This window comes from Chlamydotis macqueenii, chromosome Z, assembly GCF_036417535.1.
Source record: "Chlamydotis macqueenii isolate bChlMac1 chromosome Z, bChlMac1.mat, whole genome shotgun sequence".
Classification (NCBI taxonomy): domain Eukaryota; kingdom Metazoa; phylum Chordata; class Aves; order Otidiformes; family Otididae; genus Chlamydotis; species Chlamydotis macqueenii.
This window is the reverse complement of record NC_141593.1, coordinates 72,636,106-72,707,536: the sequence shown is the minus strand read 5'-3', so window position 1 is coordinate 72,707,536 and position 71,431 is coordinate 72,636,106. Positions and strand designations below refer to the sequence as shown.

At 41.2% G+C, this 71,431-nt stretch overlaps 2 protein-coding genes across 3 annotated transcripts; one reads left to right on the top strand and one right to left on the bottom strand.

Annotated features, from left to right (window-relative positions):
- Positions 1 to 18,176: 18,176 nt before the first annotated feature.
- RIGI (RNA sensor RIG-I) lies at positions 18,177 to 41,709 on the top strand. Of its 2 annotated transcripts, none has more exons than XM_086770939.1 (18): positions 18,177 to 18,387; positions 18,525 to 18,656; positions 19,719 to 19,897; positions 21,242 to 21,392; positions 23,185 to 23,310; positions 24,100 to 24,210; positions 25,181 to 25,334; positions 26,235 to 26,493; positions 27,210 to 27,372; positions 27,810 to 27,911; positions 29,952 to 30,109; positions 30,420 to 30,555; positions 31,434 to 31,582; positions 32,860 to 32,950; positions 33,660 to 33,830; positions 35,399 to 35,550; positions 40,732 to 40,878; positions 41,319 to 41,709. In XM_086770939.1, exons 1-18 carry the CDS (start codon positions 18,282 to 18,284, stop codon positions 41,616 to 41,618), a joined length of 2,787 nt encoding a protein of 928 aa, XP_086627065.1. In that variant the 5' UTR covers positions 18,177 to 18,281; the 3' UTR covers positions 41,619 to 41,709. The 2 variants fall into 2 exon arrangements, with proteins under 2 accessions (XP_086627065.1, XP_086627064.1); XM_086770938.1 differs by having other exon boundaries at positions 24,097 to 24,210.
- A 2,461-nt stretch (positions 41,710 to 44,170) lies between these two features.
- Positions 44,171 to 70,850, bottom strand: ACO1 (aconitase 1). Its single transcript, XM_086770768.1, has 20 exons — positions 70,729 to 70,850; positions 68,897 to 69,065; positions 65,807 to 65,944; positions 63,280 to 63,349; positions 62,988 to 63,171; positions 60,550 to 60,689; positions 59,378 to 59,549; positions 58,808 to 58,908; positions 57,645 to 57,761; positions 56,235 to 56,394; positions 52,870 to 53,005; positions 52,271 to 52,355; positions 51,837 to 51,993; positions 51,155 to 51,279; positions 50,281 to 50,385; positions 49,452 to 49,594; positions 47,878 to 48,025; positions 47,338 to 47,460; positions 46,165 to 46,350; positions 44,171 to 44,891 (listed from the first exon to the last, which is right to left on the bottom strand). The coding sequence occupies exons 1-20, from the start codon at positions 70,829 to 70,831 to the stop codon at positions 44,778 to 44,780; spliced, it is 2,676 nt and encodes an 891-aa protein (XP_086626894.1). The 5' UTR covers positions 70,832 to 70,850; the 3' UTR covers positions 44,171 to 44,777.
- Between the last annotated feature and the right edge of the window lie 581 nt (positions 70,851 to 71,431).

Below are 71,431 nucleotides of genomic sequence, written 5' to 3'. Positions count from 1 at the left end.
CAGTTAGAGATCTGGAGGAGTCACGGAGCTGTCTAACATGAGGGTCTTGCACCTTCTGAGGAAAGGGTCCTAGGCAGTGTTGGAGACAGAATGCTGGGCTAAAGCAACCTCATATTTCATCTTACATAATAACTCCTGAAAACCCTTGGGACTTTATTTTGCCTTGTTTTTTAGACTTGAGGCCTGTGGTTACTTCCTGAATGTTCCTGTGTGACTTGTTTCCAGACTTCTTTGACACCACTATATGCATTTTCCCCAATCTCAGTTACTTTGTGCATTCAAAATGCAAGTTCTTCAGGGCAGCATCTGTCTCTTGCCACATGGTTGTACAGTTTCTGGAGCTGTTGTACAAAAAGCAGGAGCAGTAAGCCAAACTCTGTGATGTGTCCATTCACACTATATTACAGAAAATTAAGATATAGCTGGAGGTTTCCCAGTTGAAATGACATCCTCATCATTTGCATCTGTCAAAAATTTTATACTCTGGAAATTGTAAGCCAGGTCGACTTGTTTAACAAAACCGAACTGAAGGAAAAACATGTCAGTAAACCTTCAAATAGGCTCAGCACACAGAAGAGCTAGCACAGACTTCTTTAAAAAAAAAAATATCCCATATACAATTTATCCCATTTTTTTTTTTTCTGAAACAGTAAATTGTGCTCTGTATTTTCTATGAGATGAAAAGGTATGACATTAGGTGTTCTGAGGGTTTTTTTGTTTGTTTATTTGTTTTAATAAAAGGTAGTAGTATGCACTATCTTAAGTGCAGATCAGTAAGGAACATGAAACATACCATGCTGTTTTCTTCTAGTATGTAGTAACTCCTTGTCCCTGCTTGGATACTTTACAGGACACTGTAAGAACAGAGAGTTTTGAAAGGGTGCCTGTGCCTGTGCATGTGGTGCATGGGAAACACCTGCCATCATGTCTCTTGCACTGAAGTAAAAGTGTCCCAGAGACGTGCCCAGCTTGCCCAGTCGGACACGGTTCTAGGCAGCACACCCATCTGGATACGAGCAGCGTGTTATTTTGTATTAGCTAGCTGGCTCAATGCATACAGTCATCTGCAGCACAGGAAAACCTGCTGCCCCATTTGTTTTTAAATCACAGGCTTTAATATTGAAATTCAAGAATTTAAAACTTGGCAGGATTGAAGAGAGCAAGAGCATAATATTATGCAAAAATTGCAGAAATCTGAGCTTCTCTACTCCCTCGCATTTCTTTGCCTGGATGATTAAATATACCTTACAAAAAAAAACCCAAATCCCAAATCTTTTCCTTAGACAGACACTCTTAGTTTATTCCTGTATGATTTCTTTTAGGTACCTTATATAACACTTTTTTGACATGGTGGTGTCACTTTGGGGATTAAGTTCATTACAAAAAAACCCTCCAAATAAGTCTGATTTGTTTTCTATTGATTAAATAGTGTTGTTCTTCACATGTGCAGGGTTTGGGTGGTTTTTTTTTTGATGAAAAGTGCTTAGCGCACATGTAAGAGTCTCTGGCAGCACAATTCATTTTTTTTCGATCCCAGAGGTGACAGAATTCAGTCTGACCTACTCTGTCAAGAAGCCTTGAGTTATCTCTGCTCTGATACACTAGAATATAACTGTACTAAACCCTGGGCAACCGGGAGCTACAGTACCTGTTCCTGTGCACATTGCACCTTATTATACTCACAGAACAGATATAATAATGCAAACATTTGTGACTGGGACAAGAGCTGACTGCAAACGAATAAACTCTGACAGCCTCCAAAATATTACAATTTAGTGGGATTATTTATATAGACCTGAATAATGACACTTTTAAAATATATTGTGTGTGTGTCTGCTCTGCTGAAGCGATTTAGGACTCATAAATAGAATCATAGAATGGTTAGGGTTGGAAGGGACCTTCAAAGGTCATCTAGTCCAACCCCCCTGCAAGGAGCAGGGACATCTCCAACCGGATCAGGTTGCTCACAGCCTCATCCAGCCTGGCCTTGAACTTTTCCAGGGATGGGGCTTCCACCACCTCTCTGGGTAACCTGTTCCAGTGTTCTACAACCCCCAGTGTAAAAAATTTTTTCCTAATATCCAATCTAAATCTACCCCCCTCTATTATAAAACCATTACTCCTTGTCCTATCGCAACAGGCCCTACTGAACAGCCTCTCCCCATCTTTCTTGTAGGCCCCCTTCAGGTACTGGAAGACCACTGTAAGGTCTCCCTGGAGCCTCCTCTTCTCCAGGCTGAACAGCCCCAACTCTCTCAGCCTGTCTTCATAGGAAAGGTGCTCCAGCCCTTTTATCATCTTCGTGGCCTCCTTCGTGGCCTTCTCCAACTGGTCCATGTCCTTCTTATGCTGGGGGCTCCAGAACTGGACACAGTAGAGGCAACCATCAATCATCAAGGCAACAATCATTAAGGCAACCAAGCGCTAGTTTCTATTTCTAGCTGAAACAGTGCAAGCATTTATTTTAAAGATCTTTTGCAATTGAAGATAGGTTAAATGGATCTGAAAAGCATGTGGAGTGATTCTGTAGAGTGGTATGTGTTTGACTAATGACCAGTAGCCTTAGCTACTTGCACTGCCCGGTTCCATATGCAAGAAAACTGAGTTCCATTTTATTAAAAAAAAACAACCAACCAAACAAAAAACCCCCATGTGATTATGTAGAAGTGTTATAAACACTTTATTTCCTTTCCAGAAAATGAGTTGTTTCTTCCTTGGTGCACCTTTATGTATGCCATTGTGTACGAGTGTTCAGTATTGTCTTTACCTTTGCTACTATTTAGTTCAAAATAAAATTAAGTGGTGATTTATTTGCTAGACTGTGGTGGATTTGTACAAAAGTATTTAGGATATAAATAGTTGCTCAAATGGGTTCAGTAATCCATGCTTTAATGTGGACATTCTGCTGTATGAACCTCATGTGTATATACAACAACAGAGATGAAATAATAATAAATAATAAACTTGCCAGAAAATTAGGAATATGATGAAATTTTGGGTTTTCTCATTTTTTTTTTCTTTCAAGAGGAAGAAAATGAAACATAACATTTTATATCAAGCTTTTTTCCCCCTGTATTTGTAATAAGAAAAAGATACTTGACATTCCTTTTCCAAAAGGCTTTAGCCATGCCTCAACTCTCTGCAGTTTGGGGATATATGGAGACATAATCATGTCCAAAATGAATTCTGCCATATACTGCCATTACCTACACAGCCATTCAGGCCAACTGCTTCCATAAAACACAAACTCAGTTCTCCATCTACAGCAGGGACGATGCTATTTCCTAACAAGTAGTTTCTTGATCACCAGAATGTGGAGAGTTGCTGGTGCATAATAAACAGTCTCGTACTAACTTAAGTGTGAATGATGGTTTAGTCATTGCCACCATCGGTCTGCAGCTGAGAGACTAAAGATCAAATTTCTAAGGGTAATTTATTCTCCCCCATGCAAGAGGAATTGTGTTTACACTGTGTGAAGACTCCTGATGGCAGGCTGATTTTTTTTTTGGAGGTCTTGGAAGGACATTTTTAATACTTGACTTAAAAATTTGTTGGCTGAAATTTCTTGGAAGAAAAGGATGAGATGCTGAAATTTACATTTTCTCTGTTAACGGCGAATCTAAATATATGTACCCGTTAACCAATGAGAAAGACATCTCTGGAAATCATAAATAGCATGAGTGTTTAAAGAACTGGGTTTTTAAATATATATATATATATATAAAATTATTTTATGCCAAATACCAAGATAACATTTATAAAACTTATACTATACATAGGATATAACCTAAATAGGGTATATACATATCCTATGTATACTAATGTATACTATGTATACTAATTTTAAAAAACTATCCGATATTACAAACTTTACAGATGCTGTATTTGATATCCAATATCTGCTTGAGCTGAAGCTGAATTACTTGGATTGACTTCTAAATCCTGGGAAAACTAAGCAAAGCTTTTGCTTGTTTTTCGCATTTGCATGCCCATTGACCAAAGTTGCTGAGTCCCTCTATGGCCCCTTGAAATAAGCAACCGTATTTCATTACGCACCAGCACCACTGAACAGGTTACTGCTGTGAGGAGGCACAGTGCATTAGAAAAATAAGTCTGTGAATTTTTATTCTGCTTGTGTCAGTACCTGCGTGACGGGAAGCAACTCCAGACACCTCAGTGCTCGCGCTGATGTTGAAATACTAAAAGTTAAAGTTAAACCTACTAGAATTATGGAAATTTGGGAACTAAGTTTTTAAACAATGTGCCATTGTCTGATACAGAGGAGGTACCTGTCTAAAAGCAAGAAACATAAATGATAAAATGCCAGCTCCATCAGCAACCTGTGAAGAACTGCTTAGGTTTGCCAAACTACTGAAGAAACTAGGAGAAAGGCAATTCTCACAGAGGTTACCAGAACAACTGACCCTCTACCCAAATCGTACCACTGACTCAAAAGAAGTAGATGGAGCAACAGGACTGAGCATGAGTACTAATTTACACGCTAGGTGAAAAGACTTTGAGCAATCATTTAATAAAATAAAAATGCATATGTATTAGGAAGTTGAATATGTTAATGTTTTGTGTATAAACAAAAGACAATTTGGAGCTTTAAGGTGTGCTGTCTTGGGACAGGCATCCATACCTGCGCACATATGTAATAAAAGGAGATATCTCACTCTGTGTGTGCACTGGGTCTTTGCACACCAGGTGATGGATCCAGCTTTTGGGACAACGCCACCACTACTTTTCTGTCCTAAGGAGTGGTGTTGGGGGATAAGAGGACTGTGAAGTCTGAACAGTACATAGTTTTTCACCTCATATATGATGCACACTTCACCAGGAGATCACACAGCATCCATCCCGCTACTATCACCTCTCTGTGCCACCAATCCCAAACATAAAAATGAGCAAGATCTTGTTTGTTTTGATCCAGATGTGAGGATAATCAGAAGCAGAATTGGCAGGGAAAAAAAAAAAAAGATTTAATTTCTGTTTTAGTGATATGGCTTCTCAGGGTTTGTTCTGCATGAAGATAAAATCCTTCTTTGCTTTTGTTTTCCAGAATGAGGCTCCGAACTGTTCCTGCAGTAAAGTATTTTTCAAAATGCAAGAAGTTCTGAAAAATCCTAATAGAGTAAATTTGGTAGAGATTTTGACCACTTCACTATCTTCAGATGTGACGAATAATCATCATTTGTGAGTCACTGATGGCGAAACAAAAGACAGATCTGTGAGCGGGAAGAAACGCCTGCAGCTTTGTTTTCTTAGCAACAGACAGGAGTATTTCATTCAATTCTACTGATGTGATTCCATTTGCCATTCCATTACATCTAAAAGCACTTCTCAAACTTTGAAATAATTGTTTGAGGAACACATTTCATGGGGTTTTAAAAAATATTAAATGCATTTGGTGACATTATAGGACGTGTTTTCACTGTATGCGTTAGACTTTATGTGGCCGTGAACAGTAGCTGTGGGTTGGTGATCTGGAAAAACAAACTGCTCAACAACCATGTAATTTGTCTTTTGTCTGGCTTCTGGTACTGTGGATTTTTTTTCTGATTACTGCTGAGCAAATGCTGAAAAGAAACTTTCCTTGAAGCAGTCTTGCTTCTCTAAGTGGCATCTTATTCTGTTACGAATTAAGAGACAGTGTAATGCAGCTAAAATCTTTTGTTAACAGCGTTTTTGTATAACTTGATTCCATAAAAGAAAACATGTCCCTTCCCTTCCCTTCCCTTCCCTTCCCTTCCCTTCCCTTCCCTTCCCTTCCCTTCCCTTCCCTTCCCTTCCCTTCCCTTCCCTTCCCTTCCCTTCCCTTCCCTTCCCTTCCCTTCCCGCACCTTCCCTTCCCTTCCCTTCCCTTCCCTTCCCTTCCCTTCCCTTCCCTTCCCTTCCCTTCCCTTCCCTTCCCTTCCCTTCCCTTCCCTTCCCTTCCCTTCCCTTCCCTTCCCTTCCCTTCCCTTCCCTTCCCTTCCCTTCCCTTCCCTTCCCTTCCCTTCCCTTCCCTTCCCTTCCCTTCCCTTCCCGCACCTTCCCTTCCCTTCCCTTCCCTTCCCTTCCCTTCCCTTCCCTTCCCTTCCCTTCCCTTCCCTTCCCTTCCCTTCCCTTCCCTTCCCTTCCCTTCCCTTCCCTTCCCTTCCCTTCCCTTCCCTTCCCTTCCCGCACCTTCCCGCACCTTCCCGCACCTTCCCGCACCTTCCCGCACCTTCCCGCACCTTCCCTTCCTGCACCTTCCCTTCCCGCACCTTCCCTTCCTGCACCTTCCCACACCTTTCCCCCCAAAGCAGAAGTAATTAATGGATAACAGCTTTGGAAGAAGGATTTGTTCCTCTGTTGAATCAAAATGTGTCTGCCAGCCACTTACCTTGATGGAAAGAGCTGAGACGAAACAGATAACTCTGTCTCTCTCTATCTTTCATGTTAAAATAAGTTGTATTTAAGAAAAGAGCATCTTCTTGATGGAATAGTGCTCCATATCCTGAGTGGTGATCAGATCAGAACAAATGGAGGCACTCACGTGGGACTTAAATGATTAATGTTTAATTGATTAGGTGAGACAGCAAGCATCAAATTGGCTCTTGAGGGCATGTGGGTATTTAAAATCTAAATCGGAATGGTTTAACTTACTGGCCAAAATACAGAGCTTGGCTCATTCTGCTCTTCCTAAGACTTCTAGTGTTAGCTGGAGCACTGCTCCATGTTAGCTTGCTAATTAAATGTTCCTGTTAAGCAGACACCAAATTATAACCCAGAGGCTTGCATTTCATTGATGATTTTAGTAAAAGTAAGGTAACTGTGTATGCTTTTGATGCAAAGGCCAGAACCATTAAGCTGATCTGTTCTGATATCTTGTAAAAGGTAGGCTGAAGAACACAAACCTCTTACTATCCCTTCAAGTCAAATAGTTTTTATTTAACCTACAAACATGATTTTTTGAGAGAGACATCTAATGTTGTTTGAAGACTTCAAAGTAATGAGAATCTCTTTTCTTGGTAAACTCTTCCATTTGACCTTATTATTAAAAACCAGATTCCTTACAATTGTTTTTTTTTATTCTTCACCATTGATAAAATTTATAACACATCCATCTGCAAGACTGCTCAAACCTAAGCCATCACACGTCTTTCTTAGGTTGACCAGAGGCTCTGGAAAAACATATTTCAAACAGGCAGCCCCTCCCCAGTGAAAGCTTGCAGCACAGCTTTCTCAAGCCCAAATTGAGAAACCGAGATGCCAAAAAACTCATTCACTTAAAAATATTCTCTAAACCCACAACCAAATCCTATTCCATTTATGTCCTCTCCTGAAAAAAATGAATAGCATTTTTTAGGCTGACTTGTAAAAGAGAAATGAAATAACAATCATATATTTTTGGAGGATAGAGCAGACAAAGTGAAAAAATGAACAAGTAATGTCCTGTTACTTCAGCTCCTGTAATGATCTTTTTGTTTATGTGTTATCATCTCACGCTGTATCTTGACCTGGTATATGAAGAACCTGCAATTACAAGAAACCCAGATCACTTTTATCTCACCTTCATCTAGGCTGGCTTTTGTTGTTTCTTGTCAGGCTCAATGAAGTCAGGCTGAGCCCAAAAATCTTGTTTTTTTTTTTAAACAGTCTCAACTGGTCTAAATAAAGTGGTTGCTCCTCATTATAACTTTGACATAGAGATAGGAGAAATGATCGTTTGACCTGAACTGGAAGCTGATGAGTCACTCCTTTAAATAAAAGACAAATTAGGAATATATAGGGTTTTTTTTTTTCCCTTAAAGTTTTCAGTGTTTTACAAAGTAATCTCAGGGTTGGAAAACTTGGGATAAGTTTTGTGTCCAATATTTTCTTTGTGTCTGATTTGCAATCCTGTGTGCACCTCTGAACATAGATGAAGATATAGGCATAGTCTTGCATTTATCACAAAACATCCTCATTTAAAATTTCAGTTGACTTTATTAATTGGTCTGCTGAAGTCAAGACTATGAACCCAATTCACTGTTTTGTTACGCCTACTTTACATCTGTGTCATTTGCTGATTTCACCAGTGTCATTCATTTGAAAAAAGAGAAGTGATGATACAGACCTGAAGTCAAACTGAAACTGAGTTCCCAGCTCTTCCAATTTAGCCTTCTTCAACAGGTGTGGCATGTTTGTTCTCACTTGGATCTCAAAAATACGACTCAATGTCTTTGTAAAATACTTGATATGACTCTTTCACAGTCAATGGGCAAGATGCAGGTATCACTGAATGTAATTCTGTGGGGCCCTTTACCTAGAAACACAAAGTACTCCATGTTCATCAAATTTTGTCTTCTGTTATTTCAACAAAAAGTAAGGAGGAAGTGACAAGGAATAGTCAGAGGAAGATGAAATTTTCAGCAAGAGTAACTGGTTTTCTCAGAAGAGATATATAATGCAAAAACTCTTTTAGACATCATAGCCTCTTCTTTCAATTTTTGACGACTGCTGTGCACTGTATTCCTTGTTGACTTACATTGCTAGAAGATGGTTAAATCAGTAGATGGAGAACTACCAAAGCTCTTCCACCACTGCCATAAGCTACCTGTGGCAGCACAGGTACTGCAGCTACTGAGGTAGTTTTTCACCTCTGTTCACAGGCATGAAAGCGAGATGCCACTAAAATGGCAGAGCGTGCAAAATATGGACATTTATCTCTGAGCATTAATTATGTCTTAGTTTCCTCTTTATAAAATGGAGGTGATATGAAAGTGGTGTGAGGACAATTGGGATTTAAGAAGTTAACAGAACATGGAAATTATGTTTTTTCCACCTATGAAAATGAATATGTTTTTAATCTGATTGAATATTCAATAAATACTCCATTATCAACCTTATGGAATAATTAAATTTCCATTTGAGATTAAGGTGAGATGTGGATGCTCAGCCTCTTGGAAATGTGGATGCAATAGCATCAAAATAATGCTGCAGCTGAAGGAAACAATCCTCCCTCACAGTGAGGGCTTTGTCTCTACCTGCACACTGAGGAATTTTCCAGATGCCATGGATGAAAAATCACAATCTTACGGATTTTTGTCTGTAATGCATATAAAGTTTGTGATCTAAGGATGCGAACTGTCTTAGTGCTTCTTAGTATTTATGTCCTTCCTTTACCGTGAGAATTAAACATAGTTCAATTTTTCTAATCTGTTCACATTTTTGATCTGTGTTTCTCTCAATGGCACAATATGAAACCTGTTTCTTGAAGCAAATGCGTATATCATACTTCACTGTTTCTAAGGAGTATTCTTCGTAGTATACACAAAGCTTATTTACGTTGTTCAGGTAGTGTACAGAAAATGGGATACTTTGCCAGCAGCTGACAACCCCTAAGAAGAAAAATAAAATTTAGCATTTTAATGCCACTAAAGCTTGCTGTGGGACTGAAGTACTGTTACATTTTCACACTGCCAATAATTAAGACAATATTTACATGGATGTGCTTGACAGTTAGCATAGTAAAGCAGAGACACTCCCTTGATCATGTTTCCTAACAGCTTGTCAGTGAGGGCTTATGAAATGAAAATATTCTTTTGAAATCAAGGGTCCATTCAGTTACATCATATAAAACAGCTGACATAATAGCACGTAACTGGGTAACCTGCCCATGCTGGTAGGTTGGCAATGCACATCAGAGTTTTGCTTCAGAGTGGTCATGTAAGTGTGGTGTGTCCTTAATGTACCCAAGTAGCCACTGAAGAAGTTTGCTGTCACAAAGCCACTTCACCTAATGGGCGTTTTGCTTGGTTTGAGTAATTTTTATCCTGGCTTGCTTCAAGTAGATGTGGTATGGGGGACATGTGGTTCATGAGCCAGCATTACTTGTCTAGCACATGTCCTGGCACAGTGCTACTTCTGATTGACACTCTCTCCCTTTGTTCTTTTTCTTTTTTTTTTTCAGACAAGGTCAGTTTATAAAAGAAGCACCTCACTGTCACTGCTAAAAATGGCAATTACAGGGAGGACTTTCAAGGCACTTTGGTGGGTGCCCTGTTCCCACTGGAATTCAGTGGGATTTGGGTGCTTTCTTCCATTTGAGACCCAGAAGTGAGGGTATACGTCAGAACAAGTTCCTGATGACGGATGGTCAACCTTCTTCCTGTTACAGAGCTGTGTCAGTTGCACGCTCTTTTATTCTTTTTTTTTTAATGCAACTGCTAAAAATGGCTGTAGTCGACTACTCTCGTTAGCACTGAAAAGCAATAGAGAAGAAAATATAAAATCACAGAATAGTGAGGGTTGAAAGGGACCTTCAAAGGCCATCTAGTCCAACCCCCCTGCAAGGAGCAGGGACATCTCCAACCAGATCAGGTTGCTCAGAGCCCCATCCAACCTGGCCTTGAATATTTCCAGGGATGCGGCATCAACCACCTCTCTGGGCAGCCTGGCTTGGAGTAATTAAAACAAGCAACATGTTTAGAAAAAATCCAAATCTGTTTCAATCTGACTTAGCATAACTTGTTTGCAGAGACAAATAAAGCATGGTTAGACATTACTCAGTTACATTGCTTTGAAAAACGCGTTCTGCATTTTCCTCTGTACCTTACCCAGAGATGAACAGCTTGTAATTCAGCTTTTACCAAAGGAAAGTACATTAGCATTCTTGTATTCTGGTGGCCCAAGTAAAATATATAGATATTAATTCAAATATCAAATACACTGAAATAGTAAGGTTTGAGGTTTGCATTTGTGTTGGTTTCGCTTTTTATTTTTTCCCAGAATATGGCCAGCTGTTTACTCCTTTAAAGTGCAAGGAGGTACCTGAAGCTATGCAGTTGGTACCTGAAGGTATCTGCATTTGGTAGGAGCTCCAGAAAATTTGTTATTAAGCTTCAGCCTCCAAACTCATTTTACTTCTGTGCTAATCTGAAACTGAACAAATTGACCAATGCTTCTCCCACGTGATCAGGTCTGCATGTGTTTTCTGAGAAACTTGGAAAGCATAACTGCACCCCACTGAATATTCTGTTGATATCAAACTGTAACAGAGGGAAAGAGGCTGTCATGCCTAACAACCAAAAAGTAAAAAAAAAAAAAAAAGAGGGTTACTCTTCGTATAAACTTCATCTGAAGGAGCAGACAATCAGTGGGGAAGTTGTACACTCAGAAAATCATGGTGGGAAGAACACCCTGTGTATTTCTGTAGACCTCAGCCATCACCCCTACATGGTAGGCTGGAATATTCAAAGGCATCGGGAGTAACAGAGTTGATATTTGCAAAAGGAGGCAAGTTTTCAGTCATTGTAACTGGAGAAGGTATTCTGAAGGTAATCCTGCCCAAAAGCGAAGCTTTTACATCTATTGTTACGTATTTGTTCTTCTTTACTAAACCATTCTTGAACTCACTATCCATAAATTATCTCTTTCCTTTATTCTTCATATTTTCCCTTGCCCCATTTTTGTAAATGAACCATGAAAAAATGCTTTTCTCCTTCTTCTGCTTGTGTCTGCCAGTGTTTCAAACAGCAGGTCCTCCAACTTCTACTATGACTATGTGTTTGTTTAGTTAAGCTTGCAAGGAACGAAGAAGGGAGAGGTCATTAGAACTAATTCACACATAATGGTGTGACAGCAAATCTTAGATGAAGATGGAGGGCTATACAAAGGATATATCTTACCAATGTAATAGATGGACTGGTTTCTAGATCTTTCACTTCTGCTTAGCCTGAAGGGAAACAGGGTTGATCTGTAGAGTGAGCAGTGCTAGTTTCAAAGGCAGAAGCAGCTCCTTCCTCCTCATTTTGCAATATTCTGGCAGTTAACCCTTGTGCAACATAACTGAAGGCTCCTTCTGCAGAGCACTTGGCTGATCTCTTCTCAGCAGAGCTGGTAACCAGATTAGATGACCATGTCCACAAAGCAGGAAGGACAACAGCAGAGAGCCTCAGTGGCAGGTGTTCAGCTCAGGGACTCCAGCGTTGCATTATCTGCAGAATAGCTCACGGCTATAGAACTGAATCACAGGTTATGACAAAAGTCAGCATGAAGTCCTAGGAGTTCATATCAAAGGGTCAAAGATGTCACTATTTTTGGCATTAAGAATACTTTGTATGTCTTTCAGCATTGATAGGCAATAAAGTATGTGAAGTACTCCGGGCATTCTCTGCAGGGACTGCTGTCGTCACTGATGCTGAAGTAAAGAGGCATTTTACCAGAGCAAAGTCGGAGATTTCCTGAGCACGTATTATGTTGATACAAAAAGCTGGAATCCAAATGATGATGGCACATTTGCAGTTGGTGATTAAATAAGTGATAAGCATCTGCGGGCAAGCACAGGACTGCAGAATGTGTAAAATTCCTACTTCCTACCCTGAAGTTCAAACATTTTGGGTGAATAGTCTTTTGAATAATGGCATTTTAAAATCCTTAGTTTACCTAAGGTATTAGAAAGCAAGAAAGCACAGTTTATTTTTCCACCGGAAATCAGCAACTTTTAGTATGCTTTTAAAATAGATTTTGTCTCAGATCTTTTGTAATCTGTCTCGGTACTGTTGCTTGTTTGTTTTTTTTTTTCCCCCTGGCTCTTTTTTTTCCCCTTTGCTGTGTTCCATAGTTGCATATTGGAATATTTTTGTCATCATCTTCGTTACTGATCAACAAGAGATTTTAAATACTAGTTCAAGCCAGTTTCATTTTCCATTTCTCTTCAAATGATTTGGGCAGATTAGGATTAATATTCAGGCTAGTTTTCATAGGGTCCTGTCCACATTTTTTTCAGTTTTATTCAAACACCTGTGTTCACTAAGTAAGCTGAACTAAATTAACCTGGTTCACACTAGTTCCTCAAACCCTCGCTTTCATGCAGTTTTAATGGGAAAATAAAAACTCCCATGTATTTCCTTAAATGTTGCCACTCCAAATAAACACACTGAAAACTTGAGTTTCCATTTTTCAGTGGTGTGCTGTCTTTTAAAAAATCTACAGCAATAATCTGAGAGCCTGAGAAGGGGAGATACAGCCAAAGTCAAGGCTGAGGAACTGGAGTGAAGATTTGGAGAGGGCATTAGGAAACCGGGCTGGCATGATCTGGGTGTCTATTACAGGAGGTTTCACAAAGCTGTGAAGATGTACTTTCTGAATATCAGGATCCAGATTTCATTTAACCTGTAAAATTGGAAGTATTACATTTCAAAGTTTCTAATTTAGAAGATGGCATTTTATTTCTCATTTCTGCTGTGCTCCTAGTATGGCCCTCTATTAAGATTTTTAGCTTTTTCAAATGTATAAAATCATCCAAGTCATATTTCCAAGTAATGAATTCCTTCATGCCACTTTAAGTACTTTTTACTCAGAGGATACATCCATTCCTTTTTCTATAACATTTCTGAACAGAATCATTACCTCCATTATTCAAAACCACTTGATTTAGAAATAAATAAATCGATATTTTTTCCCATTTTCAGCAGTGCGGAAAGAGTTGCAAAACTTAACCTCCTCTAGCACTGAACTATGTCTTGGGTTGCAAATTTCCTTGTACGCAACCACAAACTTGTCATATTTTATCGACAAAGGAAAAATGTTACCAATATTTCTTTCTGGTTCAATATATAATTTTTATTCTCATTCTTTATTAAGGTTTGTATTGGCCATAATTGCAATGAAGTTTCATAGAATCATAGAATCATAGAACAACCGGTTTGGGTTGGAAGGGACCTATAAAGGCCATCCACTCCAACCCCCCTGCAAGGAGCAGGGACATCTCCAACCAGATCAGGTTGCTCAGAGCCTCATCCAGCCTGGCCTTGAGTGTTTCCAGGGATGGGTCATCCACCACCTCTCTGGGCAACCTGTGCCAGTGTTCTACAACCCTCATTGTAAAAAATTTTTTCCTAATATCTAATCTAAATCTACCTCCCTCTATTTTAAAACCATGAGGTTTTTTTTTCACAAGGGTTTTGTTGCTGTCTAAGGTCTAGTTGGGAAAAAGCCCCAGCTATTCTGATTTCAGGCCTAATTCTCACCTCAATTCCAATGAGAAAAGGCAAGGTACTAAAATACTATGGGTTGTACACCAGATCGTAGTCAAACCTTGGAAAGACCTGCAGAAAGTGAGCGCCATCACCTGCCCATTCCGGTTCACTGCAACTAGGTGTGTTGGTTTGTAAGGATTATTTTATCTGCAGTCGGAGGTGTTTCTTCTACACTACTTGAAATTTTTCTTCCATGATTAAGTTACGGAGTTCCTAGTTGCGACTAGTTGTATTGCATAGAAAAACGTGTGTGAAGGACTGTAATTATCAGCAAACAACGTTGACACAAAGGATTTATGTCTGCTGCCTTTTCCTTTTTCTCCATAATATACCTCAGAAATGAGGCTCTTGTGTGAGATCCCTGTAACTAGTGAAAATGCCTCTGAGGCATAGTGCTTCCACATGTATCATGTGAATACTTTGCTTTGGGCATGTGAAGTCATCCTCTTTGGGGGAAGCCTTTGTGTGAGCTAAGTCTTGTGCTCATAAGCTGTTTCAAGACTGGAAACACAAAGCTATGTCCTCCCGAAGGCTGTTAAGCATTCAGCAGTCACTGCACTTCCACATTGCTTTTGTTGTTCCAAGTAAAAAGTGTGGGTGTGCACGTGTGAGTATTTAAAAAGCTTCCATAAACACCAGCACTTATTTTGTCCCTTTTCAAGCGCTGGCCAGTTAGTGTCTCCATCAAGTGCTGGGAATTTTACAAGTGCTCAGAGGACTCAGTCAAGCAAAAGGAAAGCATTCATGGATTATGAAAAAGATATTTAACAGTACTTGTTAAATTGCGTTTTAAAACTATATTTATTTTTACAGCAGTATGGAGCAATTTCTTTGCAGTGGAAGGCTTGAGTGTGCTTTAGGGATGAGGGGTGATCTTTTGGTGAAAACTTTCTAAGACGATTCATTAGATGTTTTTACTTAATTTTCTGATGTTACAGGAACGACCAGGATTTGGAAATGTAGTTAAACGTGTGTTCAGTGGGCATGTGTAGCCGGGCTAATAACCATCGTGTACAAACACATACTCTGTAGATCCCTACAATAACTGGCCTTACACTCTCAGTCTAGCCAGTAAATGTAATTGGGCTAACATTCCCCTTCTCTCACCTTTTCTTTCTGAAGTAAACAACCTGCCCCATTCATGCTTTCCTCATTTGCCCCCATCCTGCTGACTCAGCACCCTTATTTGCTGACTCTACACCCATGCTGACTGACACAAGTAAATCAGCATTTTCCACCTTTTCAACATCTTCTGTCATTTGTCACCCTTGGGCTCCTCAATAGACTCCTTCCATATCTTTTCTGTGGTAGTTTCCCCCATTACTTCCTGACTACTCCAGGGCAGGCCAGGGTTAGCAAAATACTTTTTCATCATCTGTTTGCCATGCCAGGTAGTTTCTTTCCTTGAGCGAAGGCTGGCTGTTGGCCTCAAGATCACCTGTGGTGCTTTGCTCTCTGCCATGCAGACAATTGCTTGGTACTCTCCAGGAGGTGATCCTAGGGAAAATCTACAGCTGGCAACCTGCAAAAAGTTGGAGCTGCAAAATCTAAGGCTGAGGACCACAACCACAGGCTCTGCTCTGAAAATGGCTGAAAAATGTGACTCATGGACCACAGCAGCAGCATTCCCTCCATCAGCTGCTGGACTGCACTCTAAAGCAGGATCTGGTGGGTCACCTGGAGATCCTTCCAAGCAACACAAGAATTTCAGAGGGAAAAACTAACACTTTTCCTGCAGCCTAGTCTAGAAGGATCTCCAAGAAACTGCTCAGCACCATGACTTGAGGCAGCATGAGCAGGTTAAGGCATTCCCAGTGCTGCAGCTTGCTCTCACACGACACAATGCAGCACCCTCCCAGTCACCGCAACCCACCGCTTGTGCTGCAGCACCCAGACACTGAGTGCAAGAGCAGCATAAAATAGCCACTATGGACATCAGCATGAGAGGTTCAACAGGCCACAGCCTGGCTTGCTGCACTGCTGCCCTGCAAACCATAAAGGAAGACACAAGCCTGCAAAGAGCCGCCCACTCTCACCAGGTGCATCTCCAGTCTGGTGGGACTAGTCCCCACTCTTGTCGGGACCTAGCCTGAAGCCACCCTGCTCAGTAGGAGCCACCTCGCCTCCTGTATGCAGGTGCTTTTTCCCTGTCCCAGCTTTTTTTTTTACGAGCAGTCTATCAATCTGCAAGGCTGGAGAAGGGACAGGCAAGCAGCCTGTTTCCCTCTCATTCTCAGACAAAGCACAGGACCAGGTTTCTGCATGGCAGGATATTTCCTACCCAGCTACAACACTGATTTTTGAGTCCGTGAGTGCACTCTCTCCATGCTAGACGGAGCTTGAGTGCTAAAATCACTTGTCACTGGTGGAGTGAAAGCTGTAACAGGCACTTGCAAAGTCAGCTGCTGAGCAGGAAATGCTCTCTGCTATGTCCATTACTGGCTCATCTGGTAGCTGCACTCTGCGGGGTGAGCTTGGTGGCTTGCCTGAACACTGACACTTCTACCCTGTTACACACAAGGAAATGAAGCCCTAAGAGATCTTACTGCAGCAGACTGGAAAAACAAAACCAAAAGTGATCCCTGAGAAGTCAAAGCAGGCTGTTTGCCACGTCATTAGGCTGCAAATTAACTAACTTCACTTATTTTATAGAAGTGAGCACGAACAGTGTCCTTCCTTTCCATACCAAATAAGGACCTGGATGTCATAATGTTAAACCAGAACCCCAGATTTGTTACTGGAACAATTCTGTAATTGTGTATATGATTTGTTTATTCTGAACCATTTATGTGCCCTTGAGGTGTGGATTCGGAGCTTAGGGGTATGCACAGAGCTAAGGGGGAAGGTAGCCTGGAAATATTGTCTCTGCAGGTGGTTGGAGGTGGAAGAATAATTTGCGAGTTTTTGGAGGAGAAAGTTTGAGTTTTCAGTTCTAGGAAATCTGGGCTCTCCTGGGAGGGGACAGGAGGCGTGATCAAGATGAAAATTTAACCCACTTGTTTGCTCATTTTAATATTAAACTCACCAGTCATTACTTCTGTTCTCCTGTTATTAAGGGCTGATGTGCCCTTCTGTGGAAGCTGAGCTCAGACACAGCGATGTCTGGGAGCGCCTGCTTTGTTCACAGCACAGGAGAGACACATAGGAGGAACGTACAAAGAATGGAGAGGTTACTGATGCTCATTCACATGTCTTTTTCTTGCTGTAGAAGCTGTCCTCTCCTAGTTGTTTGACATTTCCCCAGCTAGATGGGGATAACCTTCAGCTGAGTGTGACAGTTCTCTGGTCCATTTCACTGCATAGGGTTAATGCTAAAAGTTCAAATGCGAGTCTTTCCTATCCTAGGGCCCTCTGAGAGGACAATGGCCAACAATACTACATCATGGTGGTACACGGAATGTTTCAAATGTGATTTCCTAGAATCCCTTTAAAACTAGGTGGAATAGACAAAAGAGAAGACTGAAGAGAAAGAAAAGAAAGAATATTAAATACTTGAGAGTAAAGATGGACTAGAACAGAGTAGAAAATGTGATGCCAATGGTACTGCTTCCTTCTGTCTCCCTCTACACATCCTTCCAGTGCAAGCCCATCACTCAGTGGTCTGGTGTTGCCATGGCTTCAGAAAGCAGATATCTCGTAATGGGACAGCACCTATTAGTAATCTATTAGAATATGAGAGTTATGAAGTTGCAAACAGGTGGATGCATGCACTCTATACACTAATGGTCAGAGGGAGGTTTGCATACGGAGCTGCCATGTTCAGCAGCATGTTTAGCAGCACTCCTGAACAGGGGGTGCTTTCACCTCTGCAACTGGCTGCTGTTCTTGTGAGCTTTATCCTGATGCTCAGCCGCTACAGGGCAGACAGACCTCATTTTGACGCCCCAAGCTGTAATAACGCTGGCAGCTTGCTCTGAGCACGTCTTGCCTTGCTGTAGAAAAATATTTTTTCAGTCAAGATGCAGCCTGTAAATCACGGAAGAGGGGTGAGAGGGCATGCCTTTACTCGTGTGCTCTCCCTCACCCCGCCACCCGCCTGTACCCCCTGCCTTATTTCTTTTCCCTTCTCTTCCGCCGCGCAGGGCAGGCGCCAGCGGAAAGGAGCTCGGTGCTCTCGCCGACGGCGCGGCCCCTTTCGGTTTCCATTCTCCCTCGGGCGTCCGGTTTCTTTTTCCCGCTCCCTGCCCGGGGAGGCGGGGGTTTTTCCTGGCTGCCCGTCGGCTCTGCCGCGGACAGGACAGGGAGCCGGGCCGCCCCGCGCGGGACCGTGACCGGTGCGAGCACGGCCTCGCCATGACGGCGGAGGAGAAGAGGGGCCTGCGCTGCTACCGGCGGTACATCGAGAGGAGCCTGAACCCCGTCTACATCCTGGGCAACATGGCGGGCTGGCTGTCGGAGGGTGAGAGACCGGCAGCGCCCGGCTGCCCCGCGCCCCCCTCTCTCCCTCCGCCGGCGCGGGGCGGGGGGACTCCTCTCTCCCCGCCGCCGCCCCTGTTCCCACCACCCCCTCACTCTTCTCCTTGGGGTTTTCGCTAGAGGTGGAGGAAAGAGTCCGGAAGGAGGAGGAGAAGGGAGTGACAGGGGCCGCCGCGCTGTTCCTGGATGCCGTCCTGCAGCTGGAAGCGGAGGGCTGGCTGCGGGCCTTCCTGGACGCCCTGGTCGCGACAGGTGGGTTCCCGCTGGCCACCGTGGCCTCCTCCGCTTCTCCCGGGGCCGGGCAGAGCCTCAGCAGCGGGCAGCCACGCGCTCCCGGGGTCGCTCCGGTATCGCTGGGCTTCTGCTGTCCGGTCTGGTTGATGATTTGTTGGAGATCTCAGACCTCCAAATCTCCTGCCGTAAGACACTTTGGTTTTGCTGTATCTTCATCAGCAAACTGGGAAAGTTAACCTGCTGACTCCAAGTGTTATCCCAAGGACTTATTAATTGAGCTTGAGACTAGAATATAGCGTTACTCTAGTGTTTGGCAGATGCAAAGACAGGTGATAATCAGAGTAAAGAAGTTGTTGTAAGTACCCACAGTTCTCTCCTGCTCCTCGAAAAGAAAATAAAAAGTTAGGCAAATTCCTTCTGTTTGCCCACTGTTCCTCTGAGACCCTGACCTGCTTTCTTCTGCCGCTGGAGCCTACACAGCAAATCACACAAGTCCTCTAAATGTGATTTCCCTGGCACTGTCTGTGCCAGGGCAGTATTTTCAGCTGTTGGCTGTTTGGGCTGCAGGAGTCTGGGTTGGTTTCAGTCAGGGACTGACTTGAATCCAACATGATAAGGATTTTTGAAGGGGAGTGGAGCCAAGGACAGGACTAAAAGGTAAAGGGCTGGTAAAGAAAAGATGACTAAAGATCTTGTGATTCTAGGTAGTGTCCTGTGCTCTGGGAATTCCCGTGGAAAAGTATCACAGCCTGCAAGGATCTAAGGACTGTAGGGATCAAAGGAAGGGCATTGTTATTGTTGCTTGGGTGATGTGAGCCACGACATTGCGTAACTCTTTGCAGGTGTTACTGCTCTTCTAGCATAGGGTTATTCATGTTACACATACAAGTGCTGTAAAGGACAACAGTCACTTAATCTATAAAAAGTGTTTGCAGTTCACCTAGATTTTTGTCAGTCACAGGCCAAAATAATTTTAATTTCTCCAGTGTGGCTGAGGAAGTTTTTTCTTTTTCCAGCTTGTTCCTACCTATTCTAGCTAGAGATTTAATTCATAGTAACAATTTGTCCTTTTTCTGAAAGGTTACACTGGACTAGCAGAAGCAATTGAAAACTGGGACTTCAGCAAACTGGAAAAACTGGAGTTACACAGACAGCTGTTGAAGCGGATAGAAGCAACAATGCTAGAAGTTGATCCGGTACTGCTCATGCCCTACATAAACACATGCCTGATAGAAAGGGAGTGTAATGAGATCCTCCAGGTAAGGTCAGTGGTAAAATCCTGGTATCTGCCCAGTTTTGCTGTGGAGAAGTGCTGGCTGCTTCGCTTGCGGGACAAATTAGTGCCCGTCCGTCAGGCTGTTGAGTGAGGAGGATGGCCAGCCACAATCTTTACTTTCTTCCGCTGAGAGGAAGCTTTGCTGTGTGGCTGCAGCTTCCCACAGCAGTGCTCTCTGCGGCGCCTGCTTGTCTCATTCTTCTGAAGTGCTCAGCTGTATGTCCTGGGGAGGCCATACTCCCGTGAAGAGATCTCAGGGGCTCTGGAAGGTGCCGCATTACAGTGAAATGAATGTCTTGCTATGCCTTTGAAATAGACCCCTTTCTGGAGTGTTCACACTGTATTAATGCTCCTAAAAATACAGAGGAAAGTAGGTGAAGTGGCATTTAGATATTGCCTAAATTGATTCCTGCTTGTCATGGGATTTGAGTTAGTCTATTACCTTAACTGTGGCAACCTCTAGAAACTTTGTGTGGCTCTTTGAGTTTTGTCAGCACCCAAAGGGATGGTTGTAGGGTGAAATTAAACTTCTGGTCTGAAGTCATTAGCTAAATGCTGTGTCACAGAAGTTGACAACATTTTCATTGCTTTTGGATGTAATGCCGCTGTACTGTTACTCAGTCCTAGCTCAGTGTCGTTATCAATGACTGATAACAAGTGATACTGCCAGTCACTCATCACTTATGACTGGTTAATAGTAAGTTACTGATGCTGTGTGAAGGAGTCTGTAGGTGTTGTTGCTCCTCCTGGGTCCTGAGAAAGGTTATTTGCAGCTGTTTTATTTTAAAAGTAGTATTTCTTTATGGAGATAGATAACATCTGGAAAGCTATTGCATCTGACCAAATATCAGGCCTGCTATAGATTTTGTACTTTTGCATTTTCCTATTCTGGAATGTTTTTTAATCAGTTTGGCCTCAGATGTTTATGGTAGATATGGCTTATTAGAAGGACCTTGCCAGATGAAAATTCACAGAATAACTGTGATGTTTCAGACCTTGTGAATATTTACTTGCTGTGATATTTTCATAGCATATTCACATATATTATTTTCATATATTCACATGTATAAATGGGATTATTTATGAATAGCTATTTGCTAATAGCCTTCCTGTTGATGTAGTCTAGCTAAGTTTCTTGGATGCCTAGACTGACAGAATTGCAGCAGTAGTAGGTAAATGACTGAATTTTATTGGAAACCTTTTATTCTGTGAGAAAGAATTGCGATTTTCAACAGAATATCAAACAAAAAAAATCAAAATGTCAGTCAAAGAACAGTGGTTTTGGTCACTCAGAAGATACAGCAACTTCTGTTCATTGTGTGTGCAGATTTGCGAATACAGAAGCAAAGCAGCCGGGATAACTAAACTCATCGAATGTCTCTGTCGATCCGATAAGGAAAACTGGCCAAAAAGCCTTCAACTGGCACTAGATAATGAAGGATATTACAATGCAAGTGAACTGTGGAATATGAGAGAAGGTAAAATGCAAATGGTTTTTATGATGCTCTTTTCTTTTTCTTGTACCAGACAGTAATTTTTTTTTTTTAGGAGAATAACGCAAATTTAAAAGGATACCATCACACCACGTTGCTCATTGTTGCTTAAAGATAAATTTCTTTTTAAAAAAATTAAAATGTCTTTTATATAAAATGAAATATGGGTACTACCCTACAAATTGTCAGAAATTTTTTTAAAGTATTTTTCCTCACATGTGGTCATGAATAATGTCTTTTATTGGTGAACAGAATTGGCCAGCATACAAGGCTCTGAAGGTACAAAACTAACAAAATGTTTATCTTCTTCCTGCCCTTTTACTGTAATTAACCTTTTGCTATCTTTTAGTGGCTTGAGTTGTGATAGATGCAATGTTTTCTGGTAAAAAGTGATTAGTATTTTGGTATTCTAGAACGCGATAAACTTCTGTGGTCTACAGGGCAGACCATACACTTTTTTCTTTGAGAATTCAGTAAGCAGCATTTACAAAGCGACTATGTTCTTTTTTTGGTAAAAATGCAGAATTTCCCCTAATGAGATTTTGCTTTTGTCATCGAACTTACCTTTTTCCACTTGAAAAATACCTCTGTAAATACCCTGCAGCATGGGAGAATTTAGAGTGGAATACAGTATTTCGCTATAAAATAATTAAGAAAGACAAGTGATTTTAGATAAACTGGACTGTATTTCTTTATATCTACATTTGCTTTCTCCCAAACCATAAACGATTGTTTGAATTGTTTTTAATTAGCAACTCGACAAGCCAATTTTAAGTGGCTTCTTAAATAATACTTTTTATTTTGAAATGTTTTTATTGCTGTAGTCAACTGTGTGTGATTTCTTATATGGAGATTTCCTTACTCTCTCTATATATTAAAAATTATATATGTAGTTACTCAATTTATAAATAATTATTTATAGTATATATAAGAATAGTACTTATCTGTATATAGATACTATTTTACATAGCTGATGGCTATCCATATTATTAGGTTAACAGTTATATTTTATAAGTTAAAGATGTCACTGTCTTTTGGGGCAGCTTCTGCTAACACCCAACTTAATAAAGCCAAAGTCAGCCTACTGAAGAAATGTTGTCCATATTGGAAGCCTTTTAAAGCTAGTAGTTAAGAAGAGTTGCTGGTAGAAATTAATCACAGATACTATGTGCTTTCTGGAGATGGATCAGGGTGCAAATGTGCTCTTTTTCCCTCTCCAAAAGCAGCACTTTGTGATCACATGTTCTATTTGCAATGAGGCTCTTCATGCAAAACCCAGTGACAGTTCTTTGAGAAGGTAATAATTATGGGGCCAAAGAAAATTTTAGCAAGCATCTTTGGAACTTCTCTTGATTATCATGTAAGATGAAGGATGGAGATAGTCCTACAACTTCTAGGTCCTTCCAAAAGGTGGGGGGAGAGGGAGAACAAAGTTTTGAACTTATAAATCTTTGAACTCCTAAGTATTTTTCATGCTTGTGGTTAATGTCCATGTTAAATCTGTAGTTTTGTCACCAGACACAGAGAATGCAACTTTCCTCCCACTCTATTATCTCCCTTGATATTCAAGGGATAGATAAATGTGTGTTGAGTATGTGGGTCTTCTAAACCCAAGACTTTCAGTGCTCTCCATCTAACTTGAAAGGGAGCCTGGATGCAGCATCATTTTATGTAGTCCTTCCATGCTAGTGACCAGTTCCTTCACCTTGTCATCCAAGGAAATACACCATTTTAAAATCAAAAGGATCAGTAACATGCCTTTTTTGTGATTGTACAGATAATGGCAAAGATGTTGATAGTGAAATGACAGATGTCTCTGAGAACAGCTTTGAAACCACGATGACATTTTCTGAAGAAGCAGAATGTGACAATAATCTCAGTGCAAATCTCCGTTCAGCTTCAGGTAAGACTTAGCAACTTGAAATAGTTTGTGGCTTGAATTCTCAATTTCTTTACACTCCTGAAGGATGTGGTGTGCATCAAAGGAAGGGACTGAGAAACTAATACAAATCTCTGACTTCATTTAGCTGTCTTCTGTTTTAATGTTTAAAGGATGTCATGCTGGGCGTTGCCCTGGGCATGTTAGGAGCTGCCCCTCATTTACCACATTTCTAGTACAAAGTTGTTCTGTCAGCATGTTATTAAAAGTGTCTCCAAACACCAGACTGTTGTTGACGCATCCCTTCCATGTGACCTGATATTAGCCAGTTTAGAGAGCTGAATGTGGCGGCAAACTGTGTAGTGGCTGTCATGTCTCATGTGGCAATTTTTGCTCCACCAGTGATTTCTTGTTCCTAAGGGCAGACCCTCTGACAAGACCACAGTTCAAGAGAATATTATCTTCAAAAGTCCATAGAGCAGAAGGCTGTTCTTGTATCTGGGGGAAAATAAGCCCTTGTGTTTTCTTTCTGAGTTTAAAAAGACCACTTGAGGTGAGAGTTGTCAGCCAAGACCTTGAAATGAGTTCATTTTAGGAATCACAGTTGAGCAGTAACAAAAGTGTGGCATCAGATCTACACAAAATTCTTGTCTGGTGTGTATGTCCTGTTCAAAGGCTTGTCTGTCCGAGAATGTTCTGTGTAGACTGCGAGGAATCTACCTGTCATTTTAGATAGCAACTGTATGTGGCACAATATGTTTTATGCATTTCTGTGGCAACACTTGTCATAAAAACATGGTTCTCTCCTAGAAGGAATCAATCAGTCTTCACCTGTTTATGAACCGAAGAAGGCTCGGAGCTACCAGACTGAACTTGCACGGCCTGCTATCAATGGGAAAAACACATTGATATGTGCCCCCACAGGTAAGAAAATACATGTTTCTTAGAAAAATTCTCTTGGTGGAGATGGCTATGAAGGATAGAGAAGCGTAAAGGTTGAGTCAACTGTTTATTTAAAAGCAGTCTTACTTGCAGGCGTAGATACAGATCTAACCTGAGGGCAACAGAGACTGAGTGAGACAGACACATGTCTTGGTACTTCAGTGCTTGTATTCAGATTTCCGTGTTCTGACCTCTGCTTTCTCACTCCCTGGTGTGGATTTTTGAGTTAAAATCCCTCACTGATCTCTGCAGACCTTTAAGAAATTTGGCTTGCAATTTAAAGGAAAAATACGATGAGTTGCCCTGAGACCCTGTCTTCTGTACTGCAATGCCAACAACATAAAATCAGCATAAGGAACTTTTGCAGTAGCTCCAGACTGAATTAAGGTTGAAGTTCAGCAGCAAAGGAGGGATCAATCGGCTCTTTCTCTCCACCTGTTTTCCATGTTGCTAGTCTGATTCTCCCCTGGGCCCTGGTGAGGCGGGTGGGGTAGCAGAGGTAGACACACAGAAGAATGCTGGGTGGCCTGCACAGTGAGGTGAGCGCTGAAGGAAAAGAAATGTGAGAGGAGCGAGGTTGCATGGGGAAGGATGGAAGCTGAAAGTGCCTAGTGCCTGTGCCATAGTCTGATTTGATGTGGGAGCATACTCTAAGAGCAGAAATAGACTCAGTGATTTCAAAGAACTCAAATAAAACTGCAAATGGATTTTCCTTCCCAATGACTGCCACGTGGTCTTTACAGACGGAAACTGAGAGAAAGAGAGAAAGGGATGGTTACCAACCTAAGTAAGCAGCAAGCATGTGTTCAAATCTTTCCCCATAGAGTCTGGAAGTATTACAGCCCCCTTGTCAGCTCCCTGTTGTTACAGGGCATCCAGATGAGACAGGCTCCTGCTTACATTTACAGCCTTTCATACTAGTGCTTTACCTTTCATGTTCCTTGGTTTAAAGGATCTGGAAAAACTTTTGTGGCACTTCTGATTTGCGAGCACCATTTCCAAAACATGCCCGCAGGACAAAAGGCGAAAGTTGTTTTTCTTGCAACTAAACTGCCAGTGTACGAACAACAGAAAAATGTATTCAAGCAGCATTTTGAAAGAAATGGGTAAGTGTTCCTCTACCTAGTGGCTTCCTCTACAGAAAATAAACTGCCCTCTAGGTCAGCTATTGCTAGGGCAAAATGTACTGGGTTCACTGGTGACAAGAGTGTTTTGCATTAACATAAGGATGATGCCTAGTGGTAAGAGTGGCAAGTTACCATGACAGAGTTTGTTTGGAGAGTCAGAAATCTGCTTTTGGAGAGTTTAAGCACTGGTTTTGCAGCATCTGTGGAAATGGCCAAAGTAAACCTGTGCTTGCCTCTGGAAATGGGTGAAGTGTATTCTGTCTTGAGACTGCTTTCAGCCTTGCTTCCAAAGATGAGGCAGTTCCAGGCAGCAACAGTGGGATTCCTGTTGCTATTCTCAAATGGCAGTCTCTCTTTCTTTTCCAAATGGAAGGACCCCAACTTCTTTGATGTTTCAACCTCTAGTGAGAAAATGGTGGTCTACCTCTCAGATAGGACTGAAATTTGCTTAGGGGAGTATCAACACCCTATAGCTTGGAAGGAACTGACTACGTAACATCCACATATGAATCCTTAGAGTTAGGGGAAAATGATGCTGCTGGACAGAAAACAGTCCTGTGCTGCCAGACATATTCAGAAAAGGGATGAAGGGTGGGATTTCCAAATACAGCTTACATATGAACTGATACATGCAGCTTAAATGTAGAAAATCACCACCCCTCAAATCTAATATATTTAGTTAGTGGGAGTTGAAAATCCAGATGTTTACCCTGAGTAGTTTTTTCTTCTCAGCCTCTGTGGGTCAAACTGACAGCCCCAACAATTTGACATTTTGAACTTAGTCACTACCCTTCAGGCTTGCTGAGAAGTCCATCCTTCCAGCTTTCTGCCCTGCAAGACATCCTTTTTCATACCCTGTCTTTTGCCTCTTCTTCCTAGATATTCTGTTCAAGGAATTAGTGGTGAAACAGTTGCAAATGTCTCTGTAGAAAAGGTTGTACAGGACAGTGACATCATTGTGATGACACCCCAGATTCTTGTGAATAGCATCGAGGAAGGGATCCTTAGCTCCCTTTCCATCTTCACTCTGATGATATTTGATGAGTGCCACAACACTACAGGCAACCACCCTTATAGTGTGTTAATGACCAGATACCTGGAACAAAAATTTGACTCCTCTGCAAACAAGCTGCCTCAGGTAAGGCCCAGCATGTCAGTGGTGGAAACATTAAAGTATTTTGCAGGGCAGTCAGCAAAGCCTGAAGTCTTGCATTTTGTGTTAATTCAGCTCAAACTCCCATTTAACAATGGCTGCAAATGGAAATGATAGCATCTAGAACCCTTTTTCACTCTTCTCTGACACCCTCAGGCTGTTTTGCCATCTTCCCTCCAGCTTCCAAGAAGGATGGATCAAGCATGACAGAGACTGGAGTACCTGAGAGCAAAGAGGATTGCTGGTCTGGGAAGAAAGTGTATGCCCCAGAACTTAGTAATCTCCTTGTCACCTCTCTGTTGCTGTCTTTTGCAATAATAAAATGGTGCCACTGCCTCCACTGATGGGAAGTTTTGGTCCAGCTGAGGAGACGTCTCCTCTGAATGAATATGGAGGACCATTCTGGAGGTGGATTTGCTGTTCCTGTGTATGACGAGCACCGGTAAACACAGCTGGTTATGGATTTAAGTGGCTGGATAATTTATTGTCAGCTTTAATACTCTCAGCTTGAGTGCCTTGGAGAGGGTGCAAGTCGGGACAAGATTTGACTCTCAAGATTTAGTCCTTACACTTGTGTTCACTTCAACTGCCTGTTTTGTTTTCTTGTTTTTGAAGACAGTGACAACTTGGCAATTGGTAACAGCATCTCATATTTCTTTTGTGACAAGGGAGCAATGACTGCAATTCATGTGTGTGCTCAGATTGTAGGTTTAACTGCTTCTGTTGGAGTTGGTAACGCCAAGAGCATCAACGAAACAATAGAGCATATCTGTATGCTCTGCTCCTACCTTGACATACAGGCTATATCTACTGTCAGAGAGAACAAAGAGGATCTCCAGAGATTTGGAAACAAGCCAGAAACATGTAAGCATGCTTCCTTTTTATTTTCCCCTGAGATGCAAAGCACCATAATTAAGGCAGCTATCCAATTCTCCATTGGTCAGGTGATGTGAAAAGCTTAAAACTAAGCTGGAGCTTTGCTTCCTGCTGGCTTGAAAGGAGTCTAGCATGCACTTCACTGTTGCCCTGCAGTAAGGCAGTACTCATTTGGGCAAATTTTCTTTGTTGAGGTCTACAATCTCTGGGTTTTTATAAAGCAAGGCAGAAAAGGCAGTGCAGTTCTGCCAGTGACACATAGGGGTTGTTTCTTTCTGTACAACTATAATACTTATTAACAATAAACATAATTATGATTGCATAGAGCACCATTTGTAGCGTTCTTCTAGACAAGAATTTGTTCTGTGTTGCCAAGGGAAATGTTTTGTTTATTCAGGTCACTGACTTCAATTTCTTGTCTCTAGATGTCAGATGGGTTAAAATGCGAGCTCGGAATCACTTTGCAGACATTATCTCAGATCTGATGACTGAGACAGAGGCGTTGATAAGGAAGATTTACTCAGTGGGTAAGATACCGTAATATGCCTGTAGCTGGGATTCAGTCTTTCATTACATCAGTGTGAATCCTTCTGGCTGCTAGAACAGTCACTCTTTTTCCACTTCTTTTCTCCTCCTTTGTTTTTACTTGCCTTTAACTGGTATTTCCTAAATAAGAGATTACAGGTAGAAGAGTCAACTATTTTCCTGTTGTATGTCATTAATTTAATAATCATAAATATTTTTGCTTGGATTTCAACCTGTGTTTCCTGCAGCTAGGGATGGTGTGCTTTTGACACTGTCAAATAATTTTTAATGTTTAGAGAATCTGAAACAAAACTACCAAGGGGCATACTTTTAAAATGCAATGAGCTGGATTTCATTGATGAGAGATACCTGTATGTTCTTATTTAAGCATTTCTTCAAATGCTTCATACCTAAATCTGTCTCTGTTGAGAAAAATAAGACGGGTCTTAGTTACGGCGTTACTCTGAATGTTGCAATTCCTTCCTTTCAGTGAAGGTTTACTTTCACTCTTGCTGCTCTGTCACTTCTCTTCTTTTCTCTGGCCTCTCTGAGTTGCGCTCAGAGTTATTTCTAGGGATGCCCTGGCCACCTTTTCTGGTCAGCGTTTTGTCCTCTTTATACCTCTGGGTACCCCTATTTCCACTGTTTACCAGGTTGCCATTACTTCCTATTGAAAAGTATGTAAGGTAATCTTAACAGAGGAGGATCCGAGGAATATGGAACACCGCTGCAGAGGATATGGATGCCTAAGAAAGGAAACACTTTTCTGTAGGGTTCCAGCCTTAGGAGCTGCAGTGGTGTGAAGGTTTGGAAAGAGGGAGATGCATGGCTGTGAGAAGAGAGAGTGGGTCTCATGGTCATGAGGCCTAATTCTTTAGCCCTGGAGAAATCATTTGATCTTTTCTGCTTTTGGAGTGTTCCTAAGTGGTGTCCAGTAAGTAGCTCTTGCCAACAAATTTGAGAGCTATGGGGGCTACAAAGCAGAGACCTGTGGATGGCTATGCTCAGGATCAGCCTTGTTCTATCCAGCTCTTAATTAAAGGATTTTATCTGTGCTTAGACTGGCGTTTGCAAATTGACTAGGGTGCCTTAAGCCTGTTTACCTCAGTTCTATACTTTCTAGATTTTTTTTCTCCCCACTTTCCAGGTGTTGGAGAGTGAACTATATTCTAGGGCAAGAAGGGAGAATTTAAAAAAAAAACACCAAAACAATAAAAACCTACCCAACCAAAAAAAAACCCCAACCCAAACCCCAAGAACCCCCAACAGAGAACAGTGGGAATTTCAAACTGCATGCTAAATTAAGCTAACACTTCTGAAGCTTATTTCTGCATCACAGCTCCTCTTGCATGAATGTCCCTTCTGCGGACCCTCTGATTACCGAAGTTTGTGAAGCGCTTAGACAGAGTATGTATGTGACAAACAAGTACTGACTAGTTCTCCCTCAAGAACAGGCCCTTGGATAATATGCCTTTAAGTACCGTGGACCGTTTAGCAAATGAATACCTAACTATTGAGTAGCTGCTAATTCAAGGAGCAGTACACGTGCAGTGTCTTGAATACTGTAGGCTTCCCATAGGATAAATGAACTCTGATTTTATTGCTGAAGATTGCAGATGTGTGTAGGTACACAGATCCTCAGTTGAATTGTACTGGGTTAATCTTGGCATAACATCTGAGTATGCACTGAAATACATGGAGTGAAGAAAACAGAGCTAGACTCCTCTCACATGGTTCTCAGAGGCGGACAAGAGGCAGTGGGCACAAACAGAAATACTTGAACAATAGGAAGAATTTATTTGCTGTAAGAGTGGTCAAACTTGACTTGGACATGATCCTGAGCAACTGGCTCTAGGTGACTCTGCTTTGAGCAGAGGGTTGCACTAAAGACCTCCAGCCTTGGTGATTCTGTGACTGTATCATACAGTGTTCTTCTGCATCGACTTCTTAGACCTAACATTCATGGAAAGTTCATTCTAGCTAACTGTTCTGGTTATTTGTTAGTCAAGATGAACAATGTTTGCTTCCTTCTTCTTTACTAGATACTATCTCTCCAATGAACAAGAATGATTTTGGAACACAGAAATATGAACACTGGATAATTACCACTCAGAAGAAATGCAGACTGTTGCAACTGGCAGATAAGGAGAAAGAGAGCAGCATTTGTAGAGACCTTTTCATTTGCACTGAACACCTGCGGGTAAGTGTATATCCTCTTTCCTTCCATACAAAGGTGGAGCCATCCTGTTCCTTCTGATACAGGTATGTTCACTTAGCAGCAGGTTTTGAAACTGATCATTTTATTTAACACAGGCTAAAGCATGAGTTGTGTCTTAAGGTACTCACTGAGAACAGTACAGTGCAGAGGAGACTTTGTAATGCTTGTGTTGCCATGCAAATGGAAGAACAACACAAGTTTGTAATAATTAATCTAGCTAAATAAAATCAGTGTTCATCCACTGTCCCATGGAAAATGAGGGTTAAATGTGTATGTCTCTCTTTCTGAGCAGAAATTCAATGATGCTCTTATCATCAGTGAAGATGCCCGCATTGAAGACGCTTTGGCCTACCTAACTGAATTTTTCACAAATGTAAAAAATGGACCATATACAGAGTTAGAGAAGCGACTGACAGCCAGATTTCAAGGTATTTCATACAGTACCTGTGACAGTTGCAGGGGAGAAGAGGGCTTATGGTAGGATGATCCAAGTATTTTTTTTAGAGTAAGTGCAGTTGTTTTTCCAGAAACTGCACTTTCAGAAGATCTAGGGTCCATGCGGGTGCAAATGTAGTGTTAGGGTAGGCTGGGGGGAACTTACTTTCTGGGACTTCAAGCTTCTAGAGCAGGAGCTAAGGAAGTAGTAGTTAATTGTAGCTCGATGCTGTAGTAAGTTTTTACATGCCTGACTCGGAGATAAGGCAGCAGTGTCCTTAAGGGTGTGCTCCACAAGTAGGGGGATGGTCTACAATCACAGATGCTGGCAGCATAAGGCAACATACATTGCTCAGTGCACTGCCTAGCCTCCTGCCCAGTGCTCCTAGACCAATCCCAGACTTCTGGGAAGAAGCAGGTGACCCTTGTTAGAGGTTGCACTGTCCTCTGACTTCTGATTTAGTAGTAATGTGCTGTAAAACAGCCTGTGGTCTGGTGTATTGGAGTGTTGACTGCAATTTTAAATGACTGGGCTGTCTGCCCTCTAGTGTCAGTTGTTTCCTAAGGAGAAATAACACCGACCTTTGCAAGAACTGTTTGTTTTGTTCCAGTCTTGTGATGCACAGTATGTCACAGAGGTTTTCCTGTTAGTTTGCTACAAAATGTGAGAGTTTTGGAATTCTTTTTGCTGGGGATTTTATTGCATTAAACGAATACCTTTCTTTGCTTGCATCTGAAAAAAATGGTATAGAAAATAAAAAGAGATGCTAACGAGAATTTGAGTGGTGTTTGAAAGTAGGTTTGGGTGAGAATTCTTTTTTTTCTGCATTAAAGAAGGCAAGCTATTCAAGACACTGCTGTTTTCTTCCAGAGAAAGAATCAGAACTCATTGCCCTCTCAAAAGATGAATCAAATGAGAATCCCAAGCTGGAAGAGCTTGCTTGCATCCTGGATGAAGCACACAGATATAACCCACAGACTCGCACTCTTCTCTTTGCTAAGACAAGAGCCTTAGTAGCTGTAAGACATTTCATTTTAAAGCTTCTAAAATGAAAAGTGAGAAAATACAATGCCACATCTATTACCCTTCCCATTTTGATGTGGAAATAGAAAAATATGCATGTATTTTATCTTCCTAAGAAAATATTTATCTTTCCTAAAATATTGCTAAGTACTGATGCTCTGAGACAGGATGAGGGTTTTTTTTTTTTTTTTTCTTTTCTAAAAACTACAGTACAAGGGTGGTGTCCTCCATCAGTTCTTGCTACATGTCATAGTTGATCATTAAGCTGTTGGATTTTTACGTTAGGTCTGAAGTCAGTTTTAACAGGATGTGTTAGAACTTTTTGGCTTTAATGTGGCAGTGTTATAAACCAGTAGATCTGCTCTATTACTGACTGCACCTCAGGAGATATTTATAGGTTTCCCAGAGGATTACTATGGGCCTAAAGGAGGTCTGTGCCCTAGCAAGTGTTCTTGATCAAGAAAAAGGAAAGACTTTGTGGAACAGATATTCTCTGGACCCTTCTGATGCAGTGGTCTATTTCATACTTGCCTAGGAACAAGGATCTAGGCTGGATGATCTTTTTTCTCCCTTCTAACACTGTGTTCCCAGAAAAAGTTCATGCTTGAAGTAAGTGTGCTGCCAATCATTAGCTTCAGTAACATTTACTGCAAGGTATCATAGTCTCTGGCTATTGAACAGCTGAGAGTCCCAACTCCCATTTTCTCCTTGTGTATAAACATGCTGGATGAATTGCAAACCAGAAAAAAATTAAAGGGAGGCTAAAGTCCAAACTAACAACACCAAGGATCTGCTGGTAATTTTCCATTACAGATACAAAAGCCTACTGTATCTTGTCTGAATTTTGTTCTTATGTAAGAGTGGTGTGAAGGTGCTACTTTCAGTATGCAGTGAGAAAGTGCAGTTTGTAAATAGCAATTCATTCCTTTGGATCCCAAAGGTGTAGTATTCAGTGATCTGTTGGTTTGTAAGAGAAAAAAAGCATATTTCTGAGCAGTGAAAGGCTGCTTGCTCTCTAGCCAGGCTTTAACTTGCAGGGTTGGGAAAAGTGGAAATCAGCTGTGGAATGGTTGGATCTAGCATCGTGGCTGTGACCCTTGCTTTCTCTCCTGTTAGTAGATGTTCCCTCCTGGTGCGCAAGTTCCACCTTCTCTTCTGCTTTTTGTTCTTCGAAGTACTAATTGTCTAGGCAAGCATGGGCAGGATCTACTTATGTGTCTCAAAACTAGCATTTCGTCTGGACAGGGATCTAACTCCCTGATTTGCTTTTCAGGCTTTGAAGAAGTGGATAGAAGCAAACCCTCTGCTTAGCCACATAAAGCCAGATGTGTTGATGGGTCGTGGAAAAAGAGATCAAAAAGCAGGTACGCAGGTTTGCACTGAGGAATACCAGTTGCTAGACCCATGGTGGCTACACTGCTAAAATTGTTCTACTCTTCCTGTGTTCATCTTCAGTGCTCCTAAACAGAGGAAGGTCAGGCAAGTTTGTGCTATGCTTTCTTCCATATCTAGAAGACCTTTAACCAGTCCTAAGGAGATGCTTGTGTTTTCTATCCAGAATCTTTGGTTAAAGCAGCAGTAACACTGTCAGTGACCCTTTGCTGTAGGATTCTTTTGCTAGTTCAAAAGAAGTTTAGAAACTATTCACTATCATGTCTTCTTGTGATTACTTCTAGTGATACTTTCCTTGTTCCTTTTACAGATCCCTCTTGTGTTTAGTGGCACAAAAACACTTTAAAGTAGAATGGAAACAAGAATCAAAATGAATTATGCATGGATTAAGTTAAGAGTTAGCTTCAGCTTAAAATAACTAAGCTGTATGGATCTCTCTAATAAAGATCAGCTAGGTGTTGTGTCTGAAATGGTGTTTCCCAGGATGGCGATTCCTGTGGAAGATCAACAGGAATTTCTGCTCAATGGGTATAGTATGCAGGCAGCTGGATATGCAAACTTGAGGTACTTTTCCAGATCAAGACGACATGCTCATTTCTAATCACTTGAGTAAGAGCAAAGGCAGGTATCTTGCTCGAGGAACTCTGCAGTGTTTCCTGACACAGTTTGTTGCTACTGCAGGTATGACCCTCCCAATGCAGAAGGGTGTACTGGATGCATTCAAAACCAATGAAGACAGCAGACTGCTAATTGCTACATCTGTTGCTGACGAAGGCATTGATATTTCTGAGTGCAACCTTGTTGTGCTCTATGAATACTTTGGTAATGTCACCAAAATGATTCAAGTCAGAGGTATGGAATTTCAGAGCTATTACTTTAGTAACTTTTTTTTGCCTAGAAATGGACTTAAAGTGCTACTGAATGGCACTTTGGAAATACTATAGTAATATGTGTATGTTTTGCTGTTCCTCTGTGCCCCTGAGTGAAGTCAGATGAATGATGATGGGTCCGGACATGACAAATTTGTTCACATAACTGAGTCCTTGACATTGTGTGATTTTCTTTTGCCATGGCAATTAGCCATGCTGCACAACATTATTGAACTGTTGAGGACTGATCCCTCAAATGGATAATTATACATGTAAGCAGAAGTATGGCTAGAAGAGCTGTAGTCAGAAAGAGCTCCAGTTCTTCTAACTGTGACAATTTACAAAGGACTGCTGCAATGGGGTTTCATGTACTGCCTTGGCTTCTGAAGACCTTCCCCCCCTCATGGGTTCCTGAGGCCTTTACAAGTGCAAACGTCTAACATTTCTAACAGTCAAGCCAAAAAGAAAAAAAAAAAAAGGAAACTATTTCTGTCTTGGCTTGTCTAAAGAAGTCTGTTAAGACTTCAGTCTTGAATCTTGGTGATTTTTGCAATACAGCCAGTAGAGGGGAATGAAGAGCCACTCGAAGTACTGGTTTCTGTTTAACGTTCCTAAATGTCATAAACCAGCCTTTCAAGGGTGCATCTGCAATATTCTACCATATCACCCAAGTAACTTCATAATTTGACGAGAAGTGATCTCTATTGTACGTAGTCCTCTGCTTTCAGAGTTTGTGTCCTGTTTTGTTTTTTTTAAATTTTTGTCTGATAATGAAATAATTAGCCCAGAATTCATGTTTATGGGTGAAAGGATAGTGTTTATTTTTAACAAGCCACTAAAGATGCAAAGAAAATAGGTTGTGTGAGTTTTGAACCACATAAAATAATTATTTTGGAGGAATGGGAACTCAAAAGCAAATATGAATACTTTTTCTAACCAAAATATTTCTCAACTGGTACGAGTTCCCTGTAGTTCTTAGTTTGTCTGTGTCAACAGCAGCAAAAAGCAGGCAGGCAGTAGGCACAGACAGGTGGAAGAGATGGCACTTGCTCTTGTTGTCTCTTCTTGCCAGCACTGTATTTCCAGTTCCTCAGGACTTTTGTGAAAGACTTTTTTTTTTTATAGACAACAATTAGCAGGCCAGAAAACTAGTCAGTAAGACTAAGATGAGCTTTTCTCCTTGTTGTGGTTTAGCTGAAACCAGGACACTCCTCTAGCTTTTTTTTTTTCCACAAAAAGACAGCAAGATGCTGTACAATAACTGAAGTATCAAGCGTGCCTGCCTGAGCTTAACTGAGGCAGGCCACAGAAGCAGGCAATACAGCAGTGGCTGGGGGATATCCTTGAGGATATCTGGAAGGGGTCATCTTGTTCTGGTTTGTGATTGGAAATTGCTGAGAGAATGCTCTTTAGAAGCAGCATTCTCTGAATCTGAACATGGGGAACAAAAGCAGCCACACAGAAGGTCATTAATGCTCTTTTATGGCATAGCTGCCACTTTTGCACATCTTGTTGAGAGTAACTGATGAGGATAAATGTGTTGCTGTGTAGGTCGTGGAAGGGCAAAAGGCAGCAAGTGCATCCTTGTGACAAGCAAAACAGAAGTGGTTGAAAATGAGAAACACAACCGTTACAAGGAAGAAATGATGAATGAAGCTATTGAAAAACTACAGAATTGGGATGAAACAACATTTACAAGAAAGGTTTGTACTTCTGTGGAATTTTCATAGTCAAATCTACAGGCATAATCTATATCAGCCTTCATCTAGTAGGGCTCTCTCTAGGACCAAGTGATAACCTGAGGAAAGCGTTCACTGTATTTAATTTCAGCCAAGGCTAGATCAGCAGAGAAGGGATAATATGTACTGCTAGCTTTCAGAATGTCATCTGTACTGTAAGTATGAAGAACGTAGAAGCTGAGGTAGAATTTATATAAGCTTCTTGACTTTGAAATAGAATATAAACTATTCCTTCCACTGGCAGAAAAACATTGCCGTGTCTGCTTTGGATAGTCGACAGGGAAATGAGAAACCATGCCAGTGGTGGTAATACATCCACCGATATTCATGTTCAGAAGCATTTTATCTTTGCTGCAGGCCGGGACAAGTGCTTTTCTAAAGCTGTTGTCATGTCAAGTGCTTGTTCATTTCTGGGAGATTTCAAGAAACCATTGCCTGGGACATTTACACAATGACATTTTGGTTTGTACATGCTCTTCTGCTGGTGACTTCTTTTGTACTACCTACAGCGCTGTTCATCTTTGCTTCAAGCAATGTCTGGCAGATGGAACAAGCCTAGTAGAACACCTCAGCACACATTCAGTGCTTTACATTAACCCTGCTGTGTGCTGCACACTTACCAGATCAGAAAACACCATGAGGGTAGAAAAAAGAGTCAAGAACTTCTGGTGCTGAGGTGACATGCAAGAGGTGTCTCAGGCTAAGCCAACGATGGACTTCTGGTCAGGCGGGTGCCTGCCTAGCACAGCAGGTGTGTCTCCTCTGTGACCACTCCACCTTCCCAGGTGCCCTTGCGTAGTAGGTACAAGGCTTTGCAAGTGGAACCAACCAATGACTAGGATGATGGTTCATCTAGCTTGGAGGTGTCTCTGAGGTTAAGTCGGCCTATGCCCTGCATCAAAATCACTTCCATAAAGAAAAAAAATGGGTCGTTGTCATATGAGACTCCCTTCTGCAGGGAACAGAAGGCCCAATATGCTGACTGGACCCACCTCTTAGGGCAGTCTTCTGCCCCTCTGGTTCCCAGGTTAAAGACGTGAAGAGAACAGAGGTGCTGGTAGAGCCCTCGGATTGTTATCCATTATTACTTTTTCACATAGGCAGGGATGAATTTGCAACAAGAGGGCAGTCAAGAGAGACTTCAGGGCCTTGGGACAACTGCTTAAGGGATCAGGAGCACAAATAGTCTTCTCCTCTGTCCTTCCAGTTGCAGGACATGATGAGGGAAGAAACAGGAAGAGCCAGCAGATCAATACCTGGCTCCAAACCTGCTGTCACCAGCAGAAGTTTGGGTTTTTTGATCATGGGTTGGTCTGCTGGTGATAGATGGGGTACACCTGTCTCAAAAGCGGAAAAGGATCTTTGCACAGGTGTTACTAGGCTCATTGAAAGAGCTTTAGACTGGATTTGAAGGGGGAATGGGATAAAACCAGGCTCGCTAGAGTTAACCCTGGGAGCGGCATGCCAGTGTTTGAGAGACAGTGTGCTAGTGAGGTGCTTTGGTTTGCCATTGCAGTGGAGGTAGGGGATGGAGATCCACGTGACAGGAAAGACACAAGGGTTGTTGATGTGTTAGAAACCACAGAAGCGCCTGAAAACAGTCACATAGGAATTATGGCTTCTCCTCCAAAAATGGTGATCAAGAACCCAACTGAAGTGCATCTACTCCAATACACACAGCATGGGCAACAAACAGGAGGAGCTGGAAGCCTTTGTGCAGCTGGAAAACGTTGATAAAGTTGCGATCACAGAAGCACAGTGGGATGACTCGCACAACTGGAGTGCTGCAGTGGCTGGCTATAAGCTCCTCAGAAGGGCTAGGCAAGGAAGGAGAGGCGGTGGGGTAGCCCTGTTATGTTAGGGAGTGTTTTGACTGTCTAGAGCTTGACAAAGGTGATGAAAGGGTGGAGTGTTTATGGGTAAGAATGAGGGGGAAGACCCACGAGGCAGCTATCATGGTGGCAGTCTGTTATAGACTACCCAATCACAATGAAGAGATAGATAGGGGAAATATTCTATAAGCAACTGGGAGAAGTCTCATGATTGGTAGCCCTTGTTCTTGTGGGGAACTTCAACTTACCAGATGTCTGCTGGAAATACAACAGAGCAGAAAGGAAAGGGTCTAGGGGGTTCTTGGAGTGTGTGGAAGATAACTTCATGACACAGCTGGTGAGGGAGCCAACTAGGGAAGACGCTCCACTGGACCTGTTTGCGAACAGAGAATGACTTCTGGGTGATGTGATGGTTGACTGTCTTGGGCACAGCAATCACAAACTGGTAAGAGTTTTTGATTTTCGGAGAAGTAAGGAGGGAGGTTAGCAGAACTGCTACCTTGGGCTTCCGGATGGCAGACTTTGGCCTGGTTTGAGGCCTGGTTGACAGGGTCCTTTGGCAGGCAGTCCTGGAGGGCAAGGGAGTCCAGAAAGGCTGGACATTCTTCAAGAAGGAAATATTAAAGGTGCTGGAGCAGACCGTCCCCACGTGGCAAAAGACAAACTGGTGGGGAAGAAGAATGGCCTGGCTGAACAGAGAGCTTTGGCTGAAACTCTGGGGAACAAAAAGAGAGTTTATGACCTTTGGAAGAAGGAGCAGGCAACTCAGGAGGACTACAAGGATGTCATGAGGTTATGCAGGGAGAAAATGAGAAGGGCCAAAGCCCAACTAGAACTTAATCTGGCTACTGCCTTAAAAGACAATTAAAAATATTTCTGTAAATACATTGGCAACAAAGGCCAAGGACAATCTCCATCTTTTATTGGATGCATGGGGAAACATGGTGCAAAGGATGAGGAGAAGGCTGAGGTACTTAATTGCTTCTTTGCCTCAGCCTTTAGTAGTAAGACCAGTTGTTCTTGGGATACCCAGCCCCCTGAGCTGGAAGACAGGGATGAGCAGCAGAATGAATTCCCCGTAATCCAAGGAGAAATGGTTAGTGACCTGCTACACCACTTAGACACACAGAAGTCTATGGGGCCAGATGGGATCCACCCAAGGGTACTGAGGGAGCTGGCGGAAGTGCTCACCAAGCCACTTAGCCACTTTCCATCATTTGTCAGCAGTCCTGGCTGATCAGGGAGGTCTCAGTTGACTGGAGGGTGGCACATGTGATGCCCATCTACAAGAATGTCTGGAAGGAGGATCTGGGGCTACAGGCCTGTCAGTCTGACCTTGGTGCTGGGGAAGGTTATGGAGCAGATCATCGTGCGTACCATCATGTGGCATATATAGGACAACAAGGTCATCAGGCCCAGTCAGCGTGGGTTTATGAAAGGCAGGTCCTGTTTGACCAGCCTGATCTATGACAAGGTGACCCACTCAGTGTATGAGGGAAAGGCTATGGATGTTGTTTACCTGGACTTTAGTAAAGCTTTTGTCACCGTTTCCCACAGCATTCTCCTGGAGAAACTGGCTGCTCATGGGTTGGACAGGAATAATCTTAGTCAAGTAAAAAAACTGGCTGGCTGGCCAAGCCCAGAGAGTTGTTGTGAACAGAATTAAATCCAGTTGGCAGCCGGTCACAAGTGGTGTTCCCCAGGGCTCAGTGCTGGGGAGAATTCTGTTTAATATCTTTATCAGTGATCTGGATGAGAGGATCAAGTGGACCTGCAGTAAGTTTGCAGACAACACCAAGCTGGGCAGGAGTGTTGATGTGCTTGAGGGTAGGGAGGCTCTGTAGAGGGATCTGGACAGGCTGGATAGATGGGCTGAGGCCACTTGTATGAGGTTCAACAAGGCCAAGTGCCAGGTCCTGCACTTCGGTCACAACAACCCCATGTTGCAGGTTGGGGGAAGAGTGGGAGCTGGAAAGCTGCTCGGTGGAAAGGGACCTGGGGGTGTTGGTCAACAGCCGGCTGAACATGAGCCAGCAGTGTGCCCAGGTGGCCACGAGGGCCAACAGCATCCTGGCTTGTATCAGAAACAGTGTGGCCAGCAGAAGTAGGGAAGTGATCGTGCCCCTGTACTTGGTCCTGGTGAGGGTGCACCTCAAGGGGCAGTTTTGGGCCCCTCACTACAAGAAAGACATTGAGGTGCTAGAGTGTGTCCAAAGAAGAGCAACAGAGCTGATGAAGGGTCCAGGGAGCAAGTAAGTCCCATGAGAAGCAACTGAGGGAAATGGGGCTGTTTAGGCTGGAGAAAAGGAGGCTGAGACCTCATCACTCTCTACAACTGCCTGAAAGGAGATTGTAGCAAGATGGGTGTAGGTCTCTTTTCCCAAGTAACAAGTGATAGGATGAGAGGAAACAGCCTCAAGTTGCAGCAGGGGAGGTTTAGATTGGATATGAGGAAAAATTTATCCACTGGAAGGGTTATCAAGCACTGGAACAGGCTGTGCAGGGAAGTGGTTGAGACATGTAGACGTAGTGCTTAGGGTTGTGGTTTAGTGTTGGACTTGGCAGTGTTAGGTTTGTGGTTGGACTTAAAGGTCTTTTACAGCCTAAATGATTCTATGATTGTACCTTCCTAGACCTTTGTAACAACTTTCTGAAACAAAACTGGAATAAGCCAGTGGCAGCCACTACAAATAAAAGGGCTTTGTACACAGTTCTGCCACATCCCTGTGGATTTACAGATCACTCCATGTTTCCAGGCAAGCTTTCAGAGACTGAGCTGCGCAACAAAGGATATCCAAGGCCCTCTAGCCTTTGTGAAGTTTCTTCTTGCACCTCCAAGGCTGGGTTTGGCCGCTGCTGCTTCTCAGAGGACATTGTTTCTGCATAAGCTGCAGAAACCTAGCTCCAGGCCGTGGCTGTTGTGTCTTTCTCTGCCTGCAATTCTGTGGTCTGGAGCCTTCTTTCCAAACCATGAGTCTCCTAGAGCAGCAGCACTACTTCTGCTGTAGGGAGTCTCACATCACTTCACAAGGACTTAGTGTTATGATCAGAGGGGCCATAGGAGGGGTAGAGGGGAGGAACGTTCACATGGCATAAAATACGTCGATCATGTAGTCTTACTTTGGCCTTGCATTCTTAACCTGACAAATGTACCTTGTTCTTTCTTTGGTATGAGTTGCTAGAACAACACGTTTGGTTTGTTTGCTTTTAAGTAATAGGCTCCTAGATGCTACATATCCTGAGTCATGTTTGGCCAGACAGTGGGACTTCTCTTAATTTCATAATGCTCTTTATTTTTATTTATTTATTAAAGATATATGACCTGCAAATGAAGGAAAAGGTATTACAAGACTTCAGAAAGAAAGAAACAAGACCTAAGTTAGAGGAAGGGAAAAAAAATCTTCTGTGTGGAAAATGCAAAGTATATGCCTGCAGTACAGATGACATCAGAGTTATAAAGGTATGTGTCTGTATGGAAACCTACATCCATGAACACGAAGGAAATCAGCCTGTATATTTAATGGAAGTTGCATTTCCAGGAGGAACTAGTGTTTTCAGACTCCATCTCAAACTGTGCATACGCTTTCAGATTAAGTTGTTATTTTAAAAAAATCTTTGATTATTTATGTTATAAAAAACAACTGTAACTCCTTCACCTTGTTAGGGTTACTTTTTCTACCACTGCAAAGTAATTGCATTCCTCCTCACGGAAAGTTGGGGTCATATAATTAAAATGCCTGGGAAGCAGGAGTCTCTTTAACTGTCTGTTGTCTGGATGGCTCTGTTAGTTTTACGCACAAAGCTGAAATATGCAAGCATGATTTTTAGAGAAGCTAAGTAAGTTCAATCATGTATAAGCTGGTGATAGTAATAAGTTGCTTCTGGCATGTGTTGTTTCAGGAATCTCATCACATTGTCCTAGGCGACGCGTTCAAGGAGCGTTACATAACAAAGCCTTCCAAGAAACTCGTCCAATTTGATTGTTTTGAGAAAAAAAGCAAGATGCATTGCCAAAATACTAATTGCCAGCATGACTGGGGAATCATAGTGAAGTACAAGACATTTGATAATCTACCAGTGATCAAAATCAAAAGCTTTGTAGTAGAAAATGTTGAAACTGGGACACAAATGGATTTTCAGAAATGGAGAAATATTAATTTTTCTTTGAAGAATTTTGATGTTGAAGAAATGTCCCGCTGAACTCTGTATTTTAGTGTATGTATCACCTTACTGCACTAAGCAGAAATACTGGATGATCTATTTCCATGTATTAAAGAAGTCTTGTTCTGTATGCTGTCTGATACGCTAGGCATCAGCATCTGGCTAGATTAAAAAAGGCTAGTATGGCCACAAAAAAAAATTGCCATCTAATGAAATGCTTCACTAGAAGTTTTAATATGAGTATGGACAAACACGTGCCTAAGCATCTAGATCTTAATCCTTGCTGCTATGAAGAAGTTTGTCTGAAAAAAACAAAATTGACTTGAATGACTGACTAAACATCTAATTTTAGGTGACAGGGCACAACTTCAAGCGTTCCTGCATGAATCAGAACCTTCTTTGTTACCAGTAACTTCTGGTTGGATTGTACCTCCATGCAGGCAACGTGGCTTATGCACACTCACATTTTAAGGACTAGTTTAGTTAAAGCTTTTCAAAAATTATTTTTAATGCTCTAGGCATTTCCGTATATAGAAAATGAAGAGAAACTGTCCAGTGACATTTCTTTAAGGAAGATACTGCATCTTTTAAATCCATCTTTAAGACAGAATGCTTCTGCAACAGTCTGAGAAGAGCAGTAGGAGTTCACAGAGCGCTCTTGGAGGAGGCATCTTCTCCATTAAAATGGTAGCACTGTTTTCTTCTGTCACTGCACGTTCACCAAGTTGCTGTGGCTGAAGGTGCAGAATAGACACCTTTCTACATGATGCTTAACTGAACAAGCCTCATGGAGGACAAGGCAGTACCCTGTAAGATGGCCGAAGGCTCAGTTTAGATGGTGATGTCATTTACCCTGATGTGCTGTCTCATGAATTGGCATCTGAAATCTCTCAAGACACTCTAATATCAATTCTGCAGATTTCCTGTCAGAGCTGATGCAGAATTGGAACAAAGTCTATGCATTAGTGTGTTTAAATCCCTCCTCCCCCACGAGATCCCAGACTTCTCTTGCAAAATGTACAAATTGCTACAAACAGTTATGAAAGATGATTAAACTCATGCACTTTAAAGCACTTGCTGATACTAAATATATTCAACAAGCTTAATCTTCAAAGTTAAATATATTTTCATTTCACTTTATGCATTTGGTAGTGTAGTAAGATGTGTCTGAAACACCTGAATGCTGAAGAAAACAAACTACCTTGAACAGGAACCTAATTCAGAGTACAAAAATTATTTAAACTACCTGAACCCTAGTCACTGAGAGTTGTGGTGTTCTTTTAAAAAGTGTTCGTGGCATTAAAAGCAAAACAATATTTTAAGCACTGCTTCATATTTCACCCCAGTCCATGCCTTTTACTGTGAAAGCTGAATGCTGAATGCACTTACACAGGAAGCCTTGATCTCAGTCCTACAGTATTTACTCTGTGCTTAGTATTTACCTAGTAAATTTGCTGTTCTTATAGCTTCTTCCAAAAAGGAAATACAGAACAATGCATAAAGATTATGGTTGGATAATGCCTCCTCTCTAAAAATACTAGGAACAAAGATTTTGAAAAAGGCTGGTTTCAAATTAAAAGTACATGAAAAACCACACTCCTGGACTATCAGTTTGCTGTGTGAAAGGGCTATCTACTTTGGGACTCTTGGCATAAAAAATAATCAGTCCTAAGCTTCACAGCTTACAGTAATAACTACTGAGAAGTTAGGAGATTTGAGGAGTTTTAGTCTCTTCCTTCTGTTTGAATGCAAAAATTGCAGACCAGACAACTCAGCATTTCAGCCTAAATGAGTGTAATAAAGGCTGATGAGGTAACACATTAGTAAGAATTCAACTTGATACAACGGCTACCTTCAGTACACAGTGGAGATGGGAGGGTGGGGAATTTTGAGAACATCTGATTTTTTTTTTTCTGCAATTGAATCTAAAGTTGCATATTTATTACCAAATAATGCTCAAGATTATAACCATATTAACAGCTCTCTGTTAAGATGTTTCACAGAATCACAGAACAGCTGAGGTTCGGAACTATTTTCATTGTTTTTTTTTTTCCAGATACAGCTGAAGCTGACTGCACTAGAAATACATTAGGAGATTACTTTGAAAGAATTTCTCCACTGTGTTAGTTGTTGTAGCAGTTGCTCTGAATACTGTTAAGTGTAAAAATTAGTACTATAACCTTGTTAATCTCTGAGCAAGAGGGTATTTGTTACCACTGTAAATAGATTCATGTGAGATTGTGGATTGGGCAGTCACTCACTTCAGTGAATGCATTAGAGTAATCACTGGTTGCTAACTGCCATAAAAATTGCTGACAAGGATCTTCAAATTCTGGTGGATTGTCTTCTTGATGACACAAAATAGGGAAGTACATCACAGTGGTATTCTGTTGAGTTACAGAAGACCGCCAGTATCTGACAGTATTTGTATTCATCCTGTCTCATGCAGATTATTCAAAGAAATAAGAATTAAAATATGAGAAATCAAGACTTTTATGACTCTGCTTCTACAGGAACCATGAGAAGGGTTTAAAGTCAAAGCTTTGTTCTGCATCTCAGTACAGAGGATAACACAACAAAAACCACCAAACTTCTTGAAAATAAATTTAATATTATCCATTAGAAATATTATCCCCAATAGGTCCACCTTTCCACAAAGGCTTACATTTTAAACAACAAAGTTCACATTTTTAGAAATTAATAAACAGCTAAATAATTAATTTCAGTATTAGATCAGATTCTGGTCAACTGAGTAAGAAAGCAAGTCAATATAAGGTAATCAGAAAGGAATAAAAATTATTTTTTATTCTGTCAGTTAATTTTTGGACCACTGATGATGAGCAGAGAACTTAACTTCAGAGTCAAACTAAATGGACCAAGTAAATGAAATCAGCACATGATCTTCCAACAGTTCCACAGATTCCAGCAGTATTTTAATGACTTTTGCACTGTATTCTAAGGTAAGTCAAGCCAACCACCATACAAAACAAATAATAAATGCTGTTTACTTTAATTGGGCAAGTGTGTCCAGTTTCCTGATGCAGAGAGTAATTCAGCATTGTAAACAAGCCTTCTAATACAATCCATGAAAAAGACTGTTCACTTTATGGTTCACGTGTTCACATTTATGATTACCATGGTTTTATTGTGCTCACCAGAAGCAGGCTTGTACCTGGACATTTTTCTTAATGTTTTTGATTAGGATGCCATTTTACGGATCATGTAATTCAGAATGCCGCCATTGTGGAAATAAGTGAGCTCCACGTCAGTGTCAAATCTCATGATGGCATGGAAGGTTTTCCCAGTATTCAGCTGTTGGGGTGAAAGAAAGTCATTCAGGCAGAGGAACCTTCTACACGTTACATGACATCATAGTAAAATAAGGGCTATTACAATAGTTTTGCCATCTTAAGAAGTTGTGATAGAAAGCTAAAGTGAACAGGCACTGGACATCACTATTTCTTTGCACACTAGAGTACAGCCAGCTGCTTAAGAGGAAAATGGTTTAAAATAAACCATAATAAACACAGAGCTCGGTATGGATTCTCCTTGCATTGCATTTGCTGCCTCATTTAGATTTATTGTTGATATAAGCCTAGAGGCATGAAAGCTGTCCATCCTTTCAAGTGGTTATACTAATTCTTGATGTTCTTTTATGTAGTCATGCTTCCGGCTTAGGTACAACAGCAGTACTAATTTAATTACCTTTCTTTGAGGCCTGGTGTTTGGTAATCAGAAAAGCACAAAGAAAAGTGCATGAAGTTAACAAAACTATTGTGTTTTATTGAAGACTCCCTTAGGTTACTTCCAGATGAATACACAATGTTCATCTCTGACTGATAAGCTGACCAACTCTTTGGGATCTATACTTTCTCCATTTCAGGGCAGTTAATGAGGCACAGGTAAACAAGTATTGTTAGAAATTAATTCAGGGAGATCACCTGCATTAAATGAACACGCAATAAGTAGACTGTTTTGCTAACCACAGTAAAAAAAGCAGACTTTGATGCTACTAGGTTAAGTAAGTCAGTTTTACAGATATTCCAATCAAGAATAAATGAAGTTTTTATCGTAGATACTAATATTTTTCAAAAAAGGGCATAGGTTTGGAGGCAAAGCTAGACAAAAAGCAGTCTCAAATACAGGCTTTGAAGTTTAACTAGATTTTATACAGGGTATGCTTAGACTTCACTTTGAATGCTGCTGTGTACAATATACTGTCAGTTGACTTGTTAATGAATTATTTTAAATTCATTTAAATAAGTTAGTCTGATTTATTTAATTTAATACTTACAGTTAACTTTCTGTTGTGCTTCCAACATTTAACTGAGATGGAAAAATTTATAGTGGACTTCGAAAGACTGGTTCAAAATACAGGACTGCTTTGTGCTAAATAAAACAGTTTGGGCATGCTGCTTTTATATCCCATCATAGCAAATCCCTGTTACAATGACTGTTTTCATCCCCTTCACCAACTCAAGTGAGAGACGCTTAGTGCCATGTGAAAGCACATTTTTTGAAGAGGCAGTTCATTCTCAGTGAAATTACAGTGATTCAGAAAATTCAGCCCACAGGTGTCTTGTACCTTAATCTGGACGTTCATCTGCGGTTTTAACTTTTCAGGAATGATAATCGTGTAACGCTCTCGTCCAGTGAGTCCTAAAGTCCCTGCATCTTCTCCAGGTAAATACTGCAGAGGAATCACTCCCATCCCTACTAGGTTGCTTCGATGAATTCTCTCATAGCTTTCAGCAAGTACAGCCTTGACACCCTGGGAAATACACAACAGGTATAGTTATCTTCATGGTTCAATATAGTCTTTCTGTGCTTATAGGAAGGAAATTGGTACCTTTGTGGTCCCCTCCATTTTATTTACCAGCTACTGGTAGAGTCAGCAGGTCTGTCTGACAGCAGACTGTCCAGGATTACTTGATAATATGTTAACTTTGAAAAAAATATTTTTAAAAAGTCCGATTGTCAAAAAATTACATACACTTTCTCAAGAATTCTGCATACTTCTTTAACATGTCTGACAGTACCACTAGCCATTTCTGTAACTCTTACTAATTCAGTGTTGCCGTCCTACACTAAGGATGCACTTCAATTAGTGTCTAAATTTTTACCTGTTAATACAGTAAAGACAAAAAAAAAAAATCACCATTGGGAAAAAATCCCCAAACTTAGATTAACATTATCTTAAACACCAACTCTCCTGAAACTTTGTTTAATAATACACAAACACCACACCAAGAAAGCTTGATTCAGAGTAGTTTGGGCTGGTAAATAGCATAGGACAGGACACAAAAAGAACAAAACAGATACTTCACTGTATCTGGATTTCTATTAGGCTCCCATAACAAAACTGCTAAGCATCCCTGAAGTTAGCATGGGGAAGCCACGCTAAATTTCATTTTCACTAATACTACTTTTCTCTTATACTTTCTGTCTTCCCTGCTAAGTGAGCTGAAGGAGGCAGCAGGAGCAGACCCAAGGTTTACTGGGTTATGGGAAGCAGAAGTAGAGAAACCGTCCTTTCTGGTGTAGTCTTGTGGATTTCTAGCTAACGATCAGTCAAGGCTTGCAGTCTGTACAGGATCTATTAATATTTAAATAGCTTTTGCAACTCTACTGTGGCTCTTGGAGGCAGCTGAGATATCAAAATAACTGTTACCAAAAGTGAAAATGACCTACCCAGGATGTTGGTGATAAGCTAATCTTCCTGACAAATGAATGCACCTAGTTTACTGTAGTCACTCACCAAAAGGAATGGTCCTTTAGCTGCCCAGTCTCTGGAACTTCCTGTACCGTATTCCTTCCCGGCCAGCACAATCAGAGGATGGCCAGCCAGCTTGTATCTTTCTGCAGCATCAAAGACATCCAGCTGGAATGAAAATGCCAAACACTTTATACACTTTTTGGGGGTGAAAGCACAGTTCCAGGCAAACAAGGAAAGAAGTGTCTCCACATAAACAGCTGAAGCCCACCCTTTCCACCAAGCAGCACTTTAAGGATATTAACCATACAATGATTTGCGACTTCTAGCCTTATCTCCCAACACAAATGCAGCTGCACCTTCCACTACCCCTTCCTCAATGACTGTAGTCTCCACTGATATGCCTGATAGCACCACATTTTGTAGGTATGTGTGACCTGCTTCCCTAGGTCAACATAGGTCCTGTCCCCTCACTGGCTTTACTTAAAAGGCACTTAAGTACATGACCTAAGCTGTAAGAAGGAAAGCAGGTCTAATCCACTCTACTGTCAGTGAGCCTCAGTTTAAACCAGCACATGTACTTACAGTTTCTCCAGAAGGGAAATGGACAGTCTGAGGTCCTTGTTTATCAATAAATTTGTTCACCAAGCGAATGTTTGCAAATGTTCCCCTGGCCATGACAGCATCATTCCCTCTGCGGGAGCCATAAGAATTGAACTCTCGAGGAGTCAGACTATTAAAAGAAAAGAAAACAAAATGAAACTGTTGTTTTTTGACTGAAGCATTGTGTGCTTTAAAAAAGGAAAGTTACGAAGTGGTGTTTCTGAGGCAGGTATATACATAGTTCTCATCATGGCAGTAGCAACCAGTTAGTTGATACTTCTACTTTTAAGACATTTGAAAGGGGAAATAAATAAATAAATAAATAAAATGAAGTCTGCCTAGAGCTTGGTCACAGAAAGCAGCTTCCATAGTATTCTCATCCCTTGCCCTAGAAAACAGTATCCAATAACGATGCAAGGATATAGTTCATGTTAGGTCACAAGACACAATACAGTTCTTTTCTTAACAGCTGGCTACTGAAAATCCTTCTTGTTATTTATATTACCATAGCATCTAGAACAAAGGTAGAGACACCACTGTGTTAAACATCTAAAAGGCAGAAGCCTCTGCTGCAAGTTAGAACTACAGAAGAAACAATTCATTTGCAGAGATATGGGAATGAGGGTATACGCCAGCCTAACCAATAAAGAAAAATGTGCTGGACTGTAACAGAAAACCGGACTGTTTGTATTATGCTACATCCAAACAGCAGCTATGACATACAATATCTGTTTTGTAACGTGTGTAGCACTATTTAGGTTTCAAAGTGACTGATAGCAGAGGGCCAAAGAGTCCAGAGTAGTTACGTTTTCAGTAGATCACACTGTTTTAATCAATTTCCTCTCCACAATTATTAGGTCTAGTGAAAATATTTTTTAAGTAACGTCAGTGCCATTCCTCAAAACACCACTGAAGTGTAAGAAATGCTAAACTAGAGAATAAAACTATTATATTATCTGTGAAGACTGAACAGGACAACTCAGCAAGACCTAGTCTTGCCTTGAGTTGAACCCAGAGGTTCTGAACTGACAGGCTAGCCATAGAAAAAGATCAACATTTTACAGCAGTTTAAATTTCAACCACAACAGCTTTGCCAGTTTTTGCAGCTGCACTGAAACCTATATTTCTAGATGTTCTGTAGCTCCTCATAGCCTAGATCTGTGAAATAGTTGTCTATGCTAGAATAAGTAAATATAAAACCAATTTTTGGCATTAAGGACCACGATAATTTTGCTTTGATAGGAAGACAAGTCCTCATGCCCTTATTTATTAATAGACTACTGCAAAAACTAGCTTCTTCCCCTCTCTCTATACAAAGGTCTTCAGCTCTCTCATGTAATGGATGTGCACACTCTCTGCAAGTTTTTACACTTGGTGAGAGCTGCTGAAACAGCAAAGAAATGCTTTTCTTTCTTCTTCTATGTATTTTCCAGGCATCCATCAAATATGATGTGAACAGATGCGTCTGAACAGACAGCAGTGTGCCTGGAACATGGTATAGTAGTTGTGGCTATTTTCCTCTTCCCAATTTATAACAAGAACGAAGTATTGCTTACCCTCTGCTGGTCAAATAACGGGCTGCAGGACTATTTCTTGCTATATTCCCAGCTGGAGATATGTGGTCAGTTGTCACTGAATCCCCAAAACTCAACAGGACATAAGCATCTTCTATTGTTTTTGGGGTCTGGAGAGCCAAAGTCTACACCATCATAAATACAAACAAAATCATTAAAATGTGACACAGAAGTCCTTTACTTTTCTCAAAAGTGCAAATTGCAAAATAAAGTCTCCTTTTTTTTTTAATACAAGTTACATGAAAGGAAAAAACCCAACCCTTTTAAAAATATTTATGTTCTTGAACAAAATATGATGTCCTGGCTGTCTGTCAGCAAGTTCACGTGTGAAGAAAATAGAGGCAAAAAAATTAGCTGAGGCTTTGTATGGTAGGTGAATGAACGCAGATGAAAATCCAGGATTCCTAGACATCTGCATGCATTGAAATTTGCATTTTCTTTGAAGTGGTACTGAAATAGCAATCTGAACACTGAACTATTTGGTGCAAGATGCAGGCAGGCAGAATTGTGGGTTTCATTTCCTGTCCTTTTCCCTCACTTGCTGTGTGACTATTTAAAAGTATTTCAGCTTAAAAGGAAAAGGAGACTTTTCAAAGCCCTGAAGTGACAGAGAATCCTTACAATTTTCAGATTCACTCACGCCTTTGTACTAAAATTAATACAATAGTGTAATTCTAACATTTGAGAACCAAAGCCTCCATAGGTTATGATGGAGGCTCCCAGGCCCCTTGAAGTGGCTTTGCTTCATCTTTAACATCAGTCAAGGTCACTACACACTTTGGCTTGATTCAAAGGGAAAGTGTGCACGTACCAGACCATCAAAGAAAGGTGGAGACTTGATGTAAGTTGACTTGGGATTCCAAGTATATAGTTTATCTGAAGGAGCATCTAAGGCATTCCAAGCTTCATTTACTGTCTGAAAAACACACAAGAACATCCCATTGATTTCTAGGTTTTCAGAACTAATGGAATTACTTCAGAATCCAGGTTGAATTACAAATTTAACTTCAGCAAAAGCCTTGCGTATTTCTTAAAACCCTTTGGGAAATTCTTATGACAATATACATTACGTTTGGAGGGGGGGACTGAATGATTCTATCTATTAAAAGAGTTAGGAAAATCCTCACTTCATTACAGAAGAGCTGCTCATCCAGTCTTCTGACAATAACCTGTATTGTGTACACAGATAACACTTTATAATTCTCAAGGGTATTTATCAGTAATCTTAAGAAGCTTTCCTAACATGTAAACCTTAAGAATGTTTTGTTTCAATACCTGAGAAAGGCTTTCAGGAAGACATTACCAAGTACAAGTTTTATTCTGATGTGTATGCTGTTAAATAATGCAAATGAATTTTATGTCAGCTGAAAAAAAACAAATGTCTGTGAAGCTGGAATATCTCACTTTCTAATATCAACCAAAGATGACTGTTTAAAACACATCATCTATATGTTACATTAAAAAAAAAAAATCATTTTCAGGACAAAACTGGCTCTAAGAACCAATTAACCAGAAGCCATTAAAAACAAACAAACAAACAAACAAACTCATTTGAATATTTGTCAGAAGAGAAGAAACAGCAATGGAAACAAAAGGTTTGCTTCATTATCTAAGACCAGCTTATTTAACATATTCAGAACAGCACAGCACATCAATGAAAACTACTGCCCAGGGGATTAATTCACCTCTATTTTTTGGTAGACTTCCTTGAACATCCCAGGAATAACAAACTCACGCTCAACAGCCTGAATCTCGTTTCTTGTTGGCCAAATATCTTTCAGGAAAATCTTCTTCCCTGAAGCATTTACTCCTGTAGAGAATGGCATTGTTATGTTTGTTGCATAAATTTTCCATTAAGAAAGAAAGAAAAAAAGTTTATTGTAGTGTCCTTTAGCTATGTGTTCCTTCTAAACATGACAACACCCATGAGACACATCTTATTTTGCCTACAAGGGTCTGACAAAAGGCATTCTTATAGACTTGATGATGCCTGAATGTACACCTTCTTTTGTGATTCCCAGTGGCCTTCCAGAATAATTTAAGTTGGAAAGGATCTTTGAGGGCTGTGTAGTTGAACTACCTCCTCAAAAAAAAAAGTTTACTAGGTCAGGTTGCTCATGAGAGACTGCCATCCAGATATAATCAAAAAGATGCCCCTGTGGGATTAGAATACTGGTCAGGCTTAGCTTTCGCCTTTCTCCATCATACAGACTCCTTGTTGCTCTGTTTCTTAACAACTGCATGCTTTGCATCCCGTAAGTACTCAGTGACTTGAAGCAGCTCCCTAGGGCAAATGTTTCTGAAGAGCATAATTCCAACCAGTTTAGTATGTAAGCTGTTAAAAGAAGCATCCTGACACTCTCTTACCCAAGGGCTCTTTCTCAAAGTCGATCCGGATTGTCCCTGCAATTGCATAGGCTATCACCAGTGGTGGGGAGGCTAGGTAGTTAGCACGGGTGTTGGGATGGACACGCCCTTCAAAATTCCTATTGCCAGACAACACACCCACTGCTACGAGGTCTCCCTGCAAGAGAGAGTTTGAGACAAAGGTAGCTGAGGTGCTTGCAGGCTCCACACACCCAGCAGGTCTGCAGAGCTGCACTAAGCTGCAGCATCAATGACTGGACAGTCACAGAACTGTCTCCTTCCAAACAATTCCAAAGCACTTCCGACAGAAAAGAGAATATAGACTGAACTTACATCACCAGCTGAGAAGAGTTAGTGCACAGTATAATGTAGCTCAGAACAGCACACAACAGAGAACAGCTTACCTAAATAAGCTAAGAGGAAAAGCTGCATACCTGTGTAATGGCCTCCACAACAGACTCTGGTAGGGGTCCACTATTGCCAATACATGTCATGCAGCCATAACCCACCACATCAAACCTTGACAGAGCATAAAAATTATCAGTGAATAAAAAGCTATTTTGGAGGAAGATGTTTAACATCTTAGCAATTGGCTAGGATTACTTTCAGAAGACGTACCGTTTTAACAAACAAATCGCTGCCAAAACCAGCATTTTCAAAAATGCTAAATTTTTGTCATTGCAATGACTGCCCATGCACAGAGAATGAAGATCTGGGAAATGTGTTATCTAGCAAGATGAACAACAATATAGTGTCATTTATGCTATTTTAAAATGATCACTTTTCAAAAATAACCCATCTTCCTGCTTAAGAACATGAGTCTTCAAGAACCTAAGCAGGTAATAGGCCTTCTCTCTCATTGGCACAAAGTCAGCCAGCACAACAGCAATGCGCTAACTCATGCAGTATCACATCATAGGGTACCTCCTATACAATTTAAGCTGTACAGAGAAAAAGTTACTCTATTGCATAACTTATTCTCAATGCTTTTAGTTAGGCAGCCATAGGACATTAGTAACAAAAGCACTCTTACCCTAGTTGGGAAAGGTAACTCATAACTCCACTCTCCCTCAGATAGTAAGTGACGACCCCGCTTCCTGGAGACAGGCTAGTTTTAATGTATGGCTTCACTGTCAAACCAGCTTCAACAGCTTTCTTAGCAAGCAATCCTGAAAAATGCAAAGGATAGTTGCAATTTTTCCGGGAAGTGGGACAGTTTGGTGGATCAACAGGTTAACAGAAGTACCATTAAATAACAGGAAAGGCTCAAATCCCAGCAATTAAATGTTACAGTGAGCCAATAGCACGAATCACAGAATAACCAGCTGGAGCTCAAGTGCTCTATTGAACTGTAGATCCAGTCTGCAATTTCTGCTCCATTGCAAAGTTGCTGGAAGTTGCATTCAGCAAAAGGCACTCACACTGGGGCAGCACATAGGCATTCAAAACTCATATAGTTAAACAAACACTATTCCTAAGAGAGGTGTCTCACAAAAAATGCAAAAAAGAATTGTTAACTTCCCACTTACGGTGGTCTAGTGACCCAGTGCTGAAATAACTGCCAACATACAACTTGCTGCCCTCAGAAGCACACGGCTATGAGAGCACAACTCGGGCCCTTGTCACAAACAAGCTATCACAATCTACAGCTTGCTGCAGGAGTGCTGGTTTACCACTCCTGAATTTGTAACACACATAGAGATGTTTTAGTGGAGCGTATGTGTTACCAGAAACATATTCATCCTGAATGTCTTCCTTTTAAGTGAATTGTCCATATATAGCTGAATGTTCAGAAAACAAGCTCCCTCCAGCCCTTTCTGAGGATGGACATAAAAAAAAAAAAAAAAGCAGCCATGCAAACTATGCAAAGCTTCACATTCCGATGCCTTATTCTCTCTCTCACATTTCCACTTAGATAAGAAAATATACATCAGCTCTGCTTTGATCCAACATGATCTCCAACAGGAAGACAACAAACTGTTGTGGTTTTGCCAGCTGTTTGGCAGAGCTGCAGGCGCTGGAGACCTCCACTTTCACGTGTTGTGTGAGAAGGCCTACACCGATAGATTTGGAGGCCTAAAAGCAGATACATGAATTTTAAAAAGCAGTCCTGTTCCTGAAATTGCTGATGCTCCTTAGCTGCCAGAGCAGTCTGTCGAAGCTGGAGCTCCTGGATACTTTTGAAAATGTGACCATGAAAAAACGATCACTGTTCGTTGAGCCTGACAGCCTTTTTGAAAGTGCAGGCTTCTGTTTTCCTGCCACTACCAGTTCTGAAAAGAATGCAAAGTCAAACTTTAAAAACTGGCAATGATAGAACTCAAGTTGCTCTGAGCAACCTTAATCAAACACCTTTGTAAAGTCAGATTAGGCTGTCAAGGCTACTACAGGCTTACTGTTCCGAGAGACACACAGCCCCTGAACATTATATAGTGCACAGGATATATAGAGTGGCAGTTTGAAACAACTGTTCAAATTCTGGATTTCTTTTAGCATGGGAGCACTGTATGTTTTATTTACTTTCATTTCAAACCAAACTCTGAAAGCTGAATTATCACGTTTCTCTGAGGTTCTCAACACTGTAAAGTACAAACAGTTACCGGAAACTGACAGCATTACTTTTTCCCTGCTTGTTGAGGTCAAAGCATAAGTGTCACTGTACAGAAAGGGAGCAAAGGTAAGAGTACTCACTAAATTTGAGTGCACACGCTGAGATCATTAGGACTACACTCTTTAGGCTGTTGTGCATTAAGTAGTAGTGAACTTTTTCAAAGTACCAACTTGTATCTGTAGAGCATGCTACACTTTAAACACAACTATTAAGCCAAGTAGGCTTGAAGATCAGCATCCCCACTGCCATAGAGAGGGTTAAAAATGCATGCCATTAGCCTGGGAGTCAAACACTTGAGGAAACTATATCCTAAGCAGGTAGCACAACTGAGGGATACATCCAACTAGAACTAAGGGAATAGGACAGGGCAAAGATGGTCTGCCTGGAGGAAACCTACTTTTTAATCCCTGTAAGAAAAGAATACAACTCTATTTCTGTGCTCATGATGGACCTGAGGAAAGAAGTATGCTGATTTGGCTGTCCTGTCAAGGGCAAGCAAATTGGGACATTTTGTTCAACTCTGTTCCTCTCCAAGGGGTAAAAAGTACAGCAGGTCTCCTCCATTTCCCTTTCCACCACACATCCTGTTTTATGATGGACTTTGTCCCTGTTGCTAGGAATTAAAAGACCTTCTGTGCCTGGGAAGGAGGTAAGCTGCTAGTACTGTATAGTAGCCAAAGAAAGACACCAGCCCAAGAACAGGTGACAAATATCACTTCGACAAACTAAACACAAAGTGACTGTTGTCAGGAGGCTGTCAACAAAGCAGAACAAAGCAGACAAATTACGTAACTTCAACCAGTAAGTAATCCTCTCTGGTCTAGAGCCCTTACATTGCCCATTGCACGTTCCTGCCAACCTTTGCAGAAAATAAGCCTGCATTCTACAAACAGTCTAACAGATTAGGAAGCCCTAATGCAGTGATGATCTCATAGTGACAGGTAATGTCTATTTTATGTGTTTGCAGATAAGAGAAAGACATACATGAGCAGGTAAGCCAAGCACCTGGGGAAAAAGGACTGAACTGGGGTAGTATAAACTGAACGCTTTGCGCTTACTCTCTTCATTTATATTTTGTTGCCAGAAGGACGCATTTCAAAAGACAAATTTTCTGTCCAGACTAGTCATGTTAAAAATTAACATCCTTCTGAGGTGAAATTTAACACCACGAACTCAGACTACTGTTTTGTAGTATTTGAATCGTGATAAGCAAGAAAGTTTGGGATACAAAGTCCACATCCGACCCTTTCTTGCATGCAGTTAAGATGTAAATGACAAGGCTCTGAAAGATGGCAATATCAGAGAACACCATTTTTCTCCTCTGCTCACCCCTCACATGCCCTCAGACTCTAGCTGGAACAACTTGATATAATTCTAGCTAAGTGTATGTTCTGTACTCTGCTGCCAGATCAGAACACCTTCAGACTTAAAGCCACAGACTGTTCTTTGCTGTTCCTTTTCTTGTGGCTCTGACTTTTGATAGCCTCTTCTCACCTCTATGTAACAGCTTCTGCGCATTTGAACAAGTGTCAGAGGTGCTGGTTAATTCAGTTCCAGCTTGCCCTGCAGAGAAGACAGTGAAGCAAAAACACATTTTCCTCCCACCCACGTTTCTAGCTACCATTTCCATAGCTCCTTCTCCTACCCTTAGGGATAAGCTGAGTTTTAGTACTCCAAATGACAAAACCAGCAGTGTGCATGTGGAATTACATCAGTGTTGTACTTGTCTTTAGGACACACAGCCAGAGCTATAGAGAAACTACTGCACATCAAGCAAACAAACTTACCTGCTCCCAACATAACTGAGGGATTACTGGTGTTTGTACAGCTTGTAATGGCAGCAATCACTACTGAACCATGAGCAAGCTCGAAGTCACAGCCCTCAAAATTAAATTTGACTATGCTGTTGTGTCGGTCTGGGGGAATCTGGAATCCCTTGAATCCTTGCTGTGAGGATAAAAAGTAAGAATCAAAAGGATGTGGTTAATGTAAATATTCTGACTGGAAGTTAGCTGGGAATTTCACAAATTAGAAGCGTCTGTCTGTCACATCCATGCTTGCACTTTCAGGTCTGCTAGTGAAGGACTGAATCTCTGGTCAAAGTGGCAGATGAAAATTATTTTTCTGACATCTATACTATTCTCTGTTTACTGGTAAAAGAAGCAGTCTTTGCAGAAAAATGTATTTTGTGTCTTCTTCCTGCATGAAAATATCCTTCTTCAGACTGCTCGGATGCTTCTTGCTCCTGTGTGCTCCAGATGCCTGATCACATATAGTCTTGTTACACAATCTAGTCCTGTGATTTTAGCCGTTACACGTAAGATTTTTAAGCCATGAATATCAAACAGCTCAAATTTATACTAAGAGCTGACTTGACAGGCAAAAGCCTGACAGTTGAAAAAAATTGAAGAGGAAGAAGGCACTGTTCACACTGTGAAAAACTACGCTTAGAGATCTGAAAGCATAAGGTAATTTAATGGAGTCTGAAAAACATGGCCAAACAAGAATTATTGTGAATTGCAGTCATTTAAGTTTCTTAATTTACATCCCTAGAGTTCTGTACCACCTTTAACAAGGGCGGTTACCATATCAGGTAAGGATTCAAACTGATTTTGGGAACTTAAGTGTCTGGGCATATTAATTCAAATTAAAATACCGTACTACTTTCAATAACCATTTTTGACTGGATGATGTAGAGAGAAGTCTTTTTTTTTTTTCTCTCTCTACCACCAACATCAAAGAGTCACGGAGACACATGCAGTTCTGAACTGTTGAATAGATTCAGTACTGAACGCAAAACTACCATGTGGAGCTCAGGGCATAACCTGCTTGAAAAGCTGAAGAGCTTGGTAGATAGCACAGAGCTCAGTGCAGTAGCTACTTAGTCCACACTACTAACAACACTCATCATGGCTAGTTCAGAAATCCCTAGTGTGTGTTGAAGCCATGCTAGGCCTAAGACCGATCTAAAAGCAGAAAGAACTACTACTTGGATAGGCGATTAATAACTTCACGTGAGAGAAGCATCACTCCAATTTTAAACTACCCATTGTTGATGTCATCTTCTAAACTGCATTAAAACATCCTTATTTAGCTTTCAATAGGCAAACAAACAACATACAAGTTAACCCCAGAATGTAGTTCCTGATTTTAGAAGTATGCATTAGCTTGTATGCCCAAATGTTCCTAGTCCCTACCTTGGCTCCCAGACAAGTCTCAAAGTCCTTCTTCATATCTGACACAGCAACTTTGTCCTGAGGTCTTTTTGGTCCACTGCAGCAAGGCACAACAGTATGGAGATCCAACTCAACAACCTATCAGTAAGAGAAACAGAGAGTGGTTCAGCACTGCATGTCAAGTTGAAGCCAGTTAAGCCACAGGTATGCCTTATATCTGCTGTTGAACCAAGGCTAAGTCTGCACATCATTATGTTTGTTCACAGAAATTACCAAAGACATAGCAGAAGGGAAAGACCAGAAGAAAAGGAACAGTTCTACTTTTAGACCCTGCCAGCTCGCAGGTATGGCTCTCAGAAGTACCCCAGTAATTGAAAACCCGACGTGTCACTAAAGCATCTCAACAATGTAGATGGTTTTGAGAATTATGTCCTTTCACACGCTAGCAGCAGGGTCTCTTCTTCAGAAAACAATAATGTGAAGAAATCCTGGTACTGGCATAAACTAAAGCAGACTGTTCATCTTGGCCTTGGGGAAAATAGAGTCTATTACAAAACACAGATTATCTTATTTTCCTATCCTAACCCATGTTTCAACTTTGTTTTTATAGTGTGTTGCGTCTTTCCATATTTACATTTTATTTTTAATAATCTTGCAAACCTTAATGTAAGTTATAAGATAAATTCTTACTGTAGAGAAAACCAGGAATATTCTTGTGTTTCCTGGACACTGAGTAAGAGCTTGATTTTATTGCATAGAAAATGGCTTGTGTGGTCTGTGGTTACCACACAGAGCTTCTAAGTGTCCCGATTCACACAGTGAAGTAAGTTGCTGAACAGAATAAAGGTAAAACTGGGACAAGGCTTACACAGACAACATCTACACTATCTTCACAGCTGCAGTTGAGTCTGGACTGGACTTCTCAAAACTACATGGATCAAATTCCAGAACCTGCACCATCTAGAGCTCAAGTGAGAGCCAATGTATACCTATGCCCAAGTTTTCACACGTGTAGAGCCAGATGACTCATTCCCCTGGGCCCTAAGTTAAGACAGTTGTGTGGACCAAATAAAAGGATAAGGAGTCCCTTGACTATTCTTAGTTTCTGTGAAAAACAAGACAATTATCACATTAAAATAGGGCAGGGCATAAAGCAAGGAGCCAGAACACAGAGTCGTTCTAACCTGTGTGAAGTCCGGATCCTGAGAGGAGTTCTTGAAATCTCTTAGCATTCCCACAGCCTCAAGATACCTTTTTGTGCACATAACTTTCTCTTTATCACGGCCTAAGGTAAAAGCCACATATAGAAAAAAAACAAAATGCAAACGAAACTGAGAAACTACTATGTGATAGAAAAAGAAAAGATGCATAACAGGCTATTTCACTGCTCACACTGTACATTGCACTACAAGACCCTTTCCGCACAAACAAAAGAGACCCACTAGAAACAAAGCAATCAAGCAGACTTAGTGGCTTTTGCGGAACACAACCTAGGTTCCTGTTTCTGTCATCTGGACAAACCAGGTTTGGGCAGGGCTGAGCAGGCAGTTAGCTGTGAAACAGTCTAACACTCGGCTCTTCCTAAGAATGGACCCCAAGAGCAAGAGCAAGCCTGAATAAGCAAATATGGATAAAAAAAGCCTTCAAGCTCAGAAGGCTCCACCTGATTCAACCCCATCACTAACGACACCATATAGAGCTGGAGTCCTTGCTTTCAATTATGCCTTTAACTCACGGTCTCTTCTTACACTCACCGGTTTGTATCAGGTACCCAATGCTAATATCATCCACCGGGAAATACGCAGCTGTTGCTCCGTACTCTGGACACATATTGGCAATGGTGGCTCGGTCAGCAATTGACAGCTGGGCTACACCGGGACCAAAAAACTCCACAAATTTACCCACAACTCCAACTTGGCGAAGGTGCTGTTATAAAAATACAGTGCCTGTGTCATTGCTAGGTGTCAAACGACCTGAGTATGTTACGAAATCCTGCTTTCAACTTCAGATAAACATTTCTGAAGGTTTCTATAAGCCATTTGAAACTAGGAAGCTTTGGTAAACTAAATCACAAAGATGAGGACACAGGTGTACAGTTCCAATAAGAAGATTCAACACAGGGATGTATTTCTTCTAAACTTGCTCCTCCTCTCATTTAAACTGGAGTATGTTAGAACAACTGCATTCTTCTCAACATTACATTGTAAGGAGAGAACAGTGTGGGATCTTTAGCCAGCAAACCCAGGAAGATGGGAAAATAGAAAGAATCAACTGCATGAGTACATGAATCAGACTGTAAATGACTAAACACACACAACATCCGGATGAACTCATTAAAAAATGTTGGATTTCCCCATTTGGAGGTTCTCTCTAGAGACAGCATCCCATGATGAACATGTGTACCAGATTTCTGACCTCCAACAACATTATTGGTGACCCAGTAACACTCTTAATTCAGTCACAATCCACAGAGTGATATTATGGACATTATGACATGCGAGCCAAACACCTGCATATCAAAGAAATCAGATTGCCACACTTACTGTCTGTTTTCAGGTTTTACATTGCTTTATTTTAAGTAATTAAAAAAAGAATGTAATCGTATTTCTTTTGAGACAATAGAGGAAGAAGATCCTTTTACAAGCACTGCTGTCCCAAAACAGGTCTGCACATAAGGATTTGAACAGGCTATAAGAGATAAGCTCTCTGTTCTATTTTGTCTGCCTTCTGGGAAAGATCTCCTAGCAAATTTTCAGTTGTTCTTGGGCAGCTGATTTCAACTCACACAGAATAAAGCTTTACAAAAGTCCAAAATGACTACACGGAAGCACACACAGGGCTCCTAAGCATGCAGTACAGTGTCTCTGTCCTACAGAACATGCATAGCTTCTAGCAGTAATGGCAAAACAGCCACCATGTTCATTACCTTGGTAATGGTGAGCACAATGTCAGTGGATGTTACGAGTGGCTGAGGGTTTCCCAACAGCTTATAGCCGACCACCTCAGGAAGCACCATGCTGATTGGCTGGCCCAACATCACTGCTTCTGCTTCAATGCCACCAACGCCTGTACACAACAGAAGTATACAATCCAACTATTCAGAGAGATAGTAAAGCGTCAAAGATAAACCCACAAAGTACAATTGACTGATGATTACTCAACTTAAGGTTTAAAAGGGAAGAGAAGGCACAGAGGCAGAGGGCTTAGCCTTCTGCTAAGAGGTGATCCTCACCTTGCTTCACTTTCTGCAAGGTAGGACTTTTTGATTTCTTTCCATTTCACACTTTCATCCTTGTTCTTCAGCCACTAGATAGGCTATTAGGCAAATCTAAGCAACTTACTCTGAGGATGCTTGGCTTTCACAATAAGAGTTGTAAAAGGTTTATTTAGTGACTTAAACATGCAATGCATAAAAACAAGAACAACTGACACGGCATTGGACACGGTTGCTGTGAATGAAATGTATGCAGACAACGACTACTGGTCAAAAAATAAACCTCTTAAAATTATTTTGAAGGAAGGAAAGTATCAAGATGTCATAGTCATATGCAATCTAAAAAACCTATGATGTTTACTAGCAATTTCACACTAGGCAGCAGTTTTATCACTTTTTCCCTTTATAAAGTCCCCTTCATGTTTATCTTCCACTTTCAAACCTTCTTTTACCTTTTGTTTACCTTAATTAATAATGAGCTATAACAAATTGCTTGTAATAGTTGCTTATGTAGGCCAAACCGCTATTCCTATTCTTTTTCCCCACTTAATTGAATAATGGTTCTGAAAAATATTTTCAATTTATTTTATTCAAAATGTTTTACCTGTTAATTTAAAAGGTAATTCTTTAATTCCGTGACAGATCCAATCATATGACTCCTTTTACTAGGTGCTGAATAATTTTTAAACAGTCAAGTTAGTCAACATGACTGACAGGCTAGCACAGACAGGTATGATGCAAGTTCAGCATTACCACCCACTATCAAGAAATGCTGGATCCAAGAGTGTGCTTTCAGCACGCATGGTATGGACTATGCTCTTTCCCCTGCTCCATCGCGGGGTCCCTCCCATGGGCCACAGTCCTTTGTGGAACTGCTCCGGCGTGGGTCATCTCTTCCACGGGTGCAGTCTCTCCAGAACAGCTGTCCCAGCGGGCCCTCCACGGGCCACAGCCTCCTTCAGGCATCCACCTCCCCCGGTACGGGGTCCTTCACGGGCTCCAAGTGGATCTCTGCTCCTCCGTGGACCTCCATGGGCTGCAGGGGGACAACCTGCTCCACCATGGTCGTCACCACAGGCTGCAGGGGAATCTTGGCCAGGAGCCGCATTACTCCTCCCCCTCCTTCTTCACTGACCTTGGCGTCTGCAGCCGTTCCTCACAACAGGCTGGTAGATGTCTCTCAGGATCTTTTTTTACATCTTATTCACTTCTCCTCTCCTCTCCACTTCTTGCAGCCGGGCTGGACCGAATTGGGCCCAGTCAGCTGCCTGGCGAGAGGCCAGAGGGTGAGGCCTGCAAGGCCCATGAGGCCTGCGCCTCCCCCTCTGCGCCTCTGCCCTCGCTCAGCTTCTTCACACCTTCTCTCCTCTTTTTTTTTTTCCTCTTTTCCCCTTCTTAAATACATTATCGCAGAGGCGTTATCACGGAACATTCTGCTACCAATTGGCTCGGCCTTGGCCAGCAGCAGGTCTGCCCTAGGCCTGGCCAAGTCCACTGAACAAAGGGGAGCGACTTCTAGCAGTTTCCTACAGAAGCTACCACCTTAGGCCCCCCTCACTAACAAAACCACGACACTCAGCCATGCTTTTCAACTTGTGGAGAAAAATGAGGCTAAGGCTCTGCAGAGGGATCTAGACAGGCTGCATCAATGGGCTGAGACCAATTGTATGAGGTTCAACAAGGCTCACTGCCAGGTCAGGCAGTTGGGTCACAACAACCCCATGCAACGCTACAGGCTTGTGGAAGAGTGTCTGGAAAGCTGCCCAGCAGAAAAGGACCTGGGGTGTTGGTCAGCAGCCTGCTGAACATGAGCCAGCAGTGTGCCCAGGTGGCCAAGAGGGCCAACAGCATCATGGCTTCTATCAGAAATCATGTGGCCAGCCGGACTAGGGAAGTGATTGTCTTGGCATCACTTGCTTTTGTTTAGGTTGGGTTTTTTTTTTTCCCCTTCACTTATTAAACTGTCTTTGCATCAACCCATGAGTTTTTTCTAGCATTTGCCCTTCTGACTCTCTTCCCCCATCCTGCTGGCAGGAGGAGTGAGTGACCAATTGTGTGGGGGCTAACCTGCCAGCCAGGGTCAACCCACCAGACTCTGAAACGCAGCTTAGTCAGCCAACAGACTATTCATGATATGCTACTGCACATACCCCAGCCAAGCACTCCCAAGCCATCTATCATGGTGGTGTGCGAGTCGGTGCCCACCACACTGTCTGGATAGTAGTAGCCGTCCTGATCCATCACAACCCTTGCCAGGTACTCCAAGTTCACTTGGTGGATGATCCCAGAGCCTGGTGGAATAATCCTCATGTTTTTAAAAGCCTGAGAGCCCCACTGAAACAGAAGGAATTGGTGTCAAAAATTTTCAATGCACATGAGCACTGGAAGAACTTTTATTCACTGCACTTTTATCCATGCAAATAGGATTAGTTATTTCTGTACCTTTAAGAATTCAAACCTTTCTTTGTTCCTTTCAAATTCTAGGTCCTGATTTTTTTGCAAGCTGTCTGATCTGCAAGTGAAAATAATCAGCTGTCAGAACCAAAAAGTATCCACCTGACAATTATGCCTGGTCAGATATACCAAAAGGTTGAAAGAAAATAAGAGTTATTAGCTAATGTTAATGCTGATCAATCTCACCTTTTTAATCTCACTGCAACTGTGAACTGCAGGCAACCAATAAAAAAAGATTTAAGAAAATTTAAGAGATAATACCTGAAGTCTGGTTCAACTTGGAGCGCTAATCTGCATGTAATATATGTGACAGGCCTAAAACTTGTAGGTTGGGAAAAGCTACACTACATGTTACAGCAATGTGAAGTTTCCAACACTTAACTTAGAAGTAATTAGCAAAGCAGTAAAGGGAACAACAACTGCCCTGCAGCTTCAGTTAAAAAGAGGTTATCACCTGATGCCTGATGCCCCTGTGTTTCAAAGCAGACAGGGCTAACAAACTTTTCACTTGAATTGGCTGCCTAACTTGGGGCTGAAGAGTTTGAGAGAACTAAAGCATAGTGCTGGCCAATGTTCTCCATATATACATGAGAAATAAAATAAGGCTGTGACAAAAAAAAAAAACATTTATTAGCAAAAAAACCTATCTAAATGAAGTTCTGGATACTACTGACAACCTAAAATCAATGTTATTAAAATATACAGAAGAAGAATCATAATAGTTGCTTTTGTGCTATTGTAAAGATGGAAACCATATCTTGTTCACAAAGAAAATACTGTTTCCCAAAGATCTTTAAAAAGTATGTGATGCACATTAAAAAGAAAAAAGGTTAGGTTTCTAGTTGAATACATTAGTGCTAGAACATACATTACCCAGATACTAGTCTTTAGATGACTATTTCTAATTTTGTGTCTGTTTCTAAACTCCTTAATGTCAAGGTTAAGAATAGATACAGCATCTCTAGAAAAAAAACTTAAAAGGAGTTGATTTTCAACAGTTACATAAGTCAATTTTTTGGCCTTTTTTTCTCCTGCCAACTACAAAAATGTATCAGTGAGATAAAAGTGGGGAAAAAAGTGTGGCAACATCCTTCTACGGAGCAGGCTTTGCAATACACTTCTCCCTACAAGTTCAGTATTTTTATTCTAAAAAAGCGTGTAAATATTTGCACTAAAAAAGTGCCCTTTATGTTCCTTAATTTCCACCTTCTAGGAACTTTCTTCTTTGTAAAGCTATAACTTATGTGGCCCACTTCAAAACTATCTCCTACAGAGGACAATAAATGCACAGACTATTTTAGCCAGCAAGGTAACTGCAGGCAAAAAAAAACCTTTAGGAATTTGGAAGATGGAAAGAAACCACCAGTGAAACATGTAACTGCAGGATTTATTTGGAAGAGTAGTTCAGTAGGCTCATATTTAGACACCATGGAGGCTTGAAGGACTCCTATGCAGAGGTCTTGTATTTCATTGTATCACAAATAGTGTAATCGAAATACAATTTAATTGTATTTCACTGTATCAGAAACAGTACGACCAGTAGGAGTAGGGCAGTGATTGTTCCCCTGTACTGGGCACTGGTGAGGCTGCACCTTGAATGCTGCGCGCAGTTTTGGGCTGCTCTCTACAAGAAAGACACTGACGTGCCAGAGTGTGTCTCTTTTCTCAAGTAAAAAGTGATAGGATAGGATGAGAGGAAATGGCCTCAAGTCGTGCCAGGGGAGGTTTAGATTGGACATGAGGAAAAATTTCTTCACTGAAAGAGTTGTCAAGAACTGAAACAGGCTGCTCAGGGAAGCAGTTGAGTCACCATGCCTGGAGGCATTGAAAAGATGTGTAGATGTGGTGCTTACGGCTGTGGTTTAGTGTTGGACTTAGCAGTATTAGGTTTGTGGTTGGACTTGATGATCTTAAAGGTCTTTTCCAACCTGAACAGCTCTATGATTGTGGGTCCAGTGAGTCTGCCTGTAGCATAGTGAGAATTGAATAACATTCTGTTTCTCTCCTGAACTTATAGAGGCCATATTAATCAGTGTCTTCTCTTTTCTGTGTAAAGGCACTGAGCTAGCAAACAGTTCCTCAGAGCAGGGCTAGGGCTGCTAAGGTCTATTCTTATTCTTAATAAGGAAGAAAGGAGACATTCTCACTTGTCGTTTCCAAAAAGCCCTATGGGGTCAAAAAAAGTGCATGTGGCAAAGAGTTATTTCTGAGCAACTAATAATAATGCAGTACTATTATGGAAAATTATGATCACCACAGGTCTGGACTGAGCCTGTTTCTATTAACATTTAGTCCAGGCTTGTGCTGCTGAGAGACACAGCACAGAAAAAAAAAAAAAATTCCTCCATCTAATTCAGAGCAACTGATACAACAGTCTAACTTAAGCACTTCTTAGGGTCCAGGATGTTATAATACAAATGCTAAGAATACCACCAATGGAACTACTTTTATTATTAGCAGCTGGATCCAATTTGCTTACTACTGTTAAAAAGTAAGAGTTATTTTGTATCCTTACCGCCTGCTAAAATCAACCTGGATGGAGTGATCTATCACTAAATCAGCAGGACAGATAGGATTGATTTTTTCAGGGTCCGCACCAAGTTTCTTCACAGCGTCGCGCATTGCAGCAAAGTCAACCACGGCAGGTACCCCACTAAAACAGAAGACAAATAGGCAAGGTGAAACAATTTGGAAAAGAAAAAAAAAAAAAACAAAACCAAAACCAACAAAACAAACAGAACCAAGATTGAGATGCAGAACAGACTTCCCCTTACAAAGCAAACCACAGCCTTACTCTGCGTCTTGGGCTCATTACGGCAGAGACAGAACCCTTGGGAAAACAAAGTCAGAAGAGTAGAAGGGACGGAATAGCACATATACTCTGAGCACTGTAAGAGTGAAAAGCTAAAACCAAAATTCATCAAGTAACAAAAGCAGTTTAACATGCTTGGCTGGGAATCTGGAAACTTAGTCCAAGCCAGCATTCCTTTGGGACCTTGAACTGGTTTATCGTCTTTTGCTCAGTTCCTCTTTCTTGTCCACAGTGTGTAAAGACGACATGGGGATGGGGGAAAATGACCATGTTCTTTCTTTCATTCTCTGATATGTTTATTTAGCTGATTTTAAGGCAATCTCTTCCAAGTTCTGCAAAGCATAGGAAAATCTCCTCCATAATCAGGGCTGTTTGATACCTTCCACACTTCAAGTGAAACTGGCAGAGTAGGGCATCAGTTTTCTTAAATTACAAAGAACATGACTGCAAAACATCTTTGCAAAATAACTGTATTTTCAGAAGTGGATTTGACTGACCTGGCAGATCACTGGATAAACATAAGAGGCAGAAATAAGGTGTATAATTCATCTTTACTAATGAATTCTTGTACTTACCACTGACAAAAGACCTGATACCATAAACAACATTCAAACAGCACATTCTCAGGCTATGGGCCAACATCCACATTTTTGCCTTCTCACGTATCTTGTGACAATCCTGCAAGCCCTTGAATTCCAAGTGACTCAGAAAAAAGTTTACAGGCCTTTCTTTTTCTCTACATTTGTATGTCCCATTCATCCAAAATGATTTTTAAATCCTTAAATTAAGCCTTCCTTCCTAAGTGAGGCAGGTAAACTATACAGAGGGACAAAGTAACGCACATTAGAATCTTTTGTCCATCCTCCACTTCCAACTCATGTTTAGTCATAAGCAAACGAGGAGTAGTGACCAGAAGTTCTGGCACTTCAACACCTGCCTTATCTAATAGATTATACATGTTTCTATATTTATCTTAACAAAGCTTCTGGTGCTTCTCAGCACATACATTCTCAGCTTCTACAGAAGTACATACTACGATGACATTTTCCAATCAGTTTGGCAAATCCTCCTGCATACCAGCCTACCTGATTTTGCTGGCTGCTGAGACAAAAAGAGCTGTCTGTGATGCGCTCATAAAGATCTGGCATCATTAAGTAACCCACTGAGAACACTACACTTCTCTAAGAGCAGCCTGAAGCAGTGAGAGTTTGTGTTTTAAACTCTGATTATAAGGAAGCTATTAAGATTTAAAATTTGTATCAGAAACTATGCAAGAAGAAAAGGCTTTGTAATTCCCAAATAATTTTACCTTGAAAATCCTGTGTGTTTACAAAAACAAACCAAAAAAAAAGCATTGACACTTCTAACCTTGACAGGATTTAACTGATGTTGTTCAGCAGTTTGAAGCAGTTTGTTGTCCCAGGATATGCACATTCCAAGAAAAACAGCAAATGCTATGTTATGCTACCTAGGCAGATTTGGAGGAGGGCAACAGTGGGAGGAAAGGAGTAGAAGAGTTATTTTGCCAGCTTATAAATGTTATACATCTGAACATACACAACATCCATCTACAGTCCCAGAAGAGCTCAGGATAATTACAGAATGATCAGATCTAGAAAATTCACTAAATCTAATCCAGGACATGTGAATGTAATTGTTTTATGGCTTCTCCCAAAGCTACCTTTTCCAAAAGCTCCCACACAGGAGCTTGTTGAAGAGCTTGTTTTTCATGAATGCAGCTGCTTTGCAGACTTACAGGCAAATTTTTAAAACTCAGCAGGAGAGTAGGGGGGGGCAAAAAAGAAGTGCAGTAACAAAGAGAACATTTGCTTGAAAGTTTGGCTTCCTCTGTGCTCCAGCTTCTTAAAAATGTTAATAACACACAATGGGTTAAAAAAAAGCTAGGAAATTAGCACTTTTTTTCAGCTGAGGCTTTGACAGTTTTTCCCCAATGTTTTTAGTAGTGGAGCTGTACTGGGTCTCGAGCACTTGGCCAACCTTTGGGAAAATGCAAAACAGGAAGTATGACAGCTAAGACACTTTACTGTTCTGAGAAATAAAATCAACTGACAGCTTAGCAGCATTGGGCTTACCACAGATGAACTAAACTCTCTTACAAAGGCAGCAGACAAAGGTACAAAGGACAGCGGACTTGCAAGTCAAATGCTGTATTGAAAACAGTTAGAAGCTACTGTTCCACTAGTAAATTTCCACATTTACCATTACATGCTGACACATAGGGACTAACTACAATGCAACAACGAGGCCCAGCTTTCAGAGTCCATTAGGTAGGAATCTCAGTTTGCACTTCTGGGAAAAAGCAGATATTAATTTTTTCAATAGCAGAGAATTCCTTAAAAATATATGTGGAATAATGTTGGCTCAGAAGATAAAGTAATTATATGTGTTATAAAGCAAGAGCTTCTGTAAGGAGGCGGGAAAAAAAGAAAAAAAAAAAAAGACAAGCCCCCCCCCCCCGCAACGAACAACAAAACCTCTAAACTCCGAATTCCCTCATTTAGATGACATTTATCTGTCTCATTTTCTTCCCCCTCTGTTTTTGAAGAGTTCCATATTTATGTCTCCATCCCAGAAGTAGTTTATTTAAAGCTTTTATCACAAGTGTTTGCCTCTCCAACTGCTGTCTGTAGCATGACATCCAGGAAAGCTGGAAAAGGTCTTTTCAAGCATTTAATTGCTATTCGTTCCCCCAGCTCACCCCTCCAGCCCAAGCTGAACATTGCTGCACTTTCAAGAGCCCCTCTTCCTAGCTTTGGCCAGCACTGGACTTACGTGAAGTCTTGCAGGATAACTCTGGCAGGCTTAAACGGCACCTCAACATTCTTGTGTTGCACCACTTTCCAGTTGAGAATATTCTCAACATCTCCCTTCTTCACTAGGAACTCATCACAGTTACGGACCGCTGCTTCCAAGAGGACTCGAATAGAAAATGGCAGACGTGCTGCATGGGTAAAAGAAAAGAAACAAATTCAGTTTTTACCTTAGGGCACATGTCAGCAAGTGCAGAGTTCAACGTCTGGGGCAGATGGGTTCACAAGTGCTGTCCCTGTATTCTCACAAGGCTTCATCTCAAATTACCAGATACCCTGTTTTAGCCTCCAGCTTTGTCAGGAGATCAGTGCTAACTGACCTGTTCCACTCAATTTTTTGCGCTGATTTATTGTCTCGGTCCCTGTGAGACAGCAGACACCTCTGCTGAAAGGACTCTTCTCCAGAGCTCTTCTGTCCTCCACAGCAATACTACTCTGAAAACATGCTGTGCTCACCATGTTTCTCCAGTCTCCTCTCACTCTTGCCACTGACCACAGTCATACAAATGCACCAGAAAAAACATAATTTTCTACCTGACGTGTTGGAAATCATAGCTTTAGTGGTCTAGGCAGTCTCTTCTTCTCCAGAGACGGAGAATGAAACTGAATGGCAGAAAGACTGTGCATCTGCTAATCTTCTTTTACTTCAAGATAGAAATACTTACAGAAGATGACACAAAATACTATTAGAACAGTCCTGATAGTTCTCTGTCCTTCCTCCCCTGGTCCACTATAATAATAGCTGTCTGATTTCCTCTCAGAATATTTACATTCAAAAATCTCTTGAGAAGTTTGTCACAACTTTCTACACAGGGCCCCCATGACACAGAAGTCACTTAATCACAGTGATACCTCATTTCTGCTATTAGAAAAAAAATCCCAACTATTATTCAGGACACAGTCATTCAGAGTCATTTTGGGGGTTTTGGTTCTTTTTTGTTCTTGTTTGGTTTTTTAAATCTTCTCCCCCTCTCCCTTTCATCTCCCCCTCCCCATTCTTCTGTTGCTACGTTATTCTATTTTTCTGCTGAATAGTGAGAATGGCATCTTACTTTCTTTAGAGAATCTGGAGTTTATCAGTCTTGGCATCCTGGAATGGATCAACTGGTAATATCATACATGTATTTGTCTATTTCTTAAGACTCATCTCTGCATTTCACACACCAAGTCCAACATTAATTGATTTCTCATTTACACACTATCTGAGCCTGCAATGGATACACACTGCTGACATTCAGAGAAAACTTGCTTCCTGAATTCTCCATAGCCACCTGTTTCCTTTCTGAAAGGGGAAAAATACCCAACACAGACAGCTCTAAGCTATAGATACTCGCTTTCTAAGTCAGTGGCACAGATTGTAAGGTTTTCACTTTCAAGAAGTGTCAGAGAAAAAGCTTGCTCAGAAAGGATTTTCTAGCCACTACTCTTTTTAAAGCTGAACAATTTTTCTAGATGATTCAGTCATATCAGGGTTAGGTCCTTTCCAGCCTTTTAGAGTAGCATAGCAGTATATGAGAAAACTTGTGCTCTTAGTTTTGCCTAGTCCTCCTCATTCACTCAACAAAATCAAGACTGCTGTGTGCACAATATGCTGAGAAAGTAATACTGTGATCTTGCCAATATTTCTGTAGTTCTAAAATTCCAGAATTAAATTTTGCTAAAAATTTGTTTTCAAGAACCACCTTTTGAATTTATAGATCTCTTCAGGGACGAAATATCATCCAATGTTGCAATGTCTCTCCATGTTCTGTCCATCAATGTTAATGAAATGCTTTCCTTATGCCATGAACGTACCGTATCTCACATCTTCCAATTTGCTCAGATTAAAGAACTTCTTCAGAGGCTGTTTAGGGTCCAGTGGCTCCACAATCCGTACAAAAGGGTTGCTCATGGTCATTCAAGACCCTTAGTATCCCTAAAACACAAAGAAAAAAAATCAAAGCCTTTTTCACATCTGTCCCACATACAAAGTACATGTCCCACAGTCCCACATACAAGGCCTGTACCAGACGAAAAGGTACTGCACAGTCTGTGTTAGTCATGCCCTTTCCCCTACAAATCTACTTGTAATACGTCCTCAGAGATTAGAGGTCTGCAGGAAGATAAGAGCATTGTGAAAAATATGGATATACCACGTGGTTTCCAAAGGAAGTTCAGTGTCCGCATTATTCTCTGCTTCATGATGCTTCTAGACAGCCCTTTGTGCTTGTGTGATCCAGGAACCACCACAACAATGTGGCATTGGTCTAAAGCTAAATAGACAGGCACTTGCATTCAAAATTAAAACCAATTCAACTAAAACAGAAAACATGATAGTTTTACTTGAGCCAGAAAGTGTTACAGCCTAACATTACAAACCCTGACTGTCAAAGGCATAAGGAACCCTCCTGATTTCAGAAAGATTCATTTGGCTCACCACCAAAACCAAAAATTGAAGTAGACTTTACATTAACATAATTTTAGTTTGAGATCTTTTCTTTTTTGTGGCTACCCTAAC

Excerpts from the sequence above, each read along its gene's own strand:
- ACO1 (XM_086770768.1), bottom strand. The coding sequence starts at position 70,831 with ATGACCATGAGCAACCCTTTTGTACGGATTGTGGAGCCACTGGACCCT. Across the intron at positions 56,395-57,644 it reads AGACTTGTCTGGGAGCCAAG|CAAGGATTCAAGGGATTCCA; the intron begins GTAGGGACTAGG and ends TTATCCTCACAG. Across the intron at positions 46,351-47,337 it reads CTAAAGGACCATTCCTTTTG|GGTGTCAAGGCTGTACTTGC; the intron begins GTGAGTGACTAC and ends TGTATTTCCCAG.
- RIGI (XM_086770938.1), top strand. The coding sequence starts at position 18,282 with ATGACGGCGGAGGAGAAGAGGGGCCTGCGCTGCTACCGGCGGTACATC. Across the intron at positions 25,335-26,234 it reads CAGCATTTTGAAAGAAATGG|ATATTCTGTTCAAGGAATTA; the intron begins GTAAGTGTTCCT and ends TCTTCTTCCTAG. Across the intron at positions 31,583-32,859 it reads AGACAAGAGCCTTAGTAGCT|GCTTTGAAGAAGTGGATAGA; the intron begins GTAAGACATTTC and ends TTTGCTTTTCAG.